Raw genomic sequence first — 72,089 nt, forward strand, 5'->3', positions numbered from 1 at the left:
AAAGAATAACCTTATAATTTGGAGTGTTCAGCAGATCAATATATACTCTATCATCATTATTTTCCATATCCAATGAATTATCAATATACTTTGATTCATCCCTCACAGTTGAACCTTGTCTTCCATCTTTTGTGAGAAGAAACATTAATCTCGGAGTTAGTTTAACAGGGGGTTGAGCAGAACCCAAGAACCTTAATTCATCATTAAATATCAATACCTTTTCTTGAACAAGATGAAATATTGCTGGTTGTTCTGATGGAATGAGTCCTGCTTTGGTTTTTGAATCCACTGAATATTCATTGTTTTGAACAGCATTCACAATATAATCAGGGGGTTGATTAATCTCTTCCAGTTTTTGAAATAATTCTTCATCATGATATTCTAATTCTCCAATATGCTCTAATTCTTCCTCCGTCATTTGACTGAAATCTTTTAACATTTGAAGCTTTCTGGGAGTATATTCTACTGTGGGAACTGTGGAAACATCTTTCATTTTTTCTTGGGAAGTTTTTAAAAGTGGTTTAAAAAATTTCTCTTCTTTTCTTTCAAATGCTTCTTCGCCCGTTAGTTTCTGTCTGCGTTTCTTCTTTATGTCTTCCTGTTGTTTTACAACTTTTGAAACCAACTCTTGATGTTCCTTAAATCTTCTTGCTCTTTCTTTTGCATCCATTTATTTATTGTAAAATATAATTTAATGTATTGTAAAGATCAACAGGGAAATTTTCCTTTTCTTCATCATTCAAGTAGATGTGTTCAAATGAATCCTTTTCTTTAAATATTTCATCAAATTCTTTATTAACATTAATGCGAGTTGTAATTTCTTCTTCACTAATACTTGCATCTCTGCTTTTCATACGTTTGCGTTGAGTTTCTTCATCAACATCAAAACCGAATGATAAAATCTTCACTCCACTCAGATGTTTAATAATTTGTCTCGTTCCTTATGGATTAGTTTCTAATATCCCAACACCACCAGATTTTAGTTTCCTTAACTCACTCTTACAATGTGAATATTTTGTTGTACCAAGAGAAACCTCCTCAAACATTTGACCTTCATTCCTCAATCGTATATGTTCCTCCACTGAAATATAGTGATAATCTTCACCTTTTACTTCTCCAGGTCTTATTGCTCTGGTTGTTGTTGATACAATGCGTATCACGGGGTGTTCTTTAAGTAAATTTACAATATTCTCATTTGTACTACACAAGAACCTTGATTTATGAAAGTTTTTTCCAGAAGCAGATTTACCCACAAGATTTATAATAATAGTTGTCATTTATATATGTAATTGTTTATAAAACAAAAAATATATCCCTTAATATCTCATCTTGTTTCACAACAATATATTTATATTTTTCAGTCGTGTGCTTCATGTAATCCTCAAATTTATTTTTACTACATAATGTAGAACAATTATCTCTCCAAAAATTATTGATATCTATTGAATTTAACTTGAATAAAATAAAAGTATTAGCATTGTTTCTGATGGAACGACGAGGAAGTTGAAAGTACGATTGACTAAGATAAATACAATTACAAGAAGAATGTCTCCCTCTTGTGTAGTAGCTGTCCATTACCGTTTGGTTTCTCTCATTAACACAATCATCAAAGATAACGAGGTTCTTTTTTGATTTATCCAAATCTTGGGGAGACGGTATATCATCCGTATTATCACTAAGAATACAAGTTATAGGATTTGATTTCTTTTTACATCTCTGTGTATCACAAAATAGTTGAATTATATCTTCAATGTTATAATCATTTAGGTTTTTTGATGTTTAAATAAACCGATTATATCTTCTTTTTGAAGACCAGCATTAAAACCTTGTGAGAGTAGTTGATACTCTGGTTGAAAACTCGACTTTGTGAAAATTATTAAATTATCATAATCTAAAAAGTTGGGAGTGAGGAGCATTTTTAAAAGTAAGCAGGTTTTTCCACATCCACTTGAACCAACTATGAGACATCTTAATGAATTTGGGAGATTTTTATGGTTGTTAAATTTTATCTTATTTTCCCAAATAGGTAAAAAATCATTCATTTATATATTTGAAAAACATGTTATTTAATTTATTATTGGCTTTTTTAGAAACTCTATATTTTATCCTAAGTTCAGGTTTAATTTCAAGATAATCCATTATTTTATTTATACAATATCTTGTGTTGATATTTCCCTGAAAATTACATCCATGAATAATATACAACAACAATCCTTTGAACATTTCTCTTATACGTTCAGTTTCTTCCCTTGTAAGGAAAGGTGTGTTATCACCCTCATACTTTACATTCATTTCTCTAATCAATCTTGTAAAGTAATTCATTTTTGGTGTAAATCTAAAAGAATTATTTTCCTTTTTATATTTTTTATTATCATTAATTAGAAGATAATCACAGAATATACATTGTTTATAGGCTTTTGACTCTGTGTTTAATCCCCGTCTTTCACACGCAGGACAATTCTCAAATTTGTCATATGGAGAATCAGGAAAGTCTAGCATATTTATAAAGTAAAACTTTACTTAAACTGAAATTCATCTATACTTTCAGTTGTATATTACCATCGATATCGATATACTTTTTTTCATTATAAGATTCAATGACAACATTTTTTATATTAAAGGTAATTTTAAAATGATCGTTAATTACTATTGAACGAAATGTCATTTCACCTGATATATTAACATCCTTTATTTCATCAGGATTTACATCTTTAGGGTTGTTGAAAAAAATACAAATTTCTCCTTGCATATTACAGATGGTCTCATCTTTTCTTTCTAAAGCTTCATCCAAAAGGTTTTTATTTTTTGATACTTTTTCTTGTTTCATTGCTTTTTCTAGTTTTGAATATATTACCAGAAGGAGAGGAGAAACTTTTGTTAGAGATACTTTAATTGATGTTCTACCAGGTATACTAAAAGCCCTTCCACTGAAGGAAATTGAAGAACTCATATTATTTACCATAATAGTTTTTATCCAATAGTTGTTATATTTATCTTTGTTCAATTTTACATCCTTGACATATTTCTCAGTATCTTTAACAAATGAAGAGATTGATTGAAACTTGTCTTTTGTGTCTTGAAACATTGTATTTATTAAGTGAAAAAGTTGGAGGATAAAATGGTTTTAAGCACAGATTCACCTGTAAAACAAACGAAATTTTCATCAAGAAAATTTTAGTTTAAGCAAAGATTTATTATATAAATATGGTGAATACAACATACTGCGATGTTTGTAATCACGAATATAAACATTATAGAAAACACCTCCGAACCAACAAACACACATTTAATCTGTTTCATAAAATATCTCCTCTTGAGTTGGAAAGAAAACATTGTGATATCTGTTCAAAGGATGTTTTGAAGAGTAGTTATAATAAACATCTTCAATCACAAAAACACAAGAAAAATGAGTTTAAAGTAAAGGGAGACTATTATATTGAAAACACTGATGGGGCATTTAAAGGGCATATAAAAATAAGGATTTTTCAATTTGGAGAACCCAGTCCATCGTCAATAGCTGAATCAATTGAAATAGTGAAACCCGATGTTGAAAAATTTATTAAAAAGACATTAAAAGAAATGAAAACTTTAAAGTTTTATATGGGAGTGAAAATGAATATGAAAAGACAAGATGAAGAACAAACTCCTTATATGAGAACAGATCTTCATTTTATAACATCATTTCAAGATTTTTTGAATGGTGGGGTTTATGAAGAACTATCAAGACAAGAGGAGGATGTTGATAATACAGTGGTAGGAAGTGGATTCAATATTAAAAAAATCATCTTTTTAGATATACACATTCTAAAATCAAACCCTCTTAAAGCTTCTTCTTATATTGAATTACCAAAAGAAATAAAACTAAAGAAGGCAGTTGTTAATATTAAGAACAATGATAATAAATGTTTTCTCTGGTCTGTTCTTGCTCACTTACATCCACCAAAATGTAATTCAGAAAGAGTAAAACAATATATGAAATATGAGGATACCTTGGACATTAAAGATTTTAAATTCCCAATGCCACTAACAGATATTCCTAAATTTGAGAAAAAGAATAATCTTTCTATTAATGTATATGGATTAACGGATACAAACAAAGTTCAAATATTAAAAATTTCAAACAACTATAAAAATGAAGAAACACACATTGATCTTTTATATTTTAGTGTTGGAAAGAATTCACATTACACATACATCAATAATTTATCAAGATTAATCTCTTCTCAGGTATTCAGAACAGCAAACAAAATATATCCTTGTAAGCGATGTCTTAATTCATTTCATACAAAAGAACGATTAGAACAACATTCAAAATATTGTAGTAATCATAAATCAGCTGTAATTACAATGCCTAAACCTGGTGAAAAGATTTATTTTGAAGATTATAATAAATCTATCATGCACCCATTTGTGATATACGCTGATTTTGAATGTATCCTTAAAAAGATTAATACTGCTTCTCCTAATCCAAAAGAATCATATACAAATAAATATCAAAAACATATTCCTTGTGGTTTCTGTTATTATATCAAATCATCTGTTGGAGAAAAGTATAACAAACTTGAACATTCTCGTGGAAAAAAAGCTTCACAAGAGTTTGTAAAACGATTAGAAAAGGATTGTATAAGACTCACTAAATTAATGAAAGAAACAAATGAACCGATGAAATTAACCAAAGAAGAAAAATTAGAATTTAGAAAGAACAATATCTGTCATATTTGTGAGGGGGAAATTAAGGAGTCTAAAGTTAGGGATCATTGTCATCTTACTGGTAAATATAGAGGTCCCGCTCATTCCTGTTGTAATCTTAATTATAAATTACCTTCTTTTATTCCAGTCTTTCTTCACAACAGCGCCAACTATGATACACATCTATTTATAAATGAACTTTCAAAAACACCAGGGAATATTTCTGCCATAACAAACACAAGTCAAAAGTATATTTCATTTACAAAAATGATATTCACAAAACCTATAACTCGTATTCGGTTTCTTGATTCTTACAAGTTTATGGGAACACCACTAGCCTACCTCGCATCAAATCTAAGCTCCACGGACTCTTTTCCAAATCTTAATTCATTCTTTCCAAAAGAGGAAATTCTCACTAAAGAGGAAATTCAGATTAAAGAGAGAATTCAAAGTAAAGAGGAAATTCTAATTAATGAAGAAATTCTAACTGAAGATGAAATTCTAATTATAAAGAAAATTCGAACAATGAATGAAATTCTAACTAAAGAGGAAATTCTGATTAAAGATGAAATTCTGATTAAAGAAGGAATTCTTACGAGAGAGGAAATTCAAACAAGGAATGAAATTCAAAGTAAAGAGAAAATTCTTATGATTATATGGATTCATTTATGAGATTTAAAGAAACACAACTTCCATCAAAAGAAAGTTTCTATAATAACCTTTATGAAGAAGAGATAAGTGATAAGGAATATAAACACGCACAAGAAATATGGAAATTATTTAAGATAAAGAACCTTGGAGAATATCATGATTTATATCTAAAAACAGATGTTTTATTGTTAGCTGATGTGTTTGAAGCTTTTAGATCACTCTGTCATAATAAAAATTGTTATGGATTAGACCCTGTCCACTATTTCACAGCTCCTGGTTTAGCTTGGAGTGCAATGTTGAAAATGACAAAACAAGATATAGATTTAATCAGTGATGTTGATATGCTTTTGATGATTGAGAAGTCTAAGAGAGGTGGAATATCACAAGTATGTTCAAAAAGATATGCTAAAGCAAATAATAAATATCTTCCAAATTATGATAGTGAAAAAGATAGTAATTATTTGATGTATTTTGATGCTAATAATTTGTATGGATGGGCAATGTCTCAATCTCTGCCTTATGGTAAATTAGAATGGGTGGAAGAAAAGGATTATGAAAAGGCTTTGATGAATATTGTTATTTCTTCTCAAGAGGAATTGAATGACGAAGAAGAAGGTTATTATTTTGAAGTTGATTTGAGGTACCCGAGTGATCTTCATAATAAGCATAAAGATCTTCCTTTTGCATGTGAGAAAGAAACCCCAAAGAAAGAATGGTTAAGTGATTATCATAAAAGTTTTAATATTAAAGGTAAATCAACAGAAAAGTTATTAACAACATTCTATGATAAAGAGGGATATGTTTTGCATCAGAGAAGCTTAAAACAGTTTTTGAGAGGAGGATTGAGAGTAGCTAAAATTCATCGAGTTTTAAAATTTAAACAAAGTCCTTGGGTGAAAAAGTATATTCAATTCAATACAGATATGAGAGCAAATACAAAAGTAAAATTTGAAGGGGACTTTTATAAATTAATGAATAATGCTGTATTTGGAAAGACTATGGAAAATGTTAGAAACAGGCAAAACATTAGATTCGCAACATCTTGGAAAGAAGCTTCGAGATTGATAAATAAACCAAGTTTTGAGAGAGAAGAGGTTTTTTCAGAGAACTTTTCTGCAATTCATTTGAAAAAGGAAAGTATTGTAATGGATAAACCAATTTATATTGGAACAGCAGTTCTTGATTTATCAAAGATATTGATGTATGATTATTTGTATAATGACTTAAAGAAAGAGTATGGTGAAAATGTTTCATTGTTGTATATGGACACTGATAGTTTTATCCTAGATATAAAAACTGATGATGTTTATGAAGATATGAAGAAAAATATTGGAGTATATGATACAAGTAATTTCAGCAAGAAGAGTGAGTTATTTTCCAAAAAGAATGAAAAGGTTATTGGTAAGTTTAAGGATGAGTTGGGTGGAAAAGTAATTAGTGAGTTTATTGGATTGAGAGCAAAGGCATATGCTTATAAGTATGGTGATCAGATTGATAAAAGGTTAAAGGGAATAAAGAAATATGTAATAAAGAAATCAATAACTTTTAGAAATTATTATAATTGTTTGATGAATAAGAAAGAAGAATATAGGAAAATGAATACAATAAGAAGTTATAAACATAACATAAAGAGTGAAGAAGTAAATAAAAAGGCATTAGGAGCCTTTGATGATAAGAGATTTATTTTAGATAATGGAATAGATTGTGTTCCATATGGATATTGTATGATAGAGTGAATAGAATCGATTGTGTTTTAACGATGGGAAGATGGGTTAGGGTTTTTTAAGGGCTACCGCCGCATTTTTTCGCAATATATAAATGGTTAAACCAAGTAATAATCAAACTAAAGAGTGGAGAAAATCTCAGTCTTGGTATATAAATGGAAAACATAATGAATGTGAAAAATATCAAATAAGTCTTATTGAAAAAATAACTAAAACAAAGGTGAATAAAACAAATAAGCGAATCAATTTAAAAACTATTAAGTTAGAGGATGTAAAGAAAAAAATGAATATCCTTGAATGGACTGAAAACTTTGATGGTTATCAATTGAACAATGAAAAAACAATTTACTATAATCTCAAAATGATATGTGGCTCAGGAGGTGGTCAAACAAGAGCATTAAGAGAAGTTTATCATTTCGTAATGGCACAAAAGGGGTATCTTAAAAAATATAAAGATTCAAATGTTTTGTTTGTCAATATTTTAGATGGGGATTATTGTGCAAAGAAAATTAAACTATTGAAGGAATTTGAGAATGAACAAATCTTTATAGGTTCAATGAGTGAGCTGATCAACCTCCAGGTTAAAGGGGAGACAAATAAATATACCTTGGGATAGCCTGGTTATATATATACAAAGCCTGGTGTTGGCTTAGTGGTTAGGGTGGCGGCTTGGGATCCCAGTGTCCCGAGTTCGAATCCTGCTCAGCTGCTGAATTAACACCAGGGGGTTGACTCAGCCTGTCATCCATCCGAGGTCGGCGAAGTGAGTACCGGTGTACCATATCCCTGTGTTGTAAGAGGCGTCCAGGAAGGGCATCCGACCATAAAACATTGCCTCACAAAAAGCCAAACCCCTGCACAGCAGGGAAAAACGGATAAAAAGGGGGTTTATTTTTAGGGGAAAAAAAAGGGAATCGCTGAAAATCCCCCATTCATTTACATGGGGAAAAGTGAGCTAGAACCAGTATATTCACCCTACTTATATATGTGTATATATATATATATATATATATATATATATATATATATATATATATATATATATATATATATATATGTATATAATCCATTTAATTGTGCTCAAATTGTGTTAGTTTATTCCAGCAGAGCTCTGAAAATGAGGGAAAGTGTGGTGTGCGGGTCAAAGGTTTTACCACATTTTTGTACATTAAATGTGTTGTTCTCGTTGAATGAAATCACTGGGACTTTGGCTCCTTACTTTGTAAATAACATTACAATTCTTCTCAAAATGTGGCGGCGAGTTTGCATTGTGTATTATTCTTGTGTGCTGTACTTTAATAGTTGAGGCTTGCTATTTTTATTCTTCCATTTTAAAATATATATTTGCACAGAATTATGTTGTTTTATTGAAATGATAATTTATTACATAAAAATGCACACAGCATTTATTTTGTCACAGTTCTTTTGAAGGTGAAGAGAATGATGAAAGTTTCCCCAGTTTTCTCGTCATATTCCTGATTTTTGCATGTAATATCTTATCATTCTTTTGTTTTCATGATGAAGTTCCAGAGCCACTGCTGACCGACACATTTCTTCCTCCTTTCTTTCACCTGTAGAACGAGCTCCCTCAGCCTGGAAGGAAAACTGAGATTGAACATCCACTGCCAGGTTTCAGTCGCCAAAAGATTGGAGAGCAAACAATAACTTTTGTCAATGACTTGTGCATTTATGAATGCTCAAACAGAGCAACCAAGTATAACCCTAATAATAATGTTTTCACATGCGACTGATGTGCACCTCGAGCCATCAGCACAGGTTCACATCAGTTCACATCAAAACTTAATGACGCGTCAGCACAGGTTCACTGAATACATTACAGCCTCCACTCCCCCCCTTCCCATCCCTCGACAAAAGTCTCATGAACCCAGCAACACAACCTGAGTTTTTTATGCAATGTTGAGGCTCGAAGGAGAGGTACACACAGGTCAAGTCAGGTCAGGTATAGGAGCTATGCGCTGGAGCAGCTTGTTGCTGTGTCCACTTTCCACCGGTACTCCAGCGGCCTCCGTTTTTGGACTCCCTGGTAGATGCCTGGCCCATCCCCATCTCCTTGAGATGCTGATCATCCTGCTGCAACCATGAGGCACGTGGTCGGCCCATTGGCCTCCAACACTCACGAGGCTTCCTTGCTGAGAGAATCTGGTGAACAGGATCAGCTTCAGGAAAACAAGCCACATGTCCATACAACCGTAGCTGACGCTCATTGACTCGGCAGGGAACAAATCTCATTTGAATCTCTCTCAGCAAACGCTCATTGGGCACAAAGTCCAACTCGCAATCGCCAAGGATTTTCCTGACAGTGATACTTTGGCAGTCGGTATCATCACCCAGTGTGCAACCTTGCTGTCAGCTTAACTCTCTCTTTCGTACGACAATACCAGGCCAGTTTGACAACCGAAACACCAGCACCTTAGACAGCAATAGATCTGTTTTGGTATGGGATTCAGGTATTCTCGGCTTCACACGTGCAATGGAGAGGAATTCAACCAGATGAACTTGAAACTCATGAAGTGGAATGTGGCTGAGTGTGAACACGTGCCCAAATGCAGTCCTGGCTTGTTCTTGAAATGATATGCCATCAGCGACTTCACCTGTCGCTGTATCCTTATTGATGTCATAGTTTGAATCCTATCACGTTTGCTTTGTGAAACAGTTTCCAGATGCTTGTGGTCATTGTTTGTTGTGAATTAATGTCCAGAGTGATATGGATGAAATTTCTTGACAGTCCCTCTCTAATTGTGAATAACTTTGTTCCGCTGGTGACGTCACTTGGTGCCATCGATGATATGTGATGACCTCGACACCAAAAGTTGAGTCGTCTCACAAAAGCACCAATGCTTTGGTGCCATCAAAATGCACCACTGCACCAGATGACTGCAACACGAACAGTGCTTTTAATTTCCTAAAAACCTTTCTGTTGAGTGGTACCCCAATTTTATTTGGTACCTTTCTGGAGAAAGGTATGCAAAGGTACATGCTTCGACAGCAGCCAAAAGATTGGAGCACCCAACAGCTTTTAACAGATTTGGTTGTGTAATGGTTGGAGCATCCCCTCTGAATCTGGGAGATCAGTGGTTCAAACCTTGTCTTCATTGATCAGGGAGATCAGTGAGTCATACGAAACACCTTCAAAATGGTACGTGCTGCTTCCTTTGTTTATGGAGCTGAGATACAGAACCATAATTCAACAATAGGAGAGGAGGCTTTCATGGACCTCATAACCTCCTCACGTGTTGAAGTTTCTTGGAAGGGAACCTAATATTGTTGTGGGCCAGGGGTAAGTGGCAAGGAACGGCCGCCAGTTGGAGCAGTGGAGCCGTCTCCCAGCGAACACCCGGAATTGCAGGTTGTAACCTTCGGACAACTCCGAAGGTCACGGGTCACTTATGGACCCTGCTCGCCAATTCTCTGACGGCATGGGGTAGGGTTAATAGCCCAATTTCAATATACCAAAGTACCCACGTCGTCAAATTACCGGGGAGGTCACACCCTCGACGGCCCTTGGGTGGAATGGGCCGTTTCCCGAGCCCGAATCGGGTGTAAACCGAGCGGGGATTACCAAATCCGTCGGTCCAAATGAACAATGACTGCACGACGGCCTCCCTAATTCCCAATACGCACCGTGCCAAACCAATGAAAGAAAGTGACAGACAACGAGCTGGTACATTGAGCAATCGGGGTTTATTTTTAATGGGGCAGGGGAGCACAAAAAGCGCAGAGTTTAACCGATTCTCAAGAAGTAATGCACAAGGCACTTAAACAATTGCTACTTATAGACTGGGCCCGCAGACACACACGCAAACACCCAAAATAAATGGTGGTGGTGGCCTTTATTTGGCCCTTCAGCTCGGGAGGGAAGGCGAGCTGAGGGCAAGAGTCTGCACTTGCACCTGTCCGACTCGTACGATGTGGTTGAACTGGCTCGGCGAGACTCAAACCCACCGCCTCAACGCAGTACCAAGCACCAGGGACGAGGGATCGAGCAACGGACGCCAGCCAACAAGAAGGCGGACTAGGCGACCGTCGATCAAGGCCGAAAAAGCTTCTAGACGGATCAGATGACACCAGGCGAGGCAGACCCAGACAGAACGTGCCGATCACTCTCCTCTCCTGAGGTGGGAGGGATTTCTTGGTTTTTGGCCTCCTGATTGGACAGTTGCGTCGCATTATTCGCTGGCCGTCCCTCATTGGACAGGCTCACGGGAGGTGGGGGAACTCCCACCCTTCTTGGTGGAGCCCCGATCTGAGGCGACGAGCCTCCCGATTGGACGAAGGGCGCGCCCTTGCCCTCATGGGCGGAGTAGGCTCTGAGGCGATGATCTTCCTGATTGGACGAAGGGCGTGCCAATGCCCTCGTGGGCGGACTCGGCTCTGGAGGGAAGGGTCCCACCCACGTCCGCAGCCAGAAACTCGTGCGCAATGGCGAGGGTGCGGCTGTTGTTATTGTTGTTGTTGTTGTTGTTGTTGTTGTTGTTGTTGTGAAAAAACCGAACTAAAAAAATTAACCCACAGCGCACACATGAAATTCCCATCCGACATCAGGGACGGGACCCGAACGATAAACACAAACTTATTGAAACAACTGAACTGCTGGGGCTACTGACTGTGTGTGAAAGGCTTCGAAATCCGCAACAATATATTGTTTGTTTCCCCCCGAATGGGATGGGAGACTATTGCTTTGTGTGTGTTTGCGTGCGTGTGTGTGTGCGTGCGTGTGCGTGCGTGTGTCCACATCTATATGTTTTCTCTTAAAAATGTTTTTCTCTGCAGCCGCTTGGCCGATCGATGCAAAACTTTCAACATTGGAGTTTTTTTATTGCTAATTCAGACGTCATAAGTCACATGGTGTGTCACTCATGTTGGATTCAAGGTAAAAATTTGGACATCTTTTTCTCCAAAACCGCTTCACGAAAAAAATTGAAAGTTGTCATCTGTCATCAACTCCCGATGGGGAAAATCGGGTGACGGGGAGTGTTCCAACCATCACTGGTTGAATTGAAATTATTATCTGAAAAAGCTGAAACTTCATATATCTGATCTCTGACCCGATCTGAGTGAAGAATTAAATATATGACGTTCCTAACCCATGCCAAGAAACGATGTAACATAATGGGGTGCATGGATGATATGGGAAGATGGGCCATAATAGCAGTGGGCTGTAATGGTGGCGTGTTCAGTTGATGATGGTATTTGTGTTCAGAGTGAACGCGCGAGGCGAGACTATACACTCTACGAGTGCCGTGCTCGTTGTCATTGAAATACTTAAACAGTTAACAGCAACCAAGCAGAAACCTAATAACCAGACAGCCCTCCATATGACTGATCCCCACCTCCCAGGATTGATGTCAACACACTTTAACTATAAATACACAACACTGTACTCATGGTCTTTTCTACCCCCATTCACCCTGCCCAAGTACACCCCTTTGCAGATTATTGTTTTCTCTCCTCTCCTTGCAACCAAATTTCATGGTTTTTGTTCCTTCTCTGTTTGAACCCATTTTCCATAACTCTCCTTCTGAAGTTTGAGCTTCATTATATCACTTCAAGTCTGTTGTGTGTCACCTCCTGTGTTGTTTGTTCTCATTATTCTCTGCACCAATTCTTCCTCTCTCCCTCTTTTGTTCCTCCATCCTGCTGTTGTTGTGCTTTCCCCATTTCCAATGTGTTCTTTGTGTTCTCGACTTTGTTTCCCAAAAAGGAAGATTGTGGAATTATTGTGGAACGTGGTGTACCCTCATTGTTCTTTTCAGCGGGGCTGGCTTCTCCGTCGGTCATGAGGAGGTTTCGTTTTAAAGACAAAAACCGATTTAAACCCGAAATTGACCTGAAGAACGGATAAAGATCCAAGTGTATCAAATAAAACAATAAACTTCACTGAAACAAATGAACGGATTTGTAAAAAAAATAAAATTCTCGGAAAGACGTGAAACACGATCAAGGGAAGAAAACAACATGTGAAAGTCTTCAATGAGGTGATTGAGGACTGTTGGGGGAAAATCTGTTTGTGTCCGAAGTGTGAGGTTCATATTTATTTATTTATTGTGTGGGGTTGGTGGAAGATCGTGTTGGATGAGGAACGGTCTCTTGAAAGGGAGTGAGTGGTTCGTGATAAACCATTGAGGCCTGTCCAAGCAGTTTGGTGATGTTAATGATTTACCTCGCACTGTACTGTACTGTACTGTACTTTAATTCTCTTGAACTGTTTTCAGCCAATTTTAGTCATTTATCGATGTTTGAAACATGAAAGAATCAAGTATCATGAATATTGAATGTGTGTGTATCCTTGGTTGAAAGGCCTCGATCCGGATGGGATGCATTTCCAAATGGAGTGAAGAACATTTCAGTCCTTCCCTTCCTCTTTAATTTGCGATGACTGTCGGGACAGAGTCAGAGGTGATTACTGACTGATGGGGCAGAGACAGAGGCGATGACTGACTGATGGGGCAGAGACAGAGGCGATGACTGACTGACTGGGGCAGAGACAGAGGCGATGACTGACTGACTGGGGCAGAGACAGAGGCGATGACTGACTGATGGGGCAGAGACAGAGGCGATGACTGACTGATGGGGCAGAGACAGAGGCGATGACTGACTGACTGGGGCAGAGACAGAGGCGATGACTGACTGACTGGGGCAGACAGAGGCGATGACTGACTGATTGGGCAGAGACAGAGGCGATGACTGGTGATTGGGGCAGAGCCAGAGGCAATGACTGATGGGGCAGAGCCAGAGGCGATGACTGACTGACTGATGGGGCAGAGCCAGAGGCGATGACTGATGGGGCAGAGCCAGAGGCGATGACTGACTGACTGATGGGGCAGAGCCAGAGGCGATGACTGACTGATAGGGCAGAGCCAGAGGCAATGACTGACCACATCATTGCATGTGTGAGCTGTGAGCTCCATTTCACCCATGAGGAAAACAAGTGACAAAAACAATCAAATTCTGACAAGTTTACATCTAAAAACACTTTATGATTTACTGTTTATAAAATTGCAGTAATTTGGAGCATCACCATCAATTTGGGAATATTTCACAACGGATTGATATCCACATGATGCATCACGAAGTTAAATGCACATCCTTCAATAACAAACATCCAGTAAAAGTGCATCCAAACAATCATTACTGCTTTTTTTTTTATTCACTGCAACCACAAGTAAATTTTGGTCTTCCAACTCCATCATAACTTCTCCCCTGGATCTGCTGGGATCTGGTGCATGTCGGCTGTTTGGTCCCTGGAGGCAGTGTTCGTCGGTGTTGACTATTCATTCCCTGGTGGTGATCTGGTGGTTATCAGTTGTTTCTTTGCCAGAGGGGATCTTGGAAGGAATTGGCTGTTCCTTCCCTCGAGGGGATCTTGGAAGGTATTGGCTGTTCCTTCCCTCGAGGGGATCTTGAGTCTTTGAGGACAAGTCTCAAATCAAGATTCAAGTTTTTGAGGGTAAATCTCAAGTTGAGTCTCAAGTCACCAGAGTATGAGTTGAGTCACCAGAGTTGAGTGACCAGAGTCACTCAACCAAAAATATTGGCACTCTTGTTCTTTTTTTTCAAATAACTCGCATTTTTCTCCAATAAGTTGAAATTGACAAAAGTATTTGGTCTCCACAATTCTTTATTTCATGGTTAATATCACAGTCACACTTTCACTCTGTCTCTCCGAAAGGACAGTTTTGAATAGGGTGCATCAAACGCCCCCTTTTTTGCAAAAGTTTGAAAAACATAACGTCGAAAGGACAGATGTGTTCGAATACATGAAAAAACATTTCTCTTTTTTTTTTTCTTCAGAATTTTCGGTCTTCAACTTGGGGGTCCACATCGGGGTCAAAGTTCAGGCATGCAGCTCCTGCGCATTTTTCAGAATGAGTGTTATTTTTCACTGTATAGTGATCAAAACTTGTATATGGTGGTGAAATAATTCTGACATATCGATGTCAGATGATGTTAGCTCCTTTGATGATGTTCCAGTGATATGGAGCCAATCAAATTTTCTGGGAAATTTGCCGAAGAAGCGGTAAACTGGTGATTTTCCCAGAAAAAAAAACAACAAAATAGTAACAAGTGCCTCGGTTCTGTCAAATTCACGGCTTTATTACCCAGAATTATGTGTATTCATATCAAGGTACTCAAAGAATGGTACTCATGAATGATCAAGTTTCAAGCGTTTCTGGAGATTCGGATTCTCTTTCCTGTCATTCTCAGTGACTTGTTGCACATTCTGAAAGTGTTCTTCAGACCTCGTTGCATCGAGACAGTCCGTTCCGAGTTTTCTTAGATGTTCAGCCGCATCATTCGTTACATTGAGTGCTTTGGTTTTAGATTTTGAATCCACATAGGCTCGAAGTGTTGTGCACTCACTCACTTCATAAGTTAAGAATGAATCGTCCAGTGCAAGTTCTTGGAACACAAACCAAGAATCAACTGAGACAAAGTCAGATAGGGAAGATGTCAAGTGAATGTCCTTGGGGAAGTGAGGCTTTCCGAACTCTGTACCAAAGCGCGCAGGCAATAGTCCAAGTTCCTTTGTCCAAACGTTTACAGTCCAAACTGTCCAAATCGTCCAAACTTTTACATTCATGATCTGCCATGTGTCAAATTCTCCGATAAAACAATTTCCGGGAAAAAAATACCATTTTCCGGGAAACTGTGCCAACAAATTACAAGCCAACCGTGTTGCAAACATCACCAAATGAGCAGTACATTGATATGTCAGAATTATTTCACCACCAGACACAAGTTTTGATCACAATACAGTGAAAAATTCTGAAACACTTATTCTGAAAAATGCGCAGGAGCTGCATGCCTGAACGTTGACCCCTATGTGGACCCCCAAGACGATGACCGAAAATTTGGAAAAAAGATGTTTTTTCATGTATTCGAACACATCTGTCCTCTCGCCATTATGTTTTTCAAACTTTCACAAAAAAAGTGGGCTTTTGATGCGCCCAAGCCCTCACTCTCCCACACCCCCAGGAACACATCTGGCTGCAGCTTCCCCTCCACTCCCACCTCATGTTTACACGTGTGTTATACCGTCTACCAAACTGTAATGACACCATTTTCACCTCACTGTCCAAAAACATGGACCAACTTCTATCTTCTCATCCCAATTCTTTCTTCCCCATATGTGGTGACTTCAATCGTCATAATGCCAGTTGGCTGGGTGTGGGTCGCTCTCTCACCTGCCATGGCACTTCAGCAAAAGACTTCTGTGACTCATTGGGACTGACTCAATCAGTCAACTTCCCAACCCAGATCTCAACCAATGGTACTCCATCTCTTCAGGACCTGAAATTGACCAATTTCCCTGAGAATATCTGATGTTCTTCCTTCACTCCAATCAGTTCTTCTGACCACATGCTTGTCAAAGTAGATACTCTCGCTGTTGTGAGAGAACCACCTCAGCACCGTCGAGTCTGGCATTTTACTCAGGCCGACTGGCAAGGACTTCAAGCAGCCATCAAACTTCTACACTCGTCTCCCATCTCTGCTCTCTCTGACATCAACTGATCTTGGGAATTATTTCAAAGGAATTTTCTCTCTCGCTCTCTCACGCTCTCGCTCTCACAGATTTATCCCATCTCATCTTCAGTTGTCATATCCTTCCTCCTGCCCATGGTACACTGAAGCTTGTGGTGGGACAATTGTCCTGAAACAACTTGCATTTGCCTCATGGAAGGCAAATCCAAGTGAAGGCAATCTCAATTCCCTCCACAAAGCTCGGAACAAGTTTGTCTACTGTGGGAAACTGAATTCTTAATTGAATATATAATGAGGTAAAATGCCAATTAGCTTAAGTTAATGCTTTAAGAAATAATTTAATAAGTATATGTTTGGAAAGCTGGTAGGGAGGCATTGCACACATTCCTTAGTACAAGTCAAAGACCTTGTAAAGCTTGATCTCTGATTCGCTGGCCCAGATGGCCACGGCAAGAAATCACATTCTCTTTCCTCCCCTCACCCGGACAATCTGGAGCAAGCACCGATAAGACACCGTTTCTCATCCTGTGTTTGTGATTTTAACCTTTCAAAGTTGCATCTGTTACTTCTTCAAAAGGCCTCTCTTTCTTCAGTTGATTTCCTTTGAGGAAAAAAACCATGCCCTGGTGAGATCACACATATACTCGTGATACTCCATGTGAAGTTTAAGTTTTTGCTTGCGACATCGCTCCAGGCTAAGCTTCCTTGTGCGCAAACTTGTCTTTTATTTGTTCCTGAATAAACAGCTTCAACTGAACGAAAAGTTATTTCTGTCTCGAGGTGGCCATAACTGCCCTGACACTACCCATCGGAGAGCCAGTAAACAACATCTTTCGTCCTTCTCTGTCCAAACAAACAACTCTGTGTCCTTTTCTCCTCACAAGACAGAGATTTTGCTGTCAAACCTCAACTCAGATTCTGCAACCGGTCCAGACGGCATCAGCCCACATGTCCAAAAAACCTGCTCCTCTGCTCTTGCTCACCCTCTCTCTGTTCTATTCAGCCTCTCATTTGCTCAAGGTCATCTGCCATCTGCTTGGAAATCAGCAAACATTACCGCTCTGCATAAATAAGGTGCAAAAACAGATTCCTGCAACCACAACCAATCAGCCTTCTCCCAATCATCAGCAAAGTTATGGACTCCATCATCACTTCAGACATTAAATCCTTCCTCTTCTCCAATGGCTTGATTTCCGATCATCAATTTCGGTTTAGACCAGGTCACTCTACCCTGGATATGCTGCTCCTGCTTTCGCAACAATGGATGGAGGTACTCAATGCCAGACATGAAATCAGAGCCATCTCCCTCAACATATCGTGTGTCTTCGATGTGGTCTGGCACTGTCCTGCTCACCAAACTCTTCCTATGGTATCCAAGGACATCTCCACTCATGGCTTGCAGACTTCCTCTCCTGTCAGTCAACTTGTGGCCCTCAATGGAATTCTCTCATCCCCTCTAAATCAACATCTCATCAACTAAAGCTAACAGTCCAGACGGGAGTTCCTCAAGGTAGTGTTCTGGGCCCTGTTCTTTTCCTGATTTTCATCAATGATCTCTCTGACTCTGGAAAATCCTCTTCATCTCCTTGCTGATGAATCCACCCTCCGCCGTACCATCTGTCGTCCCTCAGATCAGCAAGCAGCAGCCTCCTCACTCGATGCAGATCTGGATAAAATCACAAGCTGGTCCAACACTTCAAACATGTCTTTCAATCATGACAAATCTCACATTCTCACGATGTCTCTCCAAAAGGACCATCTGGAGCCCCCCCCACCCCATCAACTTTCTCAACAATCCTGTGGAAGCAGTCCTCTCATTCCAACTCATGGGTCTCACTGTCTGCCATGATCTTTCTTGGGGAAGCCATACTTCCAAGCTGGCCTCCAAATCCCATCGCCAGCTTTGAATCCTCCGTCATGCAAGGTCCTTCCTCAGCACACCGGAGCTCCTGTCCACGTACAAAGCTTTCATCTGCAGCCTGATGAAGTACTGCTTTCCCCTCTGGGCTGGTGCTCCCGCCTCTCACCTTTCTCGGCTTCTTTGCTGAGGACACCAAGGCATTTAGGATCATTGGTATCTCCCGTGATGAGGCTGTCTTTGGGTCTCTCACCGCAGACAGGTCGGTGGTCTTTTTGTCTTCGACCATCTCCTCTCTGGCCTCGCATCCCTTGCTCTGACTGTGATCTGTCCTCCCATATTTCCATAGGTTTTTCAAGGTCCACCAGCAACCCCTTCTGGTAAAACTTCCAAAATCATGAAGCACTGCTCACCTTCACTCTTTCATTCCTCTTTTTTCCTGCCTTTGGAATAAACTCCCTCACTCTGTTCAATCCCATTGTTCCCTACAGGCCTTCAAAACAGCTGTTCACCACCACCTATCGTCCCCCATCCAAAACCTCAATCTTTTCTACCTCTGTTAATTCACCCCAAACCCACCTCCTTCAAATTCCCTGCTTTCCTTCTTGAAAGTCCCTGTGGTGTCCATCTTGTATACTCCGTGTTCCCCGCCCAATCGCTCTCCCTTCCACAGATCTCTGAATGTCGCTGTTCCTCACTGTTTTGTTCTTCCCACTCCTCCCCCCCCCCACTTGCGATGCATTGCGTGTTCGCTCTCATCCGAGTCTTGACAAGGTATACAAAAAAATCAGTGAAGACGTGACTCGATCCCAGAAATTTTTTTTTTGAGTTTCACACGATTGCTCGGATAGAATCTTGACGGATATGTAAAATAGTCAAATGGGGGATAAATGTAGGATCGAGAGCGTTTTTGCAAACTACACTGTTTACGTTATATCTTGAAATGCAGCAGCAAATTGTGTGAGTGAAAGAAACACTTCATGTGATTAGATTATGTTTTTTTTTTCAATCATTGATTGTTCAACATGAACATTTCAGACTGCACAGTTTAATGATTTTAAATGAGGAGTTTATTTCATTTCTGTGTGGTTTGTCTCTGGGACACACAATTTGATGCAAGCCAAGTGCGACTAACGTGCAATCGTTCATGCAGTCGGATTCCTGGAGAACAAGAGCCGATCCTGAGGCAGGCTTGCATCCAAAATATTCCAAGCCTGTCCATGCCAACGGGACAACCAGCAGCCTTCTCCATGGACACCACACAATTGTCAGCCATGTCCACGTCAAGCAGACAACCTTTACACCTGCTCATGTTCACATGACAGACGTTGGAACTGGTGACACCCATAAAACAACTTATGGCTCACGCCCGCAACTCATCAGAACAGCGCCCACCCACATGAGAAAACCATCATGCCCTCAGACAACCATCTGACCAGCTCACCCTCCATCAAGCCGGCCCACCCCATCAGAAGACGCAGGTCATCTCACGCCACCGGCAGACAACCGTCGGACCAGTTCACATTTAGCATAAAACTTGTCATCAACTAACTCAATAAACCATGAAACGTACCAAGAAGTGTTTTTTTTGCTGTCTGCATTGCATTGTTGTTGTGTACAAATCGAGGCTCGGTGAAGAATTTCCAACGTCACATTCACTCAAACCTTCATAAGTGAGAAAACTTGGCTTTGGTGGAGAAGGTGAGCACATCGATGAAGTTGTGCTTTTGAGAGTAAAACAAAACTCCAAGTCTGGAACAACCTGTTTATTTCGTCCATTTTTCCCAGGTCTCGATGGCTTGCACACAAGGACATTAAAGTATCGAATATAAAAGTGTATTGGTGTCAGGTATCCCAGGACATTGAACTCCAAGAAGGAGGTTGGTGTACCTCTCCTGATTATGGAATACCATGTGAAGATCAAGTTTGTTGTCAATTCCATCATGAACCTCAAGCTTGATCATTGAAAGATGATTCGACAGCACCGACATGTCTTGCCATTCGATGCATATTTGTGGTCGAGGAAGTAATCCTGCCTGACCACAGTTTGGATTCTGTCCCGGTCACTCAGCCGCAGACATGCTGCTCCTCTCTCTAACATCTCTTTCAATCCTGACAAATTGCATGGTTTTCACCTTGTCACTCCGAGCAAGGTGTGTAGGAAGAATGAATTCGACACGGGTGGGTGAGCAGTTGGCCCATCTTGCTGATGCTTTATCTACTCCAGTTTAAGCCTGGTGTTGGCTTAACGGTTCAGGTGACTGGCTTAAGATCTTAGGGTCTTGAGTTTGAGCCCCTGCCACCGTTGAATTCACACCACGTGGGTTAATTCAGCCTTTCATCGTTCTGAGGTTGGCAAAATGGGTCCCAGTGTACTGGAAACAGAGGGCACTGCATCAGCGGCACAGGTGCGCTCCTATTAAATGATGCAAGCAGCAGCCACAGGCTGCACATGAAAATCAACCATTCCCAAATCAAATGTCATCGATATTTCTTTAACAATTTAAAGGCATTTGAAGATGAATTAAATGATCTCTTTTCCAAAACAGTGTGACTTGCCAGGCCCAATTAATGGACGAATGTGATTGGTTCACTGAAGAAAACCTAGATTGTGGGTACGATTTCCTCCGTTGAATGGTTTTTGATGTATCTTCTTAACATTAGAACGGCCACTTTATAACTACTGGCAATGATGACCGGGTACCAAGATATCCCACTTTGATACAACCCCACTTTGAGCAGACATCTGGCCCAATACGTCCTCTTTATTCAATTTAATTCAGAATGTGATTTAAAAAAAATTTAAATTCAAATCAATTGGAAGACCAAATAAAACAGGTATTGCATTGGAGTCCCCAGGAGGAACCTGAACAAGCAAAAAGGAAAGATGAAGACATCAGAAGTAACTTGGACAGGACTCTTTCAGCTGCTGCTCTTGCCCTCAAACCGATCCAGGTACAGCCAAGTGGGTCTTATTCAAAAAATTAATAAGTAAATCAAAAATATCCCAGATTAAAAAAATTAAATAATTCTGGCTGCCAAACCATGCGTCCGATCAGGTTGAAATCTGAAACATATTCCCCATCATGACTCGTTTGTAATTTTGAAGTTTCACATCAATTGATGTTCGAGAGAATTAAAAATATATTTTCCTTCAATCCAATATGTCTGCCAAACCACATGACCTATCAAATTATTTTTGAACACCCAGGTATCCCAAGGCTTGGGAAATGTGTGTGTGAAGTTTCCCCTTGATCTGTACAGTTGTTCTGGAGATGTTTGAAGGTTTCAGTGTGAATCCAATATCATGGCTGCTAAACCACGTGACCGATGACGTCATAGGCAAGGAACTGTTCCTCGGAGATGGGTGGTCATCCCTGTAAAGTTTCTTCTCGATCTGTTCAACCATTTTGGAGAAAGATTTTTGTCGGTTTTCATGTTAAAAACAATATGGCTGCCAAACCACATGACAGATGACATCATCAATTTTTTTTCCCCCATACAATTTCACCATTTCACATGAAGATAAGATGTAGCGTTCCACGTATGCAATTATGACGTCATAATGAAGTCACCTCTGACATAATAAAACCAAACTTATTCCCCATGGGGAGTGTTTGCCATTTGCCAATTTTCAAGTTTTCCCATGTCGTGGTTTTGGAGAGAGAGAGGGCCAACGTTTCTCCTTTACGCCAACATGGCTGCCACACCACGTGACCTCTGATGTCATAATTATTATACAAACCTTCCACATGAGTCGTCACTCCTATGGTGAAAATTTCGTCTCAATCCACAAGGGGTTCCAGAGAAAATGGAAAAATGCAGACATGCAAACACACAGGACTGATCACTTAACCCCGCTTTTCACTTTGTGAGTGTGAGCTAATTAATACGAATCATATTAACAACGAGCCGAAACCCCGTAACAGACGGATTCCGTAGGTTGACTCTTGCCACGATGTGCGATGCACTCTTACAGATACGAAGTTTCTTTCAGTCCAGGTCACAGTCCTGAGAAAAACGTGATGCGACCGCAAGGAGGAGCACAAAATTGGTCCTTCAGTATTAATATATAGATAGATAGATAATAATAATAGTATCATGTATTTATTATGACAAAAACTCTCATCTTGTGAATGTATGCATATATGTATGTTTGTTAGTATGTATATCTTCTTCTTTTGGCTGCTCCCGTTGGGGGTCGCCACAGCGGATCATCCATTATGATCCGCATACTGATTTGGCACAGGTTTTACGCCGGATGTCTTTCCAGACGCAACCCTGGTCGCCTCTTACGACACTGGGATAAGGATTGGGTTTCGCCATGATTCCGGGCTGCCCGAAACCCTCTCATTGCGCGGAGCAGAGCTACCGTCCTCAAGCGATCCTCCAACCCAAGCCTCCGAGTAGCCGGATTACAGGCGTGCGCCACTCCGCCCGGTCTGTGTAAGTGTGTATCTATCTATCGATAATTCTAACAATCTCTGTGTCTGTCTGTCTGTCCGTCTGTTTGTTTGTCTGCGACCGCCGTTTCTTGACAACCGGCAGTCTGATCTGATTGATACTTCCCAGGAATATTGCTGGGGCACCGCAGATGTGCCTTTTCGAGGTTTTGATGTCAATCGGACGAGGGGTTCCCAAGTTACGGCCATTTATCTGTCGACCAATCACAAGACACGGTACAATGACATCACGAATGCCGTCACAATGAATTTTTTTTTTTTTTTTGCACGATTGACGGTCCGATCTATTGAAACTTGCCAGGAATATTACTGGGGACCCGCGGATGTGCCTTTTCAAGGTTTGATATTAATCGGACAAGCGATTCCCAAGTTACGGCCATTTATCTGTCGACCAATGACAAGACACGGTGCGATGACATTACGAGTGACGTCACAACGAATGTTTATTTATTTATTTTTTTGCACGATTGACGGACGGTCCGATCTGATTGAAACTTGCCAGGAATGTTGCTGGGGACCTGCGGATGTGCCTTTTCGAGGTTTGATATTAATCGGACGAGCGGTTCCCAAGTTACGGCCATTTATCTGCGAGAGAGGGGGACGGGAGAGGGGGGGATGATAGTGGGGGCGAGAGAGAGGAAGGGTGAGAGAGGGGAGATGAGAGTGGGGGGCGAGAGAGGGGTGCAAGAGAGAGCAGCGAGAGAGGGCTGCACAAACTGGCACTCACCTCCGGCCTGCACGAGTATATATAAATGTATGTATGTATGTATATATATATATATATATATATATATATATATATATATATATATATATATATATATATATATATATATACATACAGAAATGTAGATAGAATGTATATTCCCAAAATACAGCCAAAACGGAACAGGAAAGCGCAAAAATTTCGGCCCACCTTACCTTCCGTTCTCCTGCAGTGTGTCGTATCAAGTTTCGTTCAAATCGGGCAAAAAAAAATAATGAAAAAATCAATTCCCGATTCAGTGAAGTCCTGATTCTCTTCGGGAGAAATTCGATCAATGCAAACAACCTCAGCGGTATAGTTCGCCACAGGTATCTTTTTTTTTCTTTTTTGAAATGATTTTCTTTCATTAACCGCTGTAACAACGGGAACCCCTTGTGTTCCCGGGTCGGGTTCAGTATCTTAAATAATGTTTCACCAACCATTTTATCACGATTAGAAATGTAACGGTTTCCTCACTCGAGTGTGCATTGTTATGACGTCATAAAAGCTGAGGACCCATTTTAACAAGTCGAATTCTCTCCGAGTGTGGCAGTTTCTCTGTCCGAGTTGCTCGTTGTTCGGGATTACAATCTCGGTTCCTTATCGAGAACATAAAAATGTCTCGAAGACAGTTTGTTGAGGCTGTGTGTCTCGTGTTTGTTTACCTGTACCTGGCTCGGTGCGTAACCGCTCAAACCGAACATCCACCAACCATCCAGGTGGAAGGAGCAGATGAAGAGGAGATTCCTCGACTTGAGGAGGGTGGGAATGGAAAAGGTTCTGCCGATGTGGACAACTTGGGGCTGATGGACTCCCTGGGGGACGACGGTTTGAACTTCAAAGCAAAACTTCCCTCCAAGATGAAGCGCAAACCAAGGATGGACGAAACGTTGGACTCGAACCTCGTCAAATCGACGGATGGAGTTTCATCGCATCTTGAACCTCGTTACAGAATGAGGAAAGTTTTCCAGGACCGAACACAGATTGGGGAACTTGTCCAGCGAGCCTCGGATTCTGGCCTGGATGATGAGATGATGGGTCACGATGGGAAGATGATGAAAGATGAGGATCCCGTGAGGGGGTATGAGGTTCATGAGGAATTGGGATTAAAATCATCCCGAGAGGATCAACTCAGGAGGAAACTGAGCTCGTTACAAAAACTTTTACAACAAGGAATTCGTGACCAGGCGAATGGAGTCGAGGCTCAACAAGGAGAGGATGTAAATCTTCAACACCACGACCAACAAGGAGAGGATGTAAATCTTCAACACCACGACCAACAAGGAGAGGATGTAAATCTTCATCACCACGACCAACAAGGAGAGGATGTAAATCTTCAACACCACGACCAACAAGGAGAGGATGTAAATCTTCATCACCACGACCAACAAGGAGAGGATGTAAATCTTCAGGGGGATCGGGTGGTGAGTTATTTTTGATATTAATATCCATCTTGTGCAACTCATTCATCCTCACCCCCCCATTCCTCCCCTGCCCCAACCCCCCCATACCTCCCCTGCCCCCTGCCTCCCATTCCTCCCCTGCCCCCTATTCCTCCCCTGCCCCCTATTCCTCCCCTGCCCCCTATTCCTCCCCTGCCCCCTCCCTCCCCTGCCCCCTCCCCCTGCCCCCTCCCTCATTCCTTCCCTGCCCATCCCACCATTCCTCCCCTGCCCATCCCCCCATTCCTCCCCTGCCCATCCCCCCATTCCTCCCCTGCCCCCTCCCTCCCCTGCCCCTCCCCCTGCCCCCTCCCTCATTCCTCCCCTGCCCATCCCACCATTCCTCCCCTGCCCATCCCCCCATTCCTCCCCTGCCCATCCCCCATTCCTCCCCTGCCCATCCCCCATTCCTCCCCTGCCCCCTCCCTCCCCTGCCCCCTCCCTCATTCCTCCCCTGCCCCCTCCCTCATTCCTCCCCTGCCCATCCCCCATTCCTCCCCTGCCCATCCCCCATTCCTCCCCTGCCCATCCCCCCATTCCTCCCCTGCCCATCCCCCATTCCTCCCCTGCCCCCTCCCTCATTCCTCCCCTGCCCATCCCACCATTCCTCCCCTGCCCATCCCCCCATTCCTCCCCTGCCCCTCCCCCATTCCTCCCCTGCCCCTCCCTCCCCTGCCCCTCCCCCATTCCTCCCCTGCCCATCCCCCCATTCCTCCCCTGCCCATCCCCCATTCCTCCCCTGCCCATCCCCCCATTCCTCCCCTGCCCCTCCCCCATTCCTCCCCTGCCCATCCCCCCATTCCTCCCCTGCCCATCCCCCCATTCCTCCCCTGCCCATCCCCCATTCCTCCCCTGCCCCTCCCCCATTCCTCCCCTGCCCATCCCCCATTCCTCCCCTGCCCATCCCCCATTCCTCCCCTGCCCATCCCCCATTCCTCCCCTGCCCATCCCCCATTCCTCCCCTGCCCATCCCCCATTCCTCCCCTGCCCATCCCCCATTCCTCCCCTGCCCCTCCCCCATTCCTCCCCTGCCCATCCCCCCATTCCTCCCCTGCCCATCCCCCATTCCTCCCCTGCCCATCCCCCCATTCCTCCCCTGCCCCCTCCCCCATTCCTCGCCCATCCCCCCCATTCCTCCCCTGCCCATCCCCCCCATTCCTCCCCTGCCCCTCCCCCATTCCTCCCCTGCCCTCCCCGGTGGATGCAGTGCGTAACCTTGACAGAAATTCCCGAGTATTTCAATGTTAATTTGTGAAACTAATGTGTTATATAATGTGAAAACCATTTAATTTACTGCTTGACGGGAAAAAACCAAGAAACGCTCCCCTCTCATGTTCGAACGAACGAAGGACTTCATTTCCGCCCACCATGACATTTCACTCCGAATGATGAAAGCTAAGTTCTTCTTGTGCTATCATTCTTGTGCGGCCTCCTGCCACGCTGTATCGAACGATTTCATTCCTTCTGTGATATATATATATATATATATATATAATATATATAAAGGTGCTTATCACAATAATAACAAGATTTTTACATTTTAAATATTAAGTTCGCTTTTTAATTGTTTTTCAACTGAAAAAGCATAAATTACATACTTTAACATGAGTGTCCTCACTTACTTCACCACACGTGCTGTATTGAAGGATTTCACTTGTTATTATTATTCCCTTCTACTTCAGAATGCAGCACAAGGCTGAAGCTGAAGGTTTACATTATTGGTTGACGATGTGTCGGGGCCGCTGAGGTAACACCTTCTGCAGGTGAGGGCAGAAATTTGTAATTTGTTCATGATGCCGGCGATAGCTCACCTCCTCTTCACGAAGGACACCGTGGGATCTTTATATAACGTCTACCAAGGAATGCTGACAGACGTGACGCCCAGTTTAACGTCCACATTCTGGACGGCACACACATTGATGATTCACCCTCCTGTGAAACACCAGGATGACAGTTTATATCTGGGTCGGGATTCAAACCCAGGCCAGAAAGCTTCTTGGTGTGTGTATATGTGTGGTGGAGCAGCACACCCTCTACTGTGGTGAAAATGATTACTGAAAGGAGCTTTAACACAATTGGGTGACGTAGAGAGGTTTATCAAAGATTGAATGAGGATCTGTGAAACTGCTGATCCACAGGACACGGCAAGTTGGGAGTGAAAGGAAGGAGGAAGTTGGATGAATGTTGATTGTGAAATTGTGTTCGCCCAGCTTGGAAAGAGTCGTGTTGGGGATTAATGGCGCATCGTCTCGGAGTCAGCAGGAAAGGCTGAGAACCGCAGAATATTCTGGAAGGGAATTACAACAAGCGGATGTGGGATTCTGTACATCGTGTAGCGAGTGCCTGGATACTCAGGAAGATGAACCGAGGTTATGACAAAAGTTTGCGGATTATTTGAATTCTGACCTCACGAACATGAAGAGAGATCGTAAGAAGAAGGAGAAGAAGATGAACATTCTGACCTCACGAGCACGTTTTCCACAGGTAACAAGATGGTGACTAATGATTGTATGGCTGCTTCACAAGATGCTTCGTAATGTCTGTTTTGCCATGTTCGTCTGAACCCTTTTGAAACTCAGTGCTGATTGGGTCCTTGAAATCTCGGTTTTCTATGGTAGTTACTCGGAGTTTTGAGGAGAGATCTTGAGGACGTGGCCTGGATGAAGACATGGAGGGAACACCTGGGTAGAGAGGGATGCGGCCCTGTTTGAGTCATCCCCTTTTTATAAAAAACAACATCCCCTCCCCCCCTCCCCCAATCAAAAAAAAATCCATGAAATATTCGGTAAACTTAATTGTTATTAAAAGAAACTACAAATCCTTCATCACCAATGGAGGGTCCTCGCCAAAGTCTCATACTTCTGTGTTATAGTTTGAAGACCTCACTCAACAAGATGTTCATGAAAATTTCCCATGGTCAATGCAAGTTGCCAAGGCTTACCAGGATGGAAATAAACATTGTTTTCTCGCTGGAATACAGTTTGACCAGGAAGGGGTGTTGGCTCCAAGAGCGAACATAATGGAATCTCCACCACCTGAATTCCTTGTTTCACCTGCTGCTGCTGTAAAACCTGCTGGCAATTCAACAAATTATTTCTTTGTAACTTGTCCTCGTTGTCTCGCTGACCACGGTTGATGGTTCATGATGTAATTGGGCTTGCTGGCAATCCAGCAAACATAGCTTGTGCAAATGATAGCACATGTAACAAACTACTTTGAATGAAATGATCTCAATCTTTATCGGAATATTCCGAATGAATTCGAAGTAGATTTGGTGGGAAACGCAGGAAGTGTACAAGGCGAAGCAGTAGCTGATGACGTTACCAGGTGGCACAGCGTGGCGAGCAGGGTTGACGCAAAGGTGTGAAAGGGCAGGATGTGTTGAATGTGTACCAGGAATAAAGGCAAGTAAAACATGCATAAGGGAATGAAAAGTCATGAAAGGAAAGGATGAGAACATGAAGGAAAGGCAGATATGAACCCGAACAGACAAGATTACGTGTTGCGTGAAACGAGGAACCTCAAGACACTCTCGGCTGGCTGTTAACTCTGGTTCGTTCCACTCGTCCCTCTCAAGAAGATGCTCGAGATTGGTAATCGGCTTTCCCTGCTCCCGCGTAAGAGGAGTTGCAGCTGCCGGGAGATCCCTCCCCCCCTTAACCTGATCGGTGCATTGGTACTCTGATTCCCATTGGCACCTGGTGATTGGCTCACGAAGTTTTGGCGTTGTCTTTTGAAGATAATTGATTGACCCATCTGGTGCCACACATGGTTCCAGCTGTCCACCAAACCAGTTTGGGGTGGGGTTTGGTGTAACTTTTGCACAGTGGGTTGGAAATGACAGGCTGAGCCAGTGTGAGCTTATAGCAGAGTGTATTGTCATGGGTTATGTGCGAAATTGATGTCGGAAAGTGTGTGGGATAAGAAAAGGACACGTATAGGATTTCTATCTCTACACTCGCAATGCATATCTGCCCACAAAAATACAGTGGGCCGAATTTACGAAAGTTCATCTGACCAACATTCAGCTAACCCATAAACACTGACAAAACATTGTTTGCGCACAGCTAATCGTCAAAATAGCAATTTACGAAGGGAGATAAACAACCACTTAGTTGTGTGCGTCTTAACAGCTGATTAGTGTGTGTGAAGTACCCTGCACCTGGTGAGCGCCCAATGAGAAAGGCTTCCCATGCATGAGGGAGGTTCCAGAGTTTACGTGGGCTGGAGCCATGCTTGCGCATGGCAGTTGCAGTTGGACCTTGAAGGAAGGAACATCGCTCTCCCTCCCTTTGCTTGGCCCCCATCTTCTCCTCTCCTGCCCTCCTCACCATTTCACCATTCCTCCTCTTCACCATCGCACCCCGAGCCATGTGGCACCTTGGGCCACGTCAGTCCTGAAGCTGTCATCAGTTTGTGCCTGCCACAAGCCCTCACCTGCACCTTTGTTCTTCACTTGAAAATCTGGGATTTTGGTGCGATTGTGGGGTTAGGCTTTATTTAGTGATTTTGTACAAAAGTTTGCATGTCCCACCATCCCTATTTGTGTCTCTCAACCGCTTGGTTTGTCCTCCATTATTTCTTGTGGCTTGTCTTCCTTATCCCCGTTTTCTGTTATAATATACCATTTTAAATATAAGGAGCATTTTCCTGCCTTTTGCCTTTCACTCACGAATGCTGCCAGTTCAGGATTTTATTGGGTGAACTTTGGGGAATCTTAATGTTTATTGAACGCAGTATTTTTAACACCGTTTTCGTCTTTTGTGGAGTCTTACACCCCTGACTTAGTCGGTCCATGTTCACGGTCCATCTGATGCGACAATATTATTTTTCTCCTCCATCCTCGTGTGACTGACTGCTTTCTCTGGAACTCCCTTTGAAGAGAAGAACCTTTGTTTTTTTTCTTGTGGCAACATTCCATGTTCCAACTTTGATGCTTTCATTTCTCCCCATTTTCCTCTTTAGCAGGAGCCATGGATTCCACGGTACCCCTGCCATGAACTGATCCAACCGGATGGGTACTTTTTAGGACACACAATCTCCCTACTGGGTGGCCATTGGCTCCCGAAGGGGGCTCATCCACCCTTTGTTATTTGTCATGTGTTGCTTTTCGTCCAGCAAGGTGTCGGTCATGCTCCACACTGTCAAGCCAGAGAGGGGAATCGGTTTCGTCACCTACAACCTGATCATACAGCAGATAGCACTGGGTTACACAAGGATACAGAAGGAAATTAGACGCAGATGGAGGCCATTAAGCCCATCATGCCCGTGCCGCATCATCCTTGTATACCTCTCTCTCTCCAATACTTCCAGGTCCATCCATTGGGACCACACTCTGTGTTGAGCATTGGTGTTACCGAAGCAGTCTCCTTGGCTATTGGGCACAATCCTGGACAGGTCACTACTCCAACACAGGATACCAGCAAGCTGGTACTCATTTTACCAACCTCAGAAGGATGACAGGCTGAGTCAATCCCACTTGGTATTTATTCAACAGCCAAGTGGGATTTTAACTCTGGACCATGGGATCCCAAGCACACAATTCCAACCATGCAGCCAACACCAGGCATATTTTATTTTCAGTCAGAGAGATGAAAAATTCATTACCCGGGGAAATCTCTGACTATTTGGAACAAGAGGCAACATATCTGCACTTTCTTCGTGATTGATCCTGGAAAAGCAGCAAATACTTCCAGGTACCTAATTCCAATTTAAACTGATCTACTGTTTCTGCTGCTACCACCTTTCCAGAAAGGCCATTCCATGCATCATCGACTGTCTGAGTGAAAGACCCCTGTCTTCCATTTTAACTCTCCTCTTCATTACTCTCAGACTTCGGCCCCCAGTCCGATCACTGTCTACTCTGCTGAATAATTCATCTGCACTTGTTTTATTTACACCTTTCATTAGGTTAAACATCTCCATCATATCTCCTTGTAACAACCTTCTTTCTATTGTATGAAGCCCTGTCTCCTTCAGTCGCTCCTCATCGCTGATTCTGGCTCGGTGCGGGATCAATCAAGTTGCCCTGCGCTGCACCCTCTCCACGGAATCTTTGTCCTTCCAGAACTGTGGTGACCAAAACTGCACACAATATTCCAGATGTCACCCTCACTAAATTCCTGTCCAATGTTAACACAATCTCTTTTGGTTTATAATTTATCTCCCTCCGACTACAACCGAAAACCCGATTTGCTTTCCCTATAGCTGTTTGGCACTGTGCTGCCTGCTTACCTACCGTATCTATGACCTTCCCCAGATCCTTCTCCAGCAATGCCAACCCTCCCGATTTCATCGGGAGGCTTCCGAAAATTCACCCAAACTCCCGCCCTTACGATCACTATCCTTATCCTCCCGAAATTTTGATATTTTTGCACTGTTCACTAATCAGAATGTACTAGTATGAGAATTGAATGAAAAGCATCGTCTGCTACGTATAGCATGTGGTAACTCCATAACGTTCGCTGCTACCAAATTGTACGTAAAAAATTGCAAATTCAAATGAGGAGCAGCGAAACATTGGGTCTGGATCTCGCTTATGCGATCATGCACTGAGATTTAGTGCATGCGGTATGTGTGCAATACAGTGCATGCGGTATGTGTGCAATACAGTGCATGCGGTATGTGTGCAATACAGTGCATGCGGTATGTGTGCAATACAGTGCATGCGGTATGTATGCACAGTGTATATGCATGCGATACGCTCACTGCATGCAGCTGGGCCCGTACCAGCCCGGCGGTCGCGACCACCGTGCGGTGTTTAATTTAACAGCCGCTAGAGTTCTACGAGAGTCGCGCTGCAGCTGTGGAACATCGACTTCGAAGTTACCGATGCTTCAAACCCTCGATGTTGATTACGGAATGGCAGAAAAGAAGCTTACGAAGACCAGAAATGGTCTCAGAAGTACAAGACCGAATACAGTCTCCAATACCCGTGTATTCGAAAGTCTGAAAGAGGAATTCATCATGCGTATTGTACAGTATGCAGCGTTGATATTTCAGTTGAGCACGGAGGTCGCGATGATATTCGGAAGCACGTTGGAAGCAAACGGCACACAGACATTGCAAGGAGATCTTCGAGCACGAGTACCGGTACACTTCTGAATTATTTCACCAAACAAGGGACAAGCGAGGAAGAGGATGTTACCCGGCGGAACTTCTCTTTAGTGGATTTATTGTGGAACATAACTTGCCCATATCAGTCTCAGATCATGCTGGACCTCTATTTCAAAAGATGTTTCCAGATTCAAAGTTTCTTCAAAGTATGGATGTGCAAGAACAAAAACTTGCAAGATGTGCAAGATGTGCAAGAACAAAAAAAAAAAAAAAAAAAAAAAAAAACAAGAACAAAAAGCAAGAAAAAAAAAAGAAAAAAAAAAAAAACAAGAACAAAGAAGAAAAAAAGAACACTGGTCAACAATTTTTTACTTTCTGAATGTTGTCTAGATTTCTACTAGTGAATTAGGGTATTCTGGCACTGCTGAATCAGAAATGGCATCCGTTTCTCTCCATCAGGTCAGGTTTTTGTGCTAAGTTTATTTGAAAAAATCAGATCTTGTGACAAAATCAATTACATTTTTGTGGCATTATCAGCTGATTTTTGTCAACACATATCATCCCTAAACATGTTTTTAAGAAAAAAAATGTTTTGCCAACAACATTTATTGATTACATGATAGAAACATCGATTACTGTCATCTGAATGGTGGGCATTGATAAAGTAAGTAGTACAAGTAAATTGCATGTTGCGTCACCACTGTTCAAACTTCAGGGCTTGAACTTCCGTTTCTTCGAACTCCTGGAATGTTCAGCGGCAGGGAGGTCTCTCTTCAGATTCCAACAGTAGTCAGCCATCATGACTGCGTCCCAGCGACCCTGATACCTGGTCTCCATCTCCTTCATGTCCTGATGGAATCTCTCCCCCTGCTCGTCACTCATTGAACCCAGGTTCTCAGGAAACCGGTTCATATGTGAAAATAGGTAGTGCATCTTGATGCTCATGTTGCCACCAAGGTTTCTGAAAGCAGTCAGCATGTTGTTGACAAGTTCTGCGTAGTTTCTGGCCTTATTGTTGCCAAGAAAGTTCTTCACTACCAAAACAAATGTCTTCCACGCTTCCAGTTCCACTTCGTTCATTGAGTTTTTGAACTCTGGATCTCTGATGAGCTGACGGATCTGAGAACCATCAAAGATGCCAACTTTCAACTTCTCCATGGTCAATCCTGGAAAAGCCTGGCACAAGTAAGTGAAGCAGTCACCATCTTTGTCCAGAGCCTTGGTGAACTGCTTGATTAAGCCGAGCTTGATGTGCAGCGGTGGGAAGAGTATTCTGTCTCTGTCCACCAGAGGGTCGTTGATGACGTTCCTTTCTTTGCATGGCACCAATTCCTCCCACACAGGCCAGTCCTTCTTCGTGTAATGCTGAGCACGGTCCCTACTATCCCACATGCACAGAAAACATGGGTACTTGGTGAAGCCAGACTGTTGTCCCAACAAAAAGTTCACCATCTTCAGGTCAACACAAATAAACCACTTAAGCTGATCATAACCAATTTTCTCCAGCACGTACTTCACCGCTTCATACTTCTCCTTCAGTGTAGTCGAGTGAGCGATGGGTACAGAGGCAAAATGGTTGCCGTTGTGTAGCAGAACACATTTCAGTGATCGCTTGCTGCTGTCAATGAACAGTCTCCAATCTTTGGGTTCGTACTGTGGCACTCCAAGCTTGAGCAGAAGCGCATGTCATAAATTGAGCGCATGTAGGTATTGTACATTCTTCAGAGTTCGTTATTTCAAGAAATACAACTTTTTTGTATCACATTATTACCAAATCTTCCCACCTAACTTTAGTTTTGGTCCTCGAACTTTATGCTTTGCCTCACCATATTTTGGAAGATTTTGAGGTTTTATGACTTCAAACTGATCCCTTTTCGACATAATCACCCAGAACTATCGTACCTGAATACTTCTTGTCATATTATTTCCAATTAAAACAATTATTTGACATGATATTTTACCCCCACCAACTTCTTCTAAAATGCTCCACACATGCGTACATGTGAACAAAAATGTAAAACGACATGTGGCCATATCTCAAAACTTGACCTGATTGAACAAAACTAATGTGAGTTTTGGATTCAGCGCCATCAGATTCGTCCTAAATCAGCTTAAAAATGCAGACAACAAATTTGTTGTTGACCAGTGTAATTGGTGAGTTGTCAAATGTTACTGCTTCATCTGTTGCCGATATTGCTAGACTCGCTCCATTTAGCCTAGCTCCAGACGGTAGCAATGACAGTGGTGAGGCCCAGCTATATCCTGTCCTGATTTCGTACCATGACAACAGTGCTGGGATTGTGAAGCAAGGTTTGCTAAGTTTGCCTGCGTGCAAACAAGATTCCACTGGAGAAAACATTTTCAAACTGCTTGATCATGAGTTCAGTGACAGGAAAATTCCGTGGGAAATTGTGTTTCCTTTTGTGCTGATAATGCCTCTGTCATGGTGGGCAAGCACAAAGGAGTCGCTGCTTATATCCACAAACAAAATCAGAGTGCTACATCATGGGATGCCCTTGCCATATGATGCACAATACGACAAGAACGCGGCTCAGGCCTTACCCATTGAATTAGATGACTTTCTCATCGATATTTACTACTACTTGGACAAAAGTAGTAAACGCGTCAAAGGAGTGAAAGCACTGCAAGAACTCTGTGATGCCCCGACGCACAAGATTCTGAAGCATGTCGCAACAAGGTGGCTGTCCCTTGGTCAGTGCCTAGACAGGCTGATTGAACAGTGGGAGCCACTTCGCCTCTTCTTCAAAGAAGAAGTACGAAGAAAAATGCAACCAACTGTAGCCAAGACTCTAACAACGAGCAAGAAGGACGGCACTGTATCTACTGCCAGTACTGGCACTGCAGGATCAAGCACTAGTGGAGCAGCATTCACCACTACCACTGCAGTATCTGCTGCGAAGAAGACAGCAGGGACAGCACCAAAACCAATGCTGAGAGCAGGTAGCATCACCGGCCCTTCATCACGTTCATCTACAAAGCAGATCCCTTCAGAGTCGAGAAAGACTGTGATAGTCCCATCTACAGGCAAAGAAGTTAAGTTCTGCTTTTGCCAAATCACTTGATAGAAGCTCAGCAAAACCTTCGAATCAGAGGTCTTCTTCCTTGGCTGCACCTACCTCAAGCTCTCTCCTCAAACGTAAAATTGGATCTGGTACTACGAGTCTGACCTCTTCTGCTGGCAGTAAACGCAAGTGTGATCGCCCTGCGGCTAAGTGTACTACGAGTTCTACAACTAAAAGCGCATCTTCCTCAAACACTGTGCAGGAATCTAGAGAAAAACGTGTCAACAGGATGTTCTTGTCTCCACAAACAAAACTCTATTGTTTCTTCCTTCGATATGCTAACAAGCTTTTTGAGAAGGGGAATCTTCTGCTCCAAAGAGACGAACCCTGTATTCATCTCCTGCACGGAGAATTGAATGATCTTCTGAAAGATATCTTCGTACGGTTTTTGAAACCATCGGTGTCATCGGTTGCTCTGGTAAATGTACCCTTCTCTGACAGAAATCATCAGAACAATGATGAGGACCTCATGATTGGGAACGATGCCAAACTGTATATAAGGCAACAAAGGAGTCTCAAGAAATCCACCTTCACTCTGAGTGAGTCAGACATCCAAGGTTTCTTCAGTGCAGTTCGCTCATATTATGTGAAAGCCTGCAATTATATCTTCAAAACCTGGCCGCTAGATGATGAATTAGCCAAGCATGCTCAGGTGCTGGATGTTAAGCTACACCAAGAAGTGGGGTTTGACTGTGTGGAGTTTTTCATCAAGAAATTCCCCTGTCTGTTTAGTGGCGGTGATAGTGACATCGGCAGCACCTCTTGATACCAGAGAGAATACAGCAAAGACATAATCAGAAGGGCTAAAAGAGCCACACAGCTGTCACTCAGCAAAGCTGCCATGGAAAAAGCAAGCAGCAGTAGTACCAGCCAGTAAGGTAAGAAAAATATTGCTTCTTTTGTGCTTTTTGTTAATCTTTGATTGTCCCCTAACTTACTAGTATTAACATACATGTAACATTAAAAGTGCACAATTTTCCCTTTTTTTTGTTCAAAAGTAGAATTCTTAACATGTTAAATGCTCCAAAATAGGGCTCAGAGGGCACGAGAGAGCGTCTAGAACCCCAGAGCTTTCAGGGCCCTAAGGCGGGCCCTGGACCCCGCCGCAAGGGTCGAGCACTCCGCGCTCGAGATGTGCGCTTTGCGCACATTATTTGGTGTCGGTTGAAAATCCTCCCTAATTCTGATTTCCAAAAGTTGGCATCTCTGCTTCTCCTGTGCGACACGCTCCAAGATTGCCCCTTACGTACATGATGTCATCTCTATTTTCACCATTATTATGACCATCCCCAGAACCTTGCATGAAGAACAAGGAAATGCTCATGTACCAACATTAATGGGGACTAATTGTGCTCTCTGTTTCACCATTCCAAACAATTCACCTTTCATTGATTCTCTTTCCCCGTGTTTGTCCTGATCCAGGTCTCGATCGTGAACATCATTTTGATTGGTTGTTTGGTCCTTCTAATCATAATTGTCTTTCTTCTCCTCTTGCCACTGGTAAGTCATCTCCAAGCACATGGGCAGTTTAACATTATTCAGAAATATAAACAAATGATCATTCTTTGAGAAGGACAGATCCTTTGCAGATGTGTTGGTTTTGTCTTCGAATCTCGCGAATGGAGCGTTCACATGCATCCATCCATCCATGTGAATGGGTACACAGTCAGACACATGTACAAATACATCCAAGCAATTGTCTTGCCTTGATCTCTTGATTTTAATGTTGTCCAACTTTGTTTTCAGGTGCCGAACGAAAAATCGTCGAGGTAAGTCAGAAGCTGTTGTGATTGTGGTCATTGGTACCAGTTGGTTGCTGAGGATGTTTTTTTTTTATGTTTTTGAACATCAGGATTGCTGGTCTTACTTTCAGTCTCGCTCAAACTCTCGCGACCAGGCAAACTTTAATCTCTCTTTCTTGCAAACACACATGACATACTTTTTTTACTCATTTTCACTCCTCACTTTGGTTTTTATTTTTCTTTATTTAAGGCCTGGCCTCGATGAGGACCATTTTGTCCGTGACTGCAGCCTTCAATAAAGAATAAAAAATACACGTGTGTGCACACACGTACACACTCCAATTGCGCACCCCGAACCATTCAAGTCAATGGGAAAAAAGCATAAGATGAATATGACCCTGAATCTGTATTCCACCGCCTCGACTCTGGATTTCAAAAAGTGGAGAAATTCGTATTTGCCCACACGGCAACATTGTCTCTTTATCCACTGATGTTTTCCCTTGTTTGTACAGTACTTTGTTATTATACTGTTACGGATTTGGAATTCGATTGCACTCAATATACAGGTTCCTTGAGCTCAGATATGTCGATAAGTGCATGTTCTATAGATCGGTTACCTTCCATTGTTTAATGGGCAAAAATCGATGAAGTGCGCTGCGATTAAATTTAATAGTAAGGGAGCGATGACAACACAAAGGAAGACGCCCCTCCCCCTCTTCTGGGAAGAGGAAGAAGAGCCCTCTCGTCCCGTTATTCATGACGTAAGCAACTCCCTCCCACCCGTGGTTGAGCAGGGGGTGGAGCATGAGGACATGAGTCACGCCGGGAGCGGGGGAGGTGCCGATAAGAATAAAGAAGAGATCCTCTGTTGGTTCGGGCTGGCTTTTGGTGAGCTTTGGCTTCTGCTTGGCTCGGGTTAGGGTGGAGGCTTTTTGAAGTCTTTTTGCTTCGGCTTGGCGAGGGTTGAGACTTTTGGTTCAGTGAGCTTCGGTTCTGGTTTGTGAGGTGGGGGCTTTTTTGGAGAGCTTTTTGCTTCGGCTTGGCTTTTCAGCAGGCCTTCGGGTTCTGCTTGGCTCGGTTTGCTTTTGGGGCTCTGGCTTGGTTCGTGTTGAGAGAGGCTTTGTTCATCGGAAGAGAGTTGAGCTGGTTGCTCGGCTCGGAGTTCTTTGTTCATCGGAAGAGAGCTGAGCTGGTTGCTCGGCTCAGAGTTCTTGGTTCGTGTTGTGAGAGGCTTTGTTCTTTGGAAGAGAGTTGAGCTGGTTGCTCGGCTTGGAGCTCTTTTTTCATCGGAAGAGAGTTGAGCTGGTTGCTCGGCTCGGAGTTCTTTGTTCATCGGAAGAGAGTTGAGCTGGTTGCTCGGCTCGGAGTTCTTGGTTCGTGTTGTGAGAGGCTTTTTTCATTGGAAGAGAGTTGAGCTGTTTGCTCGGCTCGGAGCTCTTTGTTATCCGCTTGGCTCCCGGCTTGGTGCGACTCCTTGGCTTCATCGTGGAGGTGGTTCTTCGAGATAGCGACGCATCGACGGGAAGAATCGGCGCCCCGTCTCACCAGCACGTGTTCGGAAGCGCGAGAGGATTCGCTGGAGCTTTGGAAGGATCGCGGCTCACGGCGATTGGATCCAGCTCGCTCTCGCTGGAGCTCAGGTCCGAACAGCTTGAAGACCACACGAGGTGGAGAGGTTCGAGCTAGGTTCTGGGTTTCAGCTCATCTGTCCTCTGAGTTAGAGTCCGAGGCAAAGGTATCAGCCACCATTTCTTGGTTGTGTGTGTGTGTGCGTACCTGTGTCCGTGGGCCCGTCAAACAAGTAGGAAACTGTTCAGTGCTTTGTGTGCTGTTAATGATTGCATTTCGTATCGTCGGTAGAGTTCTGCTCTTACGTGCTTCCCGAGCTCCCCATTATTATTAATAAATACCCCAATTGTTAAATGTTTTCAGCTCGTCGCGTCGATTCTGTCATTGACTGAGAATTTTGTGCGATGGGAGTTAGAAAGCCGTTGGTTCGCCGTAAAAGGGGGACATTCGGACCAACGGTTCTCGGCGATTAAGCCGCTCGGAATCGCGCACGGCACAGGCTCGCTTAAGCGACTTGTTTCGTCACAGTTCTGTCGAGGGTGTGGAGGCTCGGTGGATCGCCACGTGGTCTCTAGGTATTTTTAAGAATTGGCAAATAAACCTGTACCACGTGGTGGAAAAATTGATCCTTCACGGTTCTTGCACAAGGACCCGTCGGCCTCGGAGTTGTCTGGGCGGCGATTTATGTTCCGGGCGATCGGTTGGGCCGACTCGACTTGCGGCTCCGTCAGAGCGGTCGGCTCGCAGCCGACCTCTGGCACCGTAACAATACTTTGCTTGTTGGGGTTGTTCACTGCACAGTCTCGATGTACAGAAATATCTTTCCTTGCATCTACATTTCCTTGAGAAAACTGTGTGTGTGACCTCCTACATACGGATGACTTGGTGCAAGTGTCACATTCCCCAGATGAAATCCAGGAAATCAGTGACTTTCACGACTGCACCCACAAACTTTGGTCATACCATTAACATAAGAAAGGCAGAGGTCCTTTTTCAACCGTGGCTATCTGCGTGATAACTCAATTATCATATCAATGGAAGATTCAAGACCACCTAAATTTGTTTGATTTGGTCACCTTGGTGCATGCAAAGACGAGTACACAGTGTTGGAGAACACCTGTGCGACAAAGACATCATTCAATGCAACCTTAATGCTGCAGAAATCCCACTGTAAAATTGGGAGACCATCACCCAAACAGACATGCATGGTGCAACGCAATCCACAAGGGGGCTGAGGCTGCTGTCAAATCCAGAATAACATGAGGATGGCTCTGACAACATAGATGTCATGATGCCATCCAACATCCGAGGTCAATCTCGGTCTCCGTCGGTCAATGTGGGAGAAGCTTCTCAGCGGTTATCAGCCTCGTCTATGACTCCCGTGTCCATCACAAATAGGAAATGATCTCCAATCATCGTTGAATAGAGAGACAGAAAGATTTCCATGAATAGATTGTGGCTTTCTTTGAAGTTATTTTGTGTTGATTATTATTTGTTGTTGTTGAACAGCTGCAAGTCCACGTGGAGGAACTATTTCTGGGAGACAGGTGTTCAGCTATTAATGGACAGAGGTAATGTGAGTGGAAATGTAGAAGATCCAACTCCTCTCCAGGTAAGTGCCTATTCTTGAATCGGTATCTCCTTTAACTTGAAGACAAATGTCAATACTTTGCAAAATAGCAGTCAAGGTGTGATTGTGCATTTATATGTCACTTTGGTTAAACAAAAACAAAAACTTTCATTGCATCTTTCTTGAATTGTGAGCGTTCGGATTTTCTCCAGCAACATCAAGGCAATAAGCCTGAAAAAAGGTCTCGTGGAATCTAATGAGATTCTCGTCAGATACGTCATATCCTAGGAGAGATCATAACAAGGTTTTTGGGGGGCAAGTTCAGAACAGAATGAAAACTTGAAAAGGGCCGATCCCACCCGGAAACTTTTCAATCAAGTGTGTGTCCCCTGATGTAGATGTGACCTGGGAAAGCCTGCTCTTGCACACAAATTCATCCTACCTCTTCTCCAGTTGTCATATCGATCTTTTTGCCCATGGTGCACTGAATCCTACGGTGATGCAGTTGTGTTGAAACAACTTGCCTTCTCATCCTGGAAGGAAAATTTGACTAAAGGCAACCTCAGATCACTCCACAAAGCACTCAAAATTATGTGTCCACTCCCAGGAGAGCAGAAAACATCTTGTCAACCTCAAGGCTCAACTTTCAAACCTTTCTCGTTCCTCAAAAACCTGGTGGAACCTTGTGTTTTCGAGTAATCTCCCCCTCCATCCCTTCCTTTACTACAATTTTGGCACCACAGGCGACGCTGCTCATGAGAGGTACACTCGACTCGATTCCCTGTTTGCTTACAAATCTTGCATGCTAAACCCCTCGCTCCCTGACCCATCCTATCCAGTCATGCCAAACTACTCCTGCATTCTGTATTTCTCACCTGAGAAGTTGCGGACGTTTCTGGCAACCCTTGACTCTAATTCTGCAACTGGCCTGCGAGTTGGTCAACATCTCATATTCAAACATGGTGCATAAATGGATCCTCTTAACTTCAAGCCAATAAGCTTGTTTCCAATTCGAAGCAAGGTCATGGAATCTATCGTTGGTGTTGACATCAAATCCTTTCTTTTCTCCAACGGACTGATCTCAGATTTCAGACTCAGTTATTCTACCTTGGACAGGTTGCTTTTACTCTCCCAACAATGGATAGAAGCCCTCAATCTCAGATGTGAGATGAGGTCCATCTCTGTGAACATATCTCAAGCATTTGATTGTCTGTTACCCTGCCTTGATCTCCAAATTCTCTGCTTTTGGCATCCAACGTCACCTCCTCTCATGGATAATGGACATCCCCCACTTCCATTTTCAGCGTTAATCTCTTTATGGGGTTCTTTCCTCTTTATCATTGATCTTTCTGATTCCTTGGAAAATCCTCCCTCTCTCTTTGTTGAAGGTTCTACCCTCTGCCATGTAATTTCTCTTCCTTTAGATAGATGGGCAAAGCCTCTTCCCTCTCTACAGACTTTGATAGAAACAAGAGCTTGTCCAACACTTGGAATATGTCTTTCAACTCAGACAAATTCCACACACTCACCCTGTCTCTCCGAAACGACAGTCCGACATGCCCTCCGATATACTTCCGAAACGAACCACTTGAAGAGGTTAAATCACTCAAACTTTTGGGTCTCACCATCAGCCACGATATTTCTTGGGCAGACCATATTTACAAGATGGCCTTCAACGCCCAACCACCAACTGAGCATCCATCCTTCGTCGTGCAGGGTCTTTCCTTGGTCAATATGAACCTTTGACAACCTGTGAGGCCTTTATTCACAGCTGAGTGGAGTACTGCTCTCCCTTTTGGGCTGGCACCCCTGACTCACACCTTGCCCTTGATGTCGTGGAAAGCAAAGCCCTAAAAATCATTGGGATCTCCCGCAACAAAACTGAATTTCGAAGCCTGTTACTTTTGCATCGTAAGTGGGTTGGTGGACTTTCTATTCTCCCGACTTATTTTTGGTCTTCCACCCTCTATCCTCTCTTGGCTCTGTCCCTCCCAAGTTTCTTCAGAATGCACATGGTCTGCCACTGCCAGTAACACTCATTTTGTTGAACAATAAAATTCCCTTCTCATGACTCACCTCCACTCATTTGTTTCTCTTTTCTATCACCTGTGGAACCAACTTCCCCCATCTGATCAGTCCCATTCTTCACTCCATGGTTTCAACACAGCTGTCCACCACTACTTCAGGTCATCTCTCATCCATACTCATGACCTCTTCCACCCCAAGTTACCCCATTTCCAAGCATTCCCTTTTTCCAGGTTATTGTGATCCCCCCCCCCCCCACAACTCTTTTCATTTGTAAGTTGTCGGTTGTTTTTTTCCTTTTCTTCTTCATCCCCGCTTTCCCCTTGCTCTTCATGATGTGCATCATTCAGCATATGTGCAGTTTCTTCAACCTCATGTGCCCTTCTGTCCCTCCACTTGATCTCGCTCTCACTTCTACTCTGCTGTTGGTGTTTCCCCCTTTTCATTTTGTTTCCCCTTTTCATGTTGTTCCCTTACACTCTGCTCTTGCTCCTCCACAAGCTTTGATCATACATATTGTTGTGGTTACCAAATTCGCAAACCACCATTCAGGTCCCTTAGGTGAGGTATCTCGGTAAATACATGTGTAGTTAGGCCCAAACCCGTTGTCTAGTGGGAATACATGTCATTTATGCGTGCTGCGACTCTTCAGGATAGCCGTTTTTCTTTTACTATCTTTAATTTGGACCAACCGCCATGATTACCACCACAACCACAACATCAACCACCAACCACAACGCCGCTTCACCACAACCGCCACGACCTTCACGTCACACTTCGCAACCGTCGCATCGCCACCGTTCTTGCGCCGCCTGTGGGTACCGGTGTTGGACTCGTGCAGGGCGCGCGCCGAACAGCGTGTACAAAATCACGGATTTTGTGCTTCAAAAACGGATCAAAAACGACACACGCCCACTTTTTGCCGTCCAATCGGTGAGCGAGGGGCGATTTGGCCCCGCCTTCAGGACGATCGATATATGCAAATTTATGGATCAAAAAGCCTTCACGCCCACTTTTTCTCGGGCCAATGGGGAGCGAGGTGAAAGGTCAAAGGGAGGGGGTCAAAGGCGAAGCTACGGGGGGGATAAAAGGACCGTGTTCGTCAGTCACACGAGAGTCGAGAGGGGGAGAGTCGGAGAGTCCAGAGGCGGAGAGTCGGAGAGTCGGAGAGTCCAGAGGCGGAGTAGAGGAGTCGGAGAGTCCAGAGGCGGAGAGTAGGAGAGTCGGAAACAGAGAGTCAAGACTTCGCGGGCGGTGGAGCTGCTCGTCGTGTGCGTTGGAGTCGGAACGGAGGGGACGGAGCTGTGGAAAGGCGGCGACACCAGACGAGGGGGTGCTCGCGTCGTGCAGGAAGCTGCACCCGAGGGAGGCCGACAGCGCGACCTGGCCGAGGTGGAGACGCTCGTCGCGGGATAATAAAGATCCTCTATACCCCGAGCATCAGCAACCCTCCTGTTTCCCCCCGCGCTGAGATAGTGCGACCAAGGGGGCCCCTTTCCCCACCCCCTACCAGACACTGTCCGCGAGGCCCGCGGAGTTGAGGCGCCATCGCGCTCCGCGTCTCATCACCAGACGGGCAGGCGCGACCCGGTCTCGGCCTCAGGCCCGCCTCATCCTTGAGGGTATTCTTTCCTTGGTTTTGGGTATGTGTTGTCGGCGCCGTCTGTGAAGTAGAATTGTATAAGTGTTGCCGTGTGCTCGGTAGTCGGTATTAGCTCTGCATTGTGTTTTCGCTTTATATTTGCTTTTGTGTAAATTGCATTGTGTCTTTTCTGTGTGCATTTGGTGGAATTGTATATGTGTGCTTCCCGTGTGCCGCGAATAAATGTGCTTTGTGTTGAACTGTTTCCCGCTTCGCTTCGTCATTTCTTTCATTGAATCCTCATCTTGCTTCACGTAAAGGGCTGGTAGTGGGCTGGAATACGCCCGATAATTAATCGAACCGGCCGAGGTCGACGAATAACACCGCTCGGTTATCCCGATAGTACGGAACGGGTCGCTATGGCCCGTGTCCGAAGTCGACCTGCGGCGAGGTGCGATCGCCCGGTCTACCCTCCGCGTGGGTACCAGGTAGGTCGAATTTGGCGAGCAACCCTATCCCACGCGGGGCTGATTGGCTCGATCGCGGTGAGACCGAAAGGTCCACCCGTGACTGGTTCCCGGCGTTAGTCCGAGAGGGTCACGACTGGATTGTCCGTCCGGTGGGCGACGTGCCGCGATTCGAGTTACGTGGCTGTCAGCACGCCGGCGGGCGCGAATACCGCAACACTGGTGTCAGGTCGTGCGATACAAATTCATCGCCCTCCTCGCGGCACTGGTATCGGAGAACAGGAAAACGGGCTCTCCTGTCTCCGGCTAAATTCACGGGAATCGGTCCAGGGGTGAGAGAAGCGACCCCCGATTCCCTCCAAATTACGAGCGAGCTAAATTAACCCTTCACGAGAAGCAAGATGGCGTCTCAAGGCGAGCGGGTGCCGGGTGGATTAGGTATGTGTAATAGTAATGTGTAGAATCCATGGTCCAGGATGGAATCCCCGAGCAGGAAATGTTGATTGTGCAGGAACACGGACTCGCCCAACTGAACCCAGGGCCCGAGGTGGGTGCGGCAGCGGCCGCGGTGTATGACACCTCGCCCCTCTCCACCAAGACCCTTCCCAACCCCTGCCGAAACGGCTCACTCAAGCGCACCCGACATGGCCCAGCTATGCGCCATGCTGGCGGCAATGACAAATGAAATGAAAAACGAAATGAAAGGCATGAACAAACAAATGATCGAAAAAATGGATGCGAATATGAAAAACGAAATGAAAGGCATGAACGAAAAGATGGATGCGTATACACAAAAGATGGATGCGTATACACAAAAGATGGATGCGAATACACAAAAAATGGAAACAAATATGAAAAAAGAAATGAAAGAGCTACGGGGTGAGACGCAGAACATGGGCCGATGCCTGCAGGCGGGCATGAAGGCCGTGACCAGGGAGCTGGGAATGGCGACTCCACGTGTGGGAGCAAACGAGCTGGAAGGGGGTGCAACGGCTGACAGGCCCGCGGTGGAGGCGGGTGAAAAAATAATTCGGGGGGCGTGTTGGACGAGGGTCGTGACAGAGGAATCGACGGTGACCAAGAGGGAAAAATTAAATGGGGAGACCAAAACGTGTGAGACGAGACACGAGGTGACGACAAAGGAAATAATAATAGTTGAGACACGGGAGATAGAGGGTGAATTGGACGGGGTAAGTGACGCACACACACACACGGAGGTAGTGGAGGATAAAGGGGGTGAGCTCGCGAAGCGTGCAGAGACCCAGTGCGAGCACCTGGATGGCCTCCTCCAGGAACAAGGGGAGGGAGTATGCCCCCTTGAGGCGAGTCACGACCAGGTGAGTTCGGTCGTGTTTTGCGAGGTTGAGGGGACGAGTGCTGTGGACGGGTGCACGGAGAGCTTGGGGGGTGTAGAGGCCCCGGAGACCCTTGTGGGGACACAAATCCCCAGTGTGGTTGTCCCTGTGTGTGTGGTGCAAGGTGTGAGTGCGTCCCCGTGTGTGGAAGCGACCCCGTGTGTGAGTGGTGTGGTGGCGATGGTGCCGGAGTGCGTGCTTCCCAGCACGCCGTGTGTGGATGAGGCACCGCGGGTTAGTGCCCCCGCGTGTGTGGGTGAGGCACCGTGTGTGGATGAGGCACCGCGGTTGAGTGCCCCCGCGTGTGTGGATGAGGCACGGAGTGCGAGTGAGGCACCGCGGGTGAGTGCCCCCGCACGCGTGAGTGAACGGCCGTGTGCAAGGTCGCTGTGTGCAAGGGAGACCGTGTGTGTGAGAGAGCGGTATGAGAGGGAGATGTCGGTTGGCATGCGGGAGCACGCAGCCGCGTCTCCCGGTGTGAGTTTAATGGTGTGGACTGTGGTGGTGTAACACGCAGGTATGCGTGTGTGGAATGGAGACGGAGACGGCGACAGAGGAGAGAAAGCCGGGTAGCGGCTGTAGCTATTTCGGGGACCGTGCCGGGTTCACCCAGCAGTGAGCACGCGGTTCGTGCTGTGCAACGCACGAGACCACCACGTGCTCGCTTGCGAGAGTGAAGTCCCGGTCCGGAAACGCACGCGGTGGATTTGCCGATCCCGCGGACGGACAAAGTTTAGGCAGGTAAATGGATTTGGACCGGACGGGTTCTCCACGCGATCGTGTGTGTTAAGCTCCAACGGGCAAAGCACATGTGTTCGCGTGGGGAACCCCTCGAGACGTGGGGCTTGTGTTTCTTTTTTTTTGCGCACGGTGACGTCATGGCTGCACGTGGGGTTGGAATCCGGCAGGAGGGGTATCTCTGCCGGATGGTACCGTCCAAGGAGGGACGAGGAACACGTGCAGCTGCATGACGTCGCGGGCAGGTGCAAAGTGCGCGAGTTGCCGCGCAGGTGCTGCACATAAAAAAACAGCAAGCCTCACTTTCGGGTGCACAGGATTCCTGGGCAAGGGGGGAAGACCCCCTTACCTGGGCACAGGATGGAAACTAGTCAGGGGGAAGGGTTAGCTTAGTTAGACCGACTTCATGGGGCAGGGGTAAGTCCTCATGGAGTCCGTGGAATGGATTAGTTAGAGGGATTTAGTGAGCTTTAGGTTGGGAAATAAATTGATTTTTGGGACATTTGGAGACAGTGACAAACTTGTGGATGTGTAGAGGGGACGTAGCTTAGCTACGTAGGTTAAAAGGAACGTGCTGTAGTTTAAGGGACGACGTGGGAGCACGAGTTAGTTAGGGGATGTAGTTAGAAGGATGGCAGAGTTCAGTGGTGTGTGTGTGTTGAAAAGAGTTGGTGAGTGAAATGGAAGCATGTGCTTGGTGAGTGAGTGAGGCCAGCGGGTCTGTGTGTATGGAGTGAATGGGGAATGCATGGTGCGATGAGTGATTGGGGGGAGGAGTGACTCCCGCCCAAGGGACCCCGGGGTCAGTATAAAGTGAGTTAGGGGGTTAGTCAAATTGAAAAATGGAGGTCGTTTTGTTGTTGGTGGGAAAGTAGGCTCGAGACCCATTTGGAGGGGTGCAGGAACCCTGTTGACGGGCTTGGGAGCGTGGCTGCGAAAGGTGAGTATCGCTGAGTGGGTACCCCGGGCACCAGGCTAGTCGGCCGCGGTAGGCCATGGGCCCATGGGGGGGCCGGACAGAGCAGTGGGCACGGGTGCGCCTGCTTGGTGCGGGGCCCGGGCGCCATTAGCCGCGTGGGCAGTGTTGTGGGCACGGGTGACCCTCGGAAAGGGGCCCGGGAGGCCGGCCTGCCACGTGTGCGTTTCAGGGGAGGTGCCATGGGGGCACTCCCCGGTGTTAGGGAGCTGGTAGGCTCGGAGGCAGTGTAGTGCCCGGGGGTGCCATAGCGGGAGATTCGGCAGAGGGTCGTGCCTGCCAAAGGGAGCCACGTGTCCCAGCCAGGAGACCGTGTGAGGGCACGGAGAGAAAATTGGGGGGCGAGGCCCGAAATTGTGAGGACACCAACATAGGCGACGGGAATCTGGGTTGTTCGAACCAATAGTTTAAGCGAGAGGCGCTTGTTGAAAGCCCCGGGGTAGTTTAACTGTTAAATGGTTAGGGTAGATTAGGAGATGTACCCCTCCGCACCATCCATCCCCTCGCTGTCGTTGTGGGCCGCTGGACCCACTTTGGGTTATAGATCGCCGAACTCTGGGGAGGCCATTCTGGGGCTTGAGTTGGGCCTCGGCACAGGACGTGAGCTCTCCCTTATTCCCGTCCGGGAAGGGAACGTAGGGGTTGGGAGTAGGCTAGGTGACAGGATAGGTTAGCCGAACAAAGACGATAAAGGGGGTTAGGGGACGATTTATAGTGGGGGAGTAAAAATAAAAACAACAAAAAAATAAGTTGGGGCTAAATTGGGGTTTGACAAATTAAGGGAGTGGGTATGTACAGTGACAGGCAAAGGCGATAGGTTGGGAGGGAGACAGGTAGGTAGGTCCGAGCCCGCCTTCCAAGTGGCCAGCACCACCGCACTCCCTCCACCAACCTCCACTGAACGGCAAAAGCTGGCCAACTTCATCGGCTGGCCGTGTTTTTCTTCGAGGCGGAGGCCGGCCAACTTGATCGGCAGCTGCTGTGCTGCAAGGCCTGTGCCGGCCCACTTCATCTGCCGGCTGGCTGTTTTTCTGCAAGGCCTGTGCCATCAGCTGGCCGTGTTTTGCTTCAAGGCCTGTGCCGGCCACGTCGTCTGCAGCTGCTGTACTTCAAGGCCTGTGCCGGCCAGTTCATCTGCCGGCTGTGTTTGCCTGCAACGGTCTTCTTCTGCGGGCTGTGTTTGCCTGCAGCGGCCTTCTTCTGCGGGCTGTGTTTGCCTGCTGCCTTTGCCATGCCATGCCCACTGCCCACGTTCACCAGCCCCGTTCAATTTTTGCTTTGCCCCCCCCCCCTGTTCATTTCCATGTGCGCCAGGATCCGCAAAGCAACAGTTTGCAAGCTGCAAGAACTGCCCTGTTGGCAGCTACAACACGGGCCTGCAGTGGCGGCCCGTGCACCGTGTTTGTGTTCATGCATCCATTCGTTGTGCTCATTGCGTGTGCCACTTGAGCTGGCACGGAGACTGCGTTTGTGCAGCCCATGCACCGTTGTGGTTCACTGCGTTCAGTTCAAAAGGGAAGGCCTTGGACTGCGTGTGAGCAGCCAGCCACGTTCCCTGTCTCCTGCATTGTTTGAGCCAGAGACTGCATGCGGGCAGCCTGGCTCCCTGCTAACTGCTTTCTTTTTGCAGAGTTCAATGATCCTGGGCCATGGTTTAGTGTAAAATTTGTAAGTTAAGGTTAAGATGTACTGTAAATATGAGTGCGCCCCCCGGCATGTCTGTCTAGCGCCGGCAATTTTATTTAAGTCGTCCGTGTGAGTGAGTTTGTTTAGATAGTTACGCAGCCCTCAGGTTATTTATTTTGGGGACACGAATACCATGAATGTCGCACTCAGGGATCCGTAGGTAAAATGTACTAGGGGAAAACTACACATGATGGCACACGAAAAATTTGACGACTCGGGACGAGTCTGTAAAAAGGGGAGGGGGTAGTGTTGTGGTTACCAAATTCGCAAACCACCATTCAGGTCCCTTAGGTGAGGTATCTCGGTAAATACATGTGTAGTTAGGCCCAAACCCGTTGTCTAGTGGGAATACATGTCATTTATGCGTGCTGCGACTCTTCAGGATAGCCGTTTTTCTTTTACTATCTTTAATTTGGACCAACCGCCATGATTACCACCACAACCACAACATCAACCACCAACCACAACGCCGCTTCACCACAACCGCCACGACCTTCACGTCACACTTCGCAACCGTCGCATCGCCACCGTTCTTGCGCCGCCTGTGGGTACCGGTGTTGGACTCGTGCAGGGCGCGCGCCGAACAGCGTGTACAAAATCACGGATTTTGTGCTTCAAAAACGGATCAAAAACGACACACGCCCACTTTTTGCCGTCCAATCGGTGAGCGAGGGGCGATTTGGCCCCGCCTTCAGGACGATCGATATATGCAAATTTATGGATCAAAAAGCCTTCACGCCCACTTTTTCTCGGGCCAATGGGGAGCGAGGTGAAAGGTCAAAGGGAGGGGGTCAAAGGCGAAGCTACGGGGGGATAAAAGGACCGTGTTCGTCAGTCACACGAGAGTCGAGAGGGGGAGAGTCGGAGAGTCCAGAGGCGGAGAGTAGGAGAGTCGGAGAGTCCAGAGGCGGAGAGTAGAGGAGTCGGATAGTCCAGAGGCGGAGAGTAGGAGAGTAGGAGAGTCAAGACTTCGCGGGCGGTGGAGCTGCTCGTCGTGTGCGTTGGAGTCGGAACGGAGGGGACGGAGCTGTGGAAAGGCGGCGACACCAGACGAGGGGGTGCTCGCGTCGTGCAGGAAGCTGCACCCGAGGGAGGCCGACAGCGCGACCTGGCCGAGGTGGAGACGCTCGTCGCGGGATAATAAAGATCCTCTATACCCCGAGCATCAGCAACCCCCTCCTGTTTCCCCCCGCGCTGAGATAGTGCGACCAAGGGGGCCCCTTTCCCACCCCCTACCAGACACTGTCCGCGAGGCCCGCGGAGTTGAGGCGCCATCGCCGCTCCGCGTCTCATCACCAGACGGGTAGGCGCGACCCGGTCTCGGCCTCAGGCCCGCCTCATCCTTGAGGGTATTCTTTCCTTGGTTTTGGGTATGTGTTGTCGGCACCGTCTGTGAAGTAGAATTGTATAAGTGTTGCCGTGTGCTCGGTAGTCGGTATTAGCTCTGCATTGTGTTTTCGCTTTTATATTTGCTTTTTGTGTAAATTGCATTGTGTCTTTTCTGTGTGCATTTGGTGGAATTGTATATGTGTGCTTCCCGTGTGCCGCGAATAAATGTGCTTTGTGTTGAACTGTTTCCCGCTTCGCTTCGTCATTTCTTTCATTGAATCCTCATCTTGCTTCACGTAAAGGGTTGGTAGTGGGCTGAATACGCCCGATAATTAATCGAACCGTCGAGGTCGACGAATAACACCGCTCGGTTATCCCGATAGTACGGAACGGGTCGCTTAAGTGGCCCGTGTCCGAAGTCGACCTGCGGCGAGGTGCGATCGCCCGGTCTACCCTCCGCGTGGGTACTTAGGTAGGTCGAATTTGGCGAGCAACCCTATCCCACGCGGGGGCTGATTGGCTCGATCGCGGTGAGACCGAAAGGTCCACCCGTGACTGGTTCCCGGCGTTAGTCCGAGAGGGTCACGACTGGATTGTCCGTCCGGTGGGCGACGTGCCGCGATTCGAGTTACGTGGCCGTCAGCACGCCGGCGGGCGCAAATACCGCAACAATATATACCAAAAATAATTCTGCTGTGGAATCCAAGGCATTCAAAATGATTGGTATCCCCTGAGATGAAGCCGAGTCTCTGGGCTTGTTACGTTCACATCGCAGAAAGGTTGGAGGTCGATTTTTGACTGCTTCTTTACCGGTCTTGCACCCGCTGCCCTTTCCATGCTCTTCCCTCCCCCTTCCCACTCCAGGTTTCTGTGCATCACAGGTGGTCTGCCGGTATCCCATTTGTGATGAAACTCAGAACATCCAGATTCATTGCTCATCTCCACTCGTTTTTTTCAAATTTTCTCTCACCTGTGGAACCACTTCCTTGGTCTGTTCAATTTAGTTCTTCCCTCCAGTGCTTTGAGATAGATGTTCACCACCATCTCAGGTCATCACCGATGTGGCATTGACGTACATTTTTGATGTAACCTCAATTGGAAAGGTCATGAACTAATGAGACATTTTAGCCCTGTGAACCCTCATGGCAATTTTACCAGCCACTTCAAACTTCCATATTCCAGGGAGGGCCAGGGTGGGAGAACAAAGTCCAAGAAGATCAAGGTTCAAATGGTTAACATTTTTTACCATCACTCGACTAAGGTTTGTCTGATCAGAATGAAATTGGCCTCAATGGATAGCTAAGAGAAAGCCACATTTACGCTTGATTTACATCATTCCCCTCCAAGTTGAAGGTCAAAGTTTTACACCACTTGGACTCCCAAACTACCATTTTGGTTTTTCTGTGAATGTGTGACCTGTATCTTGGATTCAGCTGTGACTTTTGGAATGAAATTTTGCATTGATAATGGGAGTAAAAAGTATGTGGGGTTGACATTGTTTTTGACCTTTGACTAATTATAGGCATTTTAACATTTTCCCACTAGAACTCGTCTTTGGTTTGTCTGATCAACACAAAAGTGCCCTCTCCAGATAGCCTGGAGTAAGCTGCATTTCCGCTTAATTTAAATCATACCCCTTCGAGTTTCATGTCAAGGTCAAATGGTGGTCTGAAAATAATGCTTTCTTTGTCATTGCTCAATCTTGCCAATGTGGAATCTCAAATAATATTTGTCTCACATCATCATAGTGGATCTTCATCTAAGTTGTGCACCTGATATTGATGAGTGTTCTTCACCTACATTTTTTCCGATTGTGACGTGATTCACAAAAAACACATTTTTGATCAGAACTTGAATAATTTTCCTCTGATTTTCATGATGTTGAGTATTTTTTTGATAGATTCGAGATGGAGACACATTTTCTTAATTTACATTCTATCCCTAAATGTTGACGGTGAAGGTCACATGGTGGTCTGAAAAGAATATTACATCATTAGATTGCAGGTGCCGGGGCAAGGCTTACCCTTGGTGATGGCTTTGTTGTTTCAGATATCTTGTTCTTTCTGCCCTCATTAACCCTCTCCAAGTTCACTACTCTCCATGTTTCCAGGTTCTAAGATTTTCCCCACTCCCTCTCTCTCATCCTCCTTTTTAAAAAATTTGTTTGTTTCATGATTGCTTCCACAGTTTTCCTTTCCATTTTGATTGAGAGTTTGCATGTATAACCACCTTGATCACCCCATGTATCCCCCCCCACCCAACTCCTTGATCTCATTCTTCCCCATCTCCTTTATTAGGTCATCTCTACCGAGATGACCTAATAAAGCCGTCCGTACGTCCGTCGTAAAAATGTCTGTCCGTCCGTCCGTACGTCCGTCAATTTTTCTTTCCGATCTTGATGAAACTTAGTATGTGGGTAGAGGTCGATGAGTGTTGCACAACGATATAACTTTTGTTCAGGGTCAAGGTCAGGGTCAAGGTCACGAGGTCATGTAAGTTATACAAATCGCCATTTTCAAAACCTATCTTGTCTGCCATTCTCCAAGATATTCGGCAACTGTTTATTGATTATGATAGTAAAAAAATATTATCTTGTATCTAACCGGACAGATTATTGAATTTCCTTCCCGTTTGATCGTCACGTGATCTGGAAAATGGCCAAAAATGCCGATGCGATTCGCAAAGAAGGAAGGAAGGAGAAATGAAATATAAATATAAAACACATTTTTAGCCTTTTATATTTATAAATTTTCCGCCGAAGGTGCAAAAGTTTCAAAACCTGAAATTGTTTACGTCGGCATTTATTTTCAAAATATAATTTCGTGCGCACGCGCCAAAATGCCAAGTCATCTTTAACCAAACTGCGTAGTAGAACTGCGCAGTAGTCCGGTCATGGCGTCGGGGCAGTGGCCAGCGTGGTTCAGATTGACTGTGGTTTCTGGGGCGAAGGTGATTGTTAAGAAGTATGTCGGCGGTATAAATTCGAGTGACTGTATTAGTGATTTAATCACACAACATCTTGACAACGAATAATCTGGCCGAACGATTGCATTAATTCAGTGCATCAGCAGGGATAATTCGCAGGCTCCTCTCGATCGTGCCGATATCTAACTTAATCACCGGCGGACATAGGGCTGCAGGCTGTGCAGCCCTATTGTTTTTGACCTTTGACTCATTTTGACCTTTAACTGCGGCCACGGATCCCGGATGAGGAGATAAGTGATAAATTATGCGACATGCTTCGGGCTTTCTGATTAATATATCAATGAGTACGTTCCATAATTAATAATTAATGAATCTGGCATACAAAATTTTTTCATACCTGACATGTTACTTTGTGCAGTGTCACGAAACTTCTGTGGAATTAATGAATTTGCTTGTTCTAACGATTTTTCAAACCACAATATCTCTATAAATACTTGACCAATTTTCATTCTGAAAGTTGCATTATAATCAGTGAAGAATAATCGACAGGATTATCATCATCTCCGAGAGCTAAGCCTATTTTTTTCGTTTTTTTTTCGACAACCGGAATTGAAATGTCCCCAGTGAGTGGACGGACCGGAAAAAAACACGTATTGCACTTACTGGTGATTCTGATGTGTTAATCCGGGTACTAAATAAACAATACATAGTTCTTAATTATGTCGTTCGTAGTATTATCCGAGTGTATCTCTGTGAACTATTTCAATCTAAACGGTTAGTTTGGACTGTTTCCTGGTTACCTGAACTGAACATTGAGAACCTGTGGTATTATAGAGATGACCGTCACCCGCACACGGGGGTAATTTTTATTACCACTACCAAAGGTGAAGAAGGTTATGTTTTCACCCCTTTCTGTCTGTTTGTCTGTTTCTCTGTGTGCAGGATATCTCAAAAAGTTGTGGACGGATCCGGATGAAATTTTGTGGACAGATATGATGTTTGAAAAGGAAGAAATAGTTAGATTTTGTTGAAGATCCAGATACGGATCCGGCTTCTTGAATTTTTTAAGTGATTCGTCACCATTGAGAAATGGTGCCAAAAATGATAGAAAGCTTAACTCAAAAAGTTGTGGACGGATTCGGACGAAACTTTGTGGACTTGTTGGGTGTGTGACGAGGAAGAATTTATTCCATTCCTGTGAAGATCTGAATTCGCATCTGGATCTGATAATTGTTAGTGATTCTTCATCATTGAGAGATCGGATTTAATCGATAAAAAGCACGATATCTCAAAGATTTGTGGACGGATTCGAACGAAACTTTGCGGACAGGTTGGGCGTGTCGCAAGGACAAATTCCTTTGATTTTGGTGAATATCTGGATCCGGACACGACAATTATTTAATGTATAAAGTAATTCTTCACCATTGAGAGATTGGGCCAAAAACAATGTCACATATTTGAAAAATGCATTGGGCTGGATATGTTCTTGTGGATCAGGCAGTGCATGGCAGAGTTATGCGCTCCAACAAGTGCCCTTCTTGTTCATTCTGTTCATGTCTGGACTGTTCTGTGTTCTCCCATGTCCTTGAGTCTCCACCCTGTACACAAAACAAATAAGTTGTACGACCTCTTCGCTGTCAATATTAGGAGAATACCTTGCAAAATGATGTTAAATCAAACTCCTATTAATGTTTGATTCTCTCGAATAAAAGTTAATATCAACATTGAATTACCTTCATAAGTATGCAGGAGTTTTTGTTTTCTCTGTCTTTCATCAATAAGTTTCCACAGTTATGGTTGTCGTTTCTAAAGAGTGGATTCATTTCAGCAACTTGCTTGTTCACTTTAATGCTTTCGAATTAAGAGTTTGTTTTTGACTTTTGTTTCACTTGTTTCTAGAACTTGCAACTCGACATGGAATTGATTGAAATAAAGATTCAATCATTGCTGCGCACTCAGGTGCAGGAAGAGAAGAAGAATGTCCAACCGACGAGTTCACATCAAGTTAACCATCATGCCTGCAAATGTCCATTTCACCATGCCTCAAAACATCCTATCAAATAGACTTTGTGAAAACGTTTGGGAATAGCCTGCAGCTTCTTGTCTGGGCACCACAGAGTCCTGAGATGAACATTATCGATCATGTCTGGGAATACATGGAGTGGGAGCTGCGGAAAGGCCGACCTCAGCTGGATTGATTTGATGTCTTCATGGGTTCAAGCACTCTGTGATACCAAAGGACATGCTCCCAGATACTAATATATATATATATATATATATATATATATATATATATATATATATATATATATATATATATATATATATATATATATATATATATATATATATATATATATATATATATATATATATATATATGAAATCCATTTGATTGTGTTCATATCAAATTGTTCAAGCTGTGTTGGTTTATTCCCGCAGAGCTCTGAAAATGAGGGAAAGTGTGGTGCGCTGGTCAAAGGTTTTGCCACATGTATGTACATTATATGTGTTGTTCTTGTTGTATGAAATCACTGGGACTTTGGCTCCTGATTTTGTCAATAATGTTACAATTCTTCTTAAAATGTGGCGTCGAGTTTGCATTGTGTATTATTCTTGTATATTGTACTTTAATAGTTGAGGCTTGCTCTTTTTATACTTCCATTTTAAAATATATATTTGCACAGAATTACTTTGTTTTATTGATTTTATTGAAATGATAATTTATTCCATAAAAAGGCACACAGCATTTATTTTGTCACAGTTATATTTAAGGTGAAGAGAATGATGAAACTCTCCCCAGTTTTCTTGTCACATTCCTTATTTTTGCATGTCATATCTTATCACTCTTTTGTTTTCATGATGAAGTTCCAGAGCCACTGTTGACCGACACATTTCTTACTCCTTTCTTTCACCTGTGGAACCAGCTCCCTCAGTCTGTTCAATCCCAGTTTTCCTTCCAGGCCATCGACTGCCAGGTATCAGTCGCCAAAAGATTGGAGAGCAAACAATAACTTGTGTCAAAGACTTGTGCATTTGCTGAATGCTCAAACAGAGCAACCAAGCCAAAACCTAATAATACTGTGGCCCCACATGCGACTGATGTGCACCTCCAGCCATCAGCACAGGTTCACGTCAGTTCACATCAAAACTTAATGACGTGTCAGCACAGGTTCACTGAATACATTACAACCTCTCCTCCCACCCCCCCTTCCCATCCCTTGACAAAAGTCTCATGAACCCAGCAACACAACCTGAGTTTTAAATTTTTTTTATTCTTTTTATGCAACGTTGAGGCTCGTCAGAGAGGTAACACACAGGTCAAGTCAGGTCAGGTATAGGAGCATGCGCTGGAGCAGCGCATTGCTGTGTCCACTTTCCACCGGTACTCCAGGGGCCTCCGTTTGGCCACCCCCTGGCAGATGCCTGTCCCATCCCCATCTCCTTGAGATGCTGATCATCCTGCTGCAACCACGTGGTCAGCCCATTGGCCTCCACCACTCACGAGACTTCCTTGCTGAGAGAAACTGGTGAAAAGAATCAGCTTCAGGAAAACGAGCCACATGTCCATACAGCCGCAGCTGACGCTCACGGACTGTGCAGGTAACAAATCTCATTTAAGTCTCTCTCAGCAATCGTTCATTGGACACAAAGTCCAACTCACAATCGCCAAGGATTTTCCGAACAGTGATACTTTGGCAGTCGGTATCATCACCCAGTATGCAACCTTGCTGTCGGCTTAACTGTCTTTCGTACGGCAATAGATGTCTTTCTTCCTCAACAATACCAGGCCAGTCTGACAACAGAAACACCAGCACCTCAGACAGCAATAGATCTGTTTTGGTATGGGATGCAGGTAGTCTCGACTTCACACATGCAATGGAGAGGAATTCCACTGGATGAACTATCTCTGCTGGGATGGGAACACTGGTTGGAAACTCATGAAGTGGAATGTGGCTGAGCATGTACAAGTGCCCAAATGCAGTCCTGGCTTGTTCTGGAAATGATATGCCAACAGCAACTTTACCCGTCGCAGTATCCTTATTGATGTCATTGTTCGAATCCTATCACGTTTGCTTCGTGAAACAGTTTCCAGATGCTTGTGGTCATTATTTATTGTGAATTAATGTCCAGAGGGATATGGATGAAATTTCTTGACAGTACCTCTCAAACTGTGAATAACTTCCTTCCGCTGGTGATGTCACTTGGTGCCATCGATGACATGTGATGACCTCGACACCAAAAGGTGATTCGTCTCAAAAGCACCAATGCTTTGGTGCTATCAAAATGCACCACTGCACCAGATGACTGCAACACGAACAGTGCTTTTGATTTCATCAAAACCTTTCTGTTGAGCTGGTACCCCAATTTTAGTTGGTACCTTTCTGGAGTAAGGTATGCAAAGGTACATGCTTCGACAGCAGCCAAAAGATTCGAGCACCCAACAGCTTTTATCAGACTTGTATTTGATCAGATTTGGTTGTCAAATGGTTGGAGCATCCCCTCTGAATCTGGGAGATCAGTGGTTCAAACCCTGTCTTCATAGATCAAGATCAGTGAGTCATACGAAACACCTTCAAAATGGTACGTGCTGCTTCCTTTGTTTATGGAGCCGAGATAAAGAACCATAATTCGACAATACGAGTGGATGCTTTCATGGGCCTAATAACCTCCTCACGTGTTGAAGTTTCTTTGAAGGGAACCTAATGTTGTGGGCCAGGGGTCGGTGGCGAGGAACGGCCGCCAGCTGGAGTAGTTGAGCCATCTCCCACCGAACACCCGGAATTGCAGGTCGTCACCTTCGGACAACTCTGAAGGTCACGGGTCACTTTTGGACCGTGTCCGCCAATTCTCTGATGGCGTGGGGTAGAGTTAATAGCCAAATTTAAATATACCTAAGTACCCACGTCGTCAAATTACCGGGGAGGTCTCACCCTCGACGGACCTTGGGCGGAACAGGCCGTTTTTCGAGCCCGAATCGGGAGTACATTGAGCGCGGATTACCAAGGTCCGTTGGTCCAAATGAACAATGACGGCACGACGGCCTCCCTAATTCCCAATACGCACCGTGCTAAACCAATGAAAGAAAGTGACAGACAACGAGCTGGTCCATTGAACAATCGGGGTTTATTTATCATGGGGCAGGGGAGCACAAAAAGAGCAGAGTTGAACCGACTATCAAGAAGAAATGCAAGTAATGCACAAGGCACTTAAACAATTGCTACTTATAGACTGGGCCCGCAGCCACACACGCACACACCCAAAATAAATGGTGGCCGTGGCCTTTATTTAGCCCATCATCTCAGGAGGCAAGGCGACCTGAGGGCAAGAGTCTGCACTTGCACCTGTCCGACTCGTGCAATGTGGTTGAACTGGCTCGGCGATACTCGAACCCACCACCTCAACGCAGTACCAAGCACCAGGGACGAGGGATAGAGCGACGGATGGCAGCCAGCAAGAAGGCGGACGAGGCGACAGGCGATCAAGGCGGAAAAAAACTTCCAGACGACACCAGGCGAGGCAGACCCAGACAGAACGCGCCGATCACTCTCCTCTCCTGAGGTGGGAGGGATTTCTTCCCTGGCCACTTGCCTCCTGATTGGACTGTTGCGTCGCACGATTCGCTGGCCGTCCCTCATTGGACAGGCCCAAGGGTAGGCGGGGAAACTCCCACCCTTCTGGGTGGAGTCCCGATCTGAGGCGATGAGCCTCCTGATTGGACGAAGGGCATGCCGTTGCCCTCGTGGGCGGAGTCGGCTCTGGAGCGAGGGGTGGCACCCAAGTCCGCAGCCAGAAATACGTGCGCAATGGCATCGGTGGAGCGAGGCGACGGTGCCGCTGTTGTAAAAAATACCTAACTAAAAAAATTAACCCACAGCGCACACATGAAATTCCCATGAGACATAAGGAACGGGACCCGAACTATAAACACAAACATCGAAATAACTGAACTACTGGGGCTGCTGACTGTGTGCCAAAGGCTTCCAAATCTGTAACAATATATTGTTTGTTTCCCCCCGAACCGGAGACAAGACGATTGCTGTGTGTGTGTGTGTGTGTGTGTGTGTGTGTGTGTGTGTGTGTGTGTGTGTGTGTGTGTGTGTGTGTGTGTGTGTGTGTGTGTGTGTGTGTGTGTGTGTGTGTGTGTGTGTGTGTGTGTGTGTGTGTGTGTGCGTCCATGTCGATATGTTTTCGCTTTAAAAATGTTTTTCTCTGCAGCCGCTTGGCCGATCGATGCAAAACTTTAAACATTGGAGTTTTTTTATTGCTTATTCCTACGTCTTAAGTCACATGGTGTGTCACTCATGTTGGATGAGGTAAAAAGTTTGGACATCTTTTTCTCCAAAACCACTTCACGAAAAGAATTGAAACTTGTCATCTGTCATCAACTCCCCATGGGGAAAATCGGGTGACGGGGAGTGTTCCAACCATCACTGGTTGAATTGAAATTATTATCTGAAAAAGCTGAAACTTCATATATCTGATCTCTGACCCGATCTGAGTGAAGAATTAAATATTTGACGTTCCTAACCCATGCCAAGAAACGAAGTAACATAATGGGGTGCATGGATGATATGGGAAGATGGGTCATCATAGCAGTGGGCTGTAATGGTGGCGTGTTCAGTTGATGATGGTATTTGTGTTCAGAGTGAACGCGCGAGGTGAGATTATACACTCTACGAGTGCCGTGCTCATTGTCATTGAAATGCTTAAACAGTAAACAGCAACCAAGCAGAAACCTAATAACCAGACAGCCCTCCATATGACTGATCCCCACCTCCCAGGATTGATGTCAACACACTTTAACTATAAATACACAACACTGTACTCATGATCTTTTCTACCCCCATTCACCCTGCCCAAGTACACCCCTTTGCAGATTATTGTTTTCTCTCCTCTCCTTGCAACCAAATTTCATGGTTTTTGTTCCTTCTCTGTTTGAACCCATTTTCCATAACTCTCCTTCTGAAGTTTGAGCCTCATTATATCACTTCAAGTCTGTTGTGTGTCACCTCCTGTGTTGTTTGTTCTCATTATTCTCTACACCAATTCTTCCTCTCTCCCTCTTTTGTTCCTCCATCCTGCTGTTGTTGTGCTTTCCCCATTTCCAATGTGTTCATTGTGTTCTCGACTTTGTTTCCCAAAAAGGAAGATTGTGGAATTATCGTGGAACGTGGTGTACCCTCATTGTTCTTTTCAGCGGGGCTGGCTTCTCCGTCGGTCATGAGGAGGTTTCGTTTTAAAGACAAAAACCGATTTAAACCCGAAATTGACCTGAAGAACGGATAAAGATCCAAGTGTATCAAATAAAACAATAAACTTCACTGAAACAAATGAACGGATTTGTAAAAAAAAAAAATTTCTCGGAAAGACGTGAAACACGATCAAGGGAAGAAAACAACATGTGAAAGTCTTCAATGAGGTGATTGAGGACTGTTGGGGGAAAATCTGTTTGTGTCCGAAGTGTGAGGTTCATATTTATTTATTTATTGTGTGGGGTTGGCGGAAGATCGTGTTGGATGAGGAACGGTCTCTTGAAAGGGAGTGAGTGGTTCGTGATAAACCATTGAGGCCTGTCCAAGCAGTTTGGTGATGTTAATGATTTACCTCGCACTGTACTGTACTGTACTTTAATTCTCTTGAACTGTTTTCAGCCAATTTTAGTCATTTATCGATGTTTGAAACATGAAAGAATCAAGTATCATGAATATTGAATGTGTGTGTATCCTTGGTTGAAAGGCCTCGATCTGAATGGGATGCATTTCCAAATGGGGTGAAGAACGTTTCAGTCCTTCCCTTCCTCTTTAATTTGCGATGACTGTCGGGACAGAGTCAGAGGTGATGACTGACTGATGGGGCAGACAGAGGCGATGACTGACTGATGGGGCAGAGACAGAGGCGATGACTGACTGATGGGGCAGACAGAGGCGATGACTGACTGACTGGGGCAGAGACAGAGGCGATGACTGACTGACTGGGGCAGACAGAGGCGATGACTGACTGACTGGGGCAGAGACAGAGGCGATGACTGACTGACTGGGGCAGAGACAGAGGCGATGACTGATGCGGCAGAGACAGAGGCAATGACTGACTGGGGCAGAGACAGAGGCAATGACTGATGCGGCAGAGACAGAGGCAATGACTGACTGACTGATGGGGCAGAGACAGAGGCGATGACTGACTGACTGATGGGGCAGAGCCAGAGGCAATGACTGACTGACTGATGGGGCAGAGCCAGAGGCAATGACTGACTGACTGATGGGGCAGAGACAGAGGCAATGACTGACTGACTGACTGGGGCAGAGACAGAGGCAATGACTGATGCGGCAGAGCCAGAGGCAATGACTGACTGACTGATGGGGCAGAGACAGAGGTGATGACTGACCACATCATAGCATGTGTGAGCTGTGAGCTCCATTTCACCCATGAGGAAAACAAGTGACAAAAACATTCAAATTCTGACAAGTTTACATCTAAAAACACTTTATGATTTACTGTTTGTAAAATTGCAGTAATTTGGAGCATCACCATCAATTTGGGAATATTTCACAACAGATTGATATCCACATGATGCATCACGAAGTTAAATGCACATCCTTCAATAACAAACATCCAGTAAAAGTGCATCCAAACAATCATTACTGCTTTTTTTTTATTCACTGCAACCACAAGTAAATTTTGGTCTTCCAACTCCATCATAACTTCTCCCCTGGATCTGCTGGGATCTGGTGCATGTCGGCTGTTTGGTCCCTGGAGGCAGTGTTCGTCGGTGTTGACTATTCATTCCCTGGTGGTGATCTGGTGTGTCTCGGTTGTTTCTTTGCCAGAGGGGATCTTGGAAGGTATTGACTGTTCTTTCCCTCGAGGGGATCTTGGAAGGTATTGACTGTTCTTTCCCTCGAGGGGATCTTGGAAGGTATTGGCTGTTCCTTCCCTCGAGGGGATCTTGAGTCTTTGAGGACAAGTCTCAAACCAAGTTTCAAGTTTTTGAGGGTCAATCTCAAGTTGAGTCTCAAGTCACCAGAGTATTACTTCAGTCTTCAACTTGTGTCAAGTCCCACATTTACTTATCGTCGTGTCCAAAAATATTGGCACTCTTGTACTTTTTTTTTTTTCAAATAACTCGCATTTTTCTCCAATAAGTTGAAATTGACAAAAGTATTTGGTCTCCACAATTCTTTATTTCATGGTTAATATCACAGTCACACTTTCACTCTGTCTCTCCGAAAGGACAGTTTTGAATAGGGTGCATCAAACGCCCCCTTTTTTGCAAAAGTTTGAAAAACATAACGTCGATAGGACAGATGTGTTCGAATACATGAAAAAACATTTCTCATTTTTTTTTTCAGAATTTTCGGTCATCATCTTGAGGGTCCACATCGGGGTCAAAGTTCAGGCACACAGCTCCTGCGCATTATTCAGAATAAGTGATATTTTTCATTGTATAGTGATCAAAACTTGTATCTGGTGGTGAAATAATTCTGACATATCGATGTCAGATGATGTGAGCTCCTTTGAGGATGTTCCAGTGAGATGGAGCCAATCAAATTATCTGGGAAATTTGACGAAGAAGCGGGAAACTGGTGATTTTCCCAGAAAAAAAACAACAAAATAGTAACAAATGCCTCGGTTCTGTCAAATTCATGGCTTTATTACCCAGAATTATGTGTATTCATATCAAGTTACTCATAGAATATCCTTAATGATCAAGTTTCAAGCTTTTCCGGAGATTCGGATTCTCTTTCCTGTCATTCTCAGTGACTTGTTGCACATTCTGAAAGTGTTCTTCAGACCTCGTTGCATCGAGACAGTCCGTTCTGAGTTTTCTTAGACGTTCAGCCGCATCATTCGTTACATTGAGTGCTTTGGTTTTAGATTTTGAATCCACATAGGCTCGAAGTGTTGTGCACTCACTCACTTCATAAGTTAAGAATGAATCGTCCAGTTCAAGTTCTTGGAACACAAACCAAGAATCAACTGAGACAAAGTCAGATAGGGAAGATGTCAAGTGAATGTCCTTGGGGAAGTGAGGCTTTCCGAACTCTGTACCAAAGCGCGCAGGCAATAGTCCAAGTTCCTTTGTCCAAACTTTTACAGTCCAACCTGTCCAAATCGTCCAAGCTTTGACATTCATGATCTGCCACGTGTCAAATTCTCTGATAAAACACAATTTCCAGGAAAAAATAACATTTTCCGGGAAACTGTGCCAACAAATTACGAGCCAACCGTTTTACAAACATCACCAAAGGAGCAGTACATTGATATGTCAGAATTATTTCACCACCAGACACAAGTTTTGATCACAATACAGTGAAAAATAACACTTATTCTGAAAAATGAGCAGGAGCTGCGTGCCTGAACTTTGACCCCAATGTGGACCCCCAAGATGATGAATGAAAATTCGGAAAAAAAGATGTTTTTTCATGTATTCGAACACATCTGTCATGTCGCCATTATGTTTTTCAAGCTTTCGCAAAAAAGCGGATTTTTGCACCCTAACCCTCACTTTCCCACACCCCCAGGAACACATCTGGCTGCGGCTTCCCCTCCACTCCCACCTCATGTTTACACGTGTGTTATACCGTCCACCAAACTGTAATGACTTGAATGGGGTATCAGTTGAAACCTGTTATGGATGAGTGGGTGTTCGATTTCCCTAAAACAGGAGCTGAAGTTCTTGGACCTAATGTTTGGCGTGATAACGTTAAAATGTACGAATTAACGCAAATAATGCGCCAGAAGGATGATAAGAAGTATGCTGAACTTCTTAACCGTATGCGTGAAGGCAATCAAACAAAGGATGACATGAAATTGCTGAACACCCGACTCATCAAACCAGGCGAATGTATCAACGTACCGCACGTCTGTTGTTTGAATGCCAGTGTGAACGAACACAACCAAACTCTGTTCGACATCGCTGTCGCTGAAGGTGCTGAAAACACTATCATTGCTGCCCAGCATCTGTCTGTTCAGTCGGACAGCTTCGGTGAAAGGAACTTACGCCAATTTCTGAACAGTGTTAAAGCTTCAGAAATGTGTGCCGGTCTGCAACGTGTGCTTCCTGTTGTCGTCGGTCAGCAGTATGAAATCTCCGTGAACTTGTCTGTGGACGATGGACTCATGAATGGTTCTGCTTGTGTGATAATGAAATTGGACTTCGTACGTCAAGAATCACAAGTCAAAAACATCCCACATATTTTATGGGTCGATTTCCACGATCCTCAATTCGGTGCGAAACAGAGAGCCACCTTCAAAGGATATTATAAAGAAGGTGTACATCAGTCTTGGATTCCAATATTTGCTGTTCGCCGAGAATTCAATTACAATCACTTCCGACTAGCACGGATTCAGATGCCATTACGCCAATCCGCCTCAAAAACTGTGCACAAATGCCAGGGTGAATCCAAAGAAGAAATTGTGACCGACCACACATACAAAGTCTCTCAGCCACATTCACATTATGTCGCCTTCAGTCGGGTCACGAAGCTGCAGGGACTCCACATTCTGAACATGCACAGAAAGATGAGATTAGTGGACAGAAAAAACCGTTTATCAAGACACTGCCACATCAGAAGGGAAATTCATAAACGTGGACAAAAAGGTTCAAGAGGAAATGAAGTGATTGCAGCAACCTTTGAACAGACTGAAGTTGTGCTATACGCCAGTGTACAGTCATCAACTCGGTGTCAATGTCGTATTTCACAATGCACGATCTTTGCATAGTCATTTCACCGATCTCTCATCTGACCCGAATTTCACTTCTGCCGACGTGGTATGCTGTGCTGAAACGAGACTTTGTGTCCGATACCAATACCCTGTTTTCAATGCCGGATTTCGAGTTGAATAGATTCGATCAGCAGTATTCCAACTCTGAACGCAGGCCACCCCACGGTTTAGCCTTGTACACCAAGGATCACATCACCGTTCCCGACAACAGCAGTATCTGTACGGCGGATTATGAATGGTTCCATTCGCGTCTTCAATCACCATTTGGAAAGTTTCAAATTATCTGCTTCTACTGCTCACCAAGGACAACATGGGCAGAATTCCGGCAACACGCACTCATCGAATTCATTTCATTCATCAAAAAAAGAGGATCGAGTCCTACTACTTGGTGATTTCAACCAACTTGCGGAAACACCGTTCGTTATGGTCTTGCGACAGCAGTGCGGCCTCAGACAAATTATCAACGTCCCCACCACAATATACGGCTCCCGTCTTGACCTCCTCTTCACAAATATTTCTGCTGATCTTCTGTCGTCGGGTGTGATCGACACATGTTGGAGCGACCACCGGCTTCTTTGGTGCAACGTTAAAAAAATGAAACCATCACGACCAACGTCAATTTTCAACTGAAAAATCATCAATTTACATCATATTAACTTTGAATTTGAACAGGATTTGCATCGTCCATCACTGAATTTGGAAACCAACTATGAGGTCAAAGGTCAACTCGAGGTCAAACTTTTAAAATTATCAATTTCAATCTGAAAAATAATTAATTTTTTATCCGATTCACCTGAGCCTTGATTAAAATTGTCAATTTTCATGTCAATGAAATGGACAATTTGATGTATCCAAGGTAACCTTTGGAGAGGGGGTGGATTTTGCAAGTATCGTGCTCTGCACGACATCTTTATCTTGTCTTGTTTGTTACTTGCAAAATCGAAGATTTTTTAAGTATACTCGTCAGTCGATTTTGTTATTCTGTTGGGTCGCCGAAATAAGTGACCCTTATTGTCAGTAATTCTGTCTGGTTGTTTGGATGTTTGTTCGTTTGTCATCAGCATAATTGGTAGTAAACGTGGGCCGATTTTGACCAAACTCAGGTGGTAGGTACATCTTATGACCTCGTGCTTTGGAAATTGTGATGGTTGCTCGGGACACTTTGGTTCCCCAGCAACAGCCGAAAAACCTTCAAAATCGGTACCGTTCACGCAAAATCAATTCCGAAAGCCAATATCCCACGTAGGCTTATGAAATTTGGCATGCATCATCTACAGGTGATGCTCCACCAAATATATTCTGGTTTTTGTGATTATATGGAATAGTTTACCCGCAGCGCCCCCTACAAATGGGGTATGCCTGAAAATTGGCGAAAATTGAAGGCCCCCTCGTGACCAGGTGAGTGCATCGATCCGAATGAAACTTTGCAGGTTCATAGCACGCAATGAGTACTACAACTTTGCCTCAGGACATATTGACCGATATTGCTTAGGTCAGGGGTCAGAGGGCAAAAATCGATAATATGCGAGAGCTGGAGGTGCCTTTCGCCAAATGCTACTACTCCTTGGGTTATGGTCAGATGGTCATGAAAATTGACACGGATCATCTGGAATTCATTGTGCACAAACGATCGAGCCGGATTTTCGATTTATATCTTTGTTCACCCACAGCACCCCCTCGAACTTTGGGGATTTCCGATATTAAACCGCATTTTCGGTACTTTTCATTCAAATTGATACCGAGTAGTTATCAGTGGATGGAACTCGATGAGATTTGGTATGCATAATCTTAAGGTGATTCTCTATCCGCTTTATGACATCCATTTTTTTCTATATCTTATAGTTTCCAAATGGTGACCCTCTCAACTTGGGTGTCCATGGGCCATTGAGCATTCTGGCTGAAAATTCAAAGTACAAAGTACCAAGACGGTTGAACCGAATCAAATGAATCTTTACATGCTTATGGACCGTAATGAGTCGTACAACTTTGCTCATTTGCATAATGACCTATCTCGAGTAGGTCAGGGGTCAAAGGTCAAGAAGTGCATTTTTCGGGCGAAATTACCATTCAAGGCACTCTTGCTCCTACACGGATTAACCGATACGAATGAAAGTTCACAGGTACATTGCACTCAATAAGTACTACAACTTTGTTTCAGGACATGTTGACCTATCTTGCTCGGTCAGCGGTCAAAGATCAATGAGTGCATTTTTTGGGCAAAATGACCATTCAAATCCCCCTTTGCTCATACAAGGGTTAACCGATTCGATTGCAATTTCGTAAGTACTTCGTACTCGATTAACTCAGATCAGGGGTCAAAGGTCATCGGATGCTCGGCAACCCATGGCCGCCTCCCGGCTTGTCTGTCTCTCTGTTTCTTTGTTTGTCTCTGTCTATCACCGGCAGGTCACAATTTTAAACTGATCCTCATGAAACTTCACCACATAGTTTGTTTCACAATCAAACCAAACATGGTAGAGTTTGTCATAAAGAAGAAGTCGATTATTTTTCAGGTCAAAAAGTCAACAGAGGCACAAGGTCAACAACTGAGGTGAGATTTCTAAAATTCTCATTTTTCATCCGATTGACTTGATGATTTATATTTCAGGTCACTGAATTCAACCACCAATTATTTTTGAGGTCAACATCAGCGCAAGGTCAACAACTAAGGTGGTATTTCTAAAATCCTCAATTTTCACCGGATTGACTTGAAATTTGAAGAGGATTTATATTTCAGGTCACTGAATTCAACCAGCCAATTATTTTTGAGGTCAACATGGACCAAAAGGTCACCATCGGCCAAAGGTCAACAACTAAACTGGAATCTCTAAAATCCTCACTTTTAATCCCATTAACTTGAAAAGGATTTGCATGTCAACAAAGGCCAAATTTATTTCCTCTCATCACAACTCCCCCTCTTCCCAACCCCTAAAATGTTGTACCTCACCCCTGCCTGCTCCCTTCTTCACCATACCACTACCAAGTCTCATCCATCCCCTCTCCCATAGCTCTCCTGCCTCTTGGCCGTGCCTGCTCTCATCGTCTCTGCTTCCCTCACCCCTCTCTCTCAAAGCAACCTTCACACTCTTTCCCCCTCCAAGCTTCCCTCTCACCATCCTCAAAAACTCCCCTCACCTTCTGCGTCCAATCTCCCCCTCTCTCCCCCTCTCTCCCCCTTCTCAAAGTTGTCCCCCCTCACATCCACAAAGCTGTCTCCTTCCCCTACCCTCTCTCTTCCATCTCAAACCTCCCACTCCTCCAATCTTCAACTTCCCTCTACCCCCTCCCTTATTACTCCCCACTGTGCCTCATCCCATCACGACCAAGCCTTTTCTGTTGCTCATCCGGCCCTTACCCCTTGTTCTTCTGCAATCCCCTACACTCTGTCAACAACTCTCCCTACCCCCCCTCTACTCCTTTGTCCTACCTTCCCCCTCTCCTCCACTCCTCCTTCCTGAACAGTGTTGACCTCAAACATCTGAGGCCTTCGCTGAAACTTGACGGATCTTTCCATACAGGTTGCCGCTGACAAACCAGACATAATCTGCTTTACAGAAACTTTCCTCCTTCAAGACGTCTCTGACTCCCTCGTATCTCTCCCTGGTTACTCCCTCCTCTGGAATGATATAACTGAGCCTCGTCCTGGTGGTGGAGTTGCTCTCTTTATCAAAAACTCTATTCCTCACTCCCCCACACCCCCAGGGATACATCTGGCTATGGCTTCCCCTCCACTCCCATCTCATGTTTACACGTGTGTTATACCGTCCACCAAACTGTGATGCCTCCATTTACACCTCACTGTCCAAAAACATGGACCAACTTCTATACTCTCATCCCAACTCTTTCTTCCCCATATGTGGTGACTTCAATTGTCATCATGCCAGTTGGCTGGGTGTGGGTACCTCTCTCACCTGCCATGGCACTTCAGAAAAAGACTTCTGTGACTCATTGGGACTGACTCAATAAGTCAACTTCCCAACCCGGATCTCAACCAACGGTACTCCATCTCTTCTGGACCTGATATTGAACAATTTCCCTGAGAATATCTGCTGTTCTTCCTTAACTCCAATCAGTTCTTCTGACCACATGCTTGTCAAAGTCGACATCTCTCTCGCTGTTATTAGAGAACCACCTCAGCGCCGTCGAGTCTGGCATTTCACTCAGGCCGACTGGCAAGGACTTCAAGCAGCCATCAAACTTCTGCACTCGTCTCCCATCTCTGCTCTCTCCGACATCAACTCATCTTGGGAATTCTTTCCAAGAAATTTTTTTTCTCTGTCTCTGTCTCATCCCATCTCGTCTTCAGTTGTCATATCCTTCCTCCTGCCCATGGTACACTGAAGCTTGTGGCGGGGCAGTTGTCCTGAAACAACTTGCATTTGCCTCATGGAAGGAAAATCCAAGTGAAGGCAATCTCAATTCCCCCCAAAAAGCTCGGAACAAGTTTGTCTGCTGTGGGAACCTGAGTTCTTCATTGAATATATAATGAGGTAAAATGCCAATTCGCTTGAGTTAATGCTTCAAGAAAGAATTTAATAAGTATATGCTGGCAAAGCTGGTTGGGAGGTATTGCACACATTCCTTAGTACTCGGAAAAGACCTTGTAAAACTTTATCTCTGATTCGCTGGCCCAGATGGCCAGGGCAAGAAATCATATTCTCTTTCCTCCCCTCACCCGGACAATCTGGAGCAAGCACCGATAACAGTTTCTCTTAATAAGTTTCTTAATAATATGTTTCTCATCCTGTGTTTGTGATTTTTAACCTTTCAAAGTTCCATCTGTTGCTTCTTCAAAAGGCCTCTCTTTCTTCAGTTAATTTCCTTTGATGAAAAAACCATGCCCTGGTGAGATCACACATATACTCGTGATACTCCATGTGAAATTTAAGTTTTTGCTTGCGACATCGCTCCAGGCTAAGCTTCCTTGTGCACAAGCTTGTCTTTTATTTGTTCCTGAATAAACAGCTTAAACTGAACTAAAAGTTCTTTCTGCCTCGAGCTGGGCAAAACTGCCCTGACACGACCCATCGGAGAGCCAGTAAACAACATATTTCGTCCTTCTGTGTTCTTTTCTCCTCCTAAAGGCCCGGTCACACCTTGACGTTTTAGCCAGCGATGGCAACGTATTAAAATGTATGTAAAACGCTGGCTGACGTTGAACTTTTGATGTTTTTTTTTTAAGATTCGGACGTATTCATAACGAGTTGGTCGTATGCATAACATATTAGTAATGGACACAGAACGTTTCGTTGTGTTATAGATAACTTATACCAATGAATGCTGAACCTGTTGTCGGCCTACACAACCGATGCCCAACGATAGTCTAACTTCGACATAGTGCGTTGCACGCATCGCCGACGATGTCGTGACGTAGCCTATTAAAAGGCTGACTCACAACGATTCGAATCATAACTGCCGTAGAAATGGAAGTGTCAACATCGCGGTCACACCTTGGCGATCTTGCCAGCGTATGCCGACCTAAGAAAAATGTGTCAAAAACGTTGGGGCACGTCAAATACGGTATGAGTAAGTTTGGTATACGTGAGTAGAACGCTAAAGTACGCTATCATACGTCGTAGTAAGTAGAGTACGTCAAGAAATTTTAAACATGTTCAAAATTTTACGACGTACTCGGCCTATGACACACGTTCCGCATGCGATGGGGATAAGTTTTACACACGATATGCGGACGCTTACACACGTCCACAAAGGCTACTTATAAGCTACTCATAAGTCGAAACACGTCGCGGTAATGTCTTTTTTACGCGAAACTAATTTCTAACTTATGTTTGACGTGCTTTGAACCAATTCTTTACGTAGTCCCAACACACATCGACGTATGTAGACGTATTCCAATGACGTCTTCCGGTCGACAAAAAAAAAAAAAAATTTGTGTGTTTCTAGCTTACAACTGCCATATAAAGACGTGTTCCCAGCGATTTTGGGAATTGGTATATAAAAATGGTGTTCATAAAAGGGGAACCCAACAGTGTTTTCGAGTCCTTTTTGAGTCGATGTCCATGTCAGCAGTAACAGTATCGGTATCATTATTAGTAGTCGTAGTAGTAGTAGGTGAGTGTGAGGGGGAGGGTGTGGGTTATGATGGATCGTCCTTGCGTCCGCGTGTCCACGGGTAGGTTCATAGGCTGCCACTCAACGATTTAAATGGCTGCATCTCCACTATTGAAAGTAGACACTTGCGCTCAACAATTGGATTTTTTTTTACACCCAACGACTTTTAAACGGTACCACTCAGTATTTTCATTGTTTACGATGAACGATTTAAATTGCTGTCACTCGCCTTTGTTTTTTGACGCTGGTGCTCGGAAATTTTAATCGTTTCTATTGAACGTGCTGAATCGCTCAAACTCCACTATTGAAAGTAGACGCTTGCGCTCAACAATTGGATTTTTTTTACACTCAACGACTTTTAAACGGTTCCACTCAGCTATTTTCATTGTTTACAATGAACGATTTAAATTGCTGTCACTCGCCTTTGTTTTTTGACGCTGGGGTTTGGAAATTTGAAGCGTTTCTTCTGAACGTGTTAAAATGCTCAAACTCGACTATTTTAAATCGACGCTGCCGATGGACAATTGGAATCATAGCCAAGCTAGACATCGAAGTGTGAACATCCTCGTCATGCCGAAGAAAAGTTTGAAGAATGCTGCAAATAAGTGTCCTGGCCGTGGCCGTGGACGCTGACGCAAGGACGATCCATTATACCGACGTCTTTCAGCCTATGAGTAACTTAAAAGTAACGTCTGTCGATGTGTGGCAACGATCGTGTAACGTGCCACCAACACGTAAATCATAGGTTAGAAATAAGTTTGGGGTACGCTAAACATTACCTCGGCGTGTCTCAACTTATGATTAACTTACAAGTAGCATGTGTTGACGTCTGTCAACGATCACAGACCGTGCATACAACTTGTGGCCAGCGTAGCGGAACGTGTGAGTCATACGCCGGCATACGTCGTGAAATTTCAAGCATGAAAAAATTTGAGGACAACCGAAAAGTACAACGTTTAAAGCCAGCGTACAACAACGTATGGCAGTGTTTTTCAGCGTGCTCTCAATGTCATCAAAACTTACCCATAACGTATTCAACGTGTGCCAGCGTTTTAGAAAAAAAATTCAAAAATCGGCATACGTTGGCTAAAACGTCAAGGTGTGACCGGGC

The 72,089-nt window shown here is 44.4% G+C and overlaps 1 protein-coding gene and 2 long non-coding RNA genes across 13 annotated transcripts in view; all 3 read left to right on the top strand.

The window, feature by feature from the left end:
• The first annotated feature begins 12,810 nt into the window (after positions 1-12,810).
• Positions 12,811-20,005, top strand: LOC147028614 (uncharacterized). The gene is made up of 2 exons (XR_015057627.1): positions 12,811-13,060; positions 19,580-20,005. It is a non-coding gene; the product is annotated as an uncharacterized LOC147028614 (long non-coding RNA).
• Positions 20,006-22,690: 2,685 nt separating this feature from the next.
• On the top strand, positions 22,691-56,008 carry LOC147028615 (uncharacterized). 8 transcript variants are annotated; one of them, XR_015057619.1, is made up of 7 exons: positions 24,007-25,058; positions 36,638-36,715; positions 36,962-36,984; positions 40,036-40,138; positions 51,800-51,855; positions 55,079-55,207; positions 55,293-56,002. XR_015057619.1 is itself a non-coding variant. In XM_085879220.1 (6 exons), the coding sequence occupies exons 2-6, from the start codon at positions 24,441-24,443 to the stop codon at positions 55,241-55,243; spliced, it is 987 nt and encodes a 328-aa protein (XP_085735346.1). In that variant the 5' UTR covers positions 22,691-22,872; positions 24,354-24,440; the 3' UTR covers positions 55,244-55,494. The 8 variants fall into 8 exon arrangements, 6 of the variants coding, with proteins under 6 accessions (XP_085735346.1, XP_085735345.1, XP_085735348.1 ...); XM_085879220.1 differs by lacking the exon at positions 51,800-51,855 and adding an exon at positions 22,691-22,872 and having other exon boundaries at positions 24,354-25,058; positions 55,079-55,494; XM_085879219.1 differs by having other exon boundaries at positions 55,079-56,004.
• A 4,541-nt stretch (positions 56,009-60,549) lies between these two features.
• The window catches only part of LOC147028616 (uncharacterized), a 45,602-nt gene continuing 34,062 nt past the window's right edge, over positions 60,550-72,089 (top strand). For all 4 annotated transcript variants that reach the window (XR_015057622.1, XR_015057624.1, XR_015057621.1 and 1 more), the window contains exon 1: positions 60,550-60,602. This is a non-coding gene — a long non-coding RNA (uncharacterized LOC147028616). The remainder of the gene's footprint in view (positions 60,603-72,089) is intronic.

Source organism: Eptatretus burgeri, chromosome 4, assembly GCF_056783735.1.
Source record: "Eptatretus burgeri isolate ZD-2024b chromosome 4, Ebu_testis_v1, whole genome shotgun sequence".
In the NCBI taxonomy this organism is placed as follows: Eukaryota; Metazoa; Chordata; class Myxini; order Myxiniformes; family Myxinidae; genus Eptatretus; species Eptatretus burgeri.

Coding starts and splice junctions, on each gene's coding strand:
- LOC147028615 (XM_085879216.1), top strand. CDS start 24,252: ATGTCTCGAAGACAGTTTGTTGAGGCTGTGTGTCTCGTGTTTGTTTAC. Junction 36,716..36,961: donor TTCTTCTCCTCTTGCCACTG/GTAAGTCATCTC, acceptor CTTTGTTTTCAG/GTGCCGAACGAAAAATCGTC. Junction 36,985..40,035: donor CCGAACGAAAAATCGTCGAG/GTAAGTCAGAAG, acceptor GTTGTTGAACAG/CTGCAAGTCCACGTGGAGGA.